Genomic DNA, 63776 nt, shown 5'->3' with positions numbered 1-63776 from the left:
TTTTAAAATAATTTAATAGTTAAATGAATAACAATATAAACGAATACACTTATACGTCATGTTACAAGTAATCATCTAATAATAACCCACCAATTTACCAAAAACGTTCTTACAAACAACTAATAATATTAATTGGTCAACTATCTATTAATTATTAGCTAACTCAATCAAATATCACCTCCAAAGGCATGCATATACTTTATTTAAAAATTCATTAATTATAAAACAGTTGTTAACTATTAAAAATATAATATTTTTCACAATAATTTACACCGTATTATTAATATTTATAAATCTATGGAATATAATACAATATAATTTAGTTGTGATTGCTATAACTATAAGAATATAAATGAAAGAGAAAAGAACGATGAAGTAAAGCAAATAGCAACGTCTAAAAATAAATTAAAAGGTACAACTCCACTGAGGATCGAACCTAGAATCTCTGGTTCCGTAGACCAACACCTTATCCATTGGGCCATGGAGTCAATTTTGTTTGGTCATTTGGTGTTTTACCATCTATTATAGTCATTCATGTTTTAGTGCCGCCTCTCTTGTTCTGCATAGTTTTCCATACTTTCATAGCTTATATGACAAGAGTTTTAGACTAAAACGTCTTATCCATGTAATTCCATTTGTTTTGTGATGTACTTATGTTTGAACTTTGGACTTTGAAGGGGGGTTTAAAACAATTTAAAGTATTTGAATATTTTATAATTATGTATTTTTGTTTGAAAGTTGAAACTTTGGATATTTGTAGTAATTTTAGTAATCTATGTATTTTGAATTTGGACTTTGTTTAAAGATTCAAGGCTTAGTTTTCTATTTCATAATATTAGTTTCTTTTTTAAATTGACATAATTCAAAAAAATTCCCGTGGGGATTCCTTGTCTCTGAAAAATCCCTGCGGGGACGGGATGGGGAATAACGGGGCCGGGACGGGGAATGGGGAGGGATTTCCGGGATGGGGACCCCATTTCCCCGCCCCGCCCCGTTGCCATCCCTACTGAAAAAGCTAGTCGGGGAAAAATAGTACATAATATATGTCAAATTATGCGTTGCACCAGTTGCCTCATTCAAAACTTTGACTAAGAAATTTCAATATGAAAATCTTAGCTGAGGGAAAAAGAATACAATCATAACCACACCATAAACTTCATGGCATAATATTCATGGTTCAAGTAAAATGATTCACTCTCAAAATAACATTCTTCAAATCACATACATTAAATTTTCAGAATGTAGAGTGGAATTTTGTGAACAAATATGTCGAACTCTCAATGTGGTGAATATACTTTATAATAATCTCGTCACTCTTCTAGAGCTCACGTTGGTGTAATATTGACATCATAATATCTAGTCAAATTTTTTTTTAAAAGTATATTGAAAATTTTAAAATAATTTAATAGTTAAATGAATAACAATATAAACGAATACACTTATACGTCATGTTACAAGTAATCATCTAATAATAACCCACCAATTTACCAAAAACGTTCTTACAAACAACTAATAATATTAATTGGTCAACTATCTATTAATTATTAGCTAACTCAATCAAATATCACCTCCAAAGGCATGCATATACTTTATTTAAAAATTCATTAATTATAAAACAGTTGTTAACTATTAAAAATATAATATTTTTCACAATAATTTACACCGTATTATTAATATTTATAAATCTATGGAATATAATACAATATAATTTAGTTGTGATTGCTATAACTATAAGAATATAAATGAAAGAGAAAAGAACGATGAAGTAAAGCAAATAGCAACGTCTAAAAATAAATTAAAAGGTACAACTCCACTGAGGATCGAACCTAGAATCTCTGGTTCCGTAGACCAACACCTTATCCATTGGGCCATGGAGTCAATTTTGTTTGGTCATTTGGTGTTTTACCATCTATTATAGTCATTCATGTTTTAGTGCCGCCTCTCTTGTTCTGCATAGTTTTCCATACTTTCATAGCTTATATGACAAGAGTTTTAGACTAAAACGTCTTATCCATGTAATTCCATTTGTTTTGTGATGTACTTATGTTTGAACTTTGGACTTTGAAGGGGGGTTTAAAACAATTTAAAGTATTTGAATATTTTATAATTATGTATTTTTGTTTGAAAGTTGAAACTTTGGATATTTGTAGTAATTTTAGTAATCTATGTATTTTGAATTTGGACTTTGTTTAAAGATTCAAGGCTTAGTTTTCTATTTCATAATATTAGTTTCTTTTTTAAATTGACATAATTCAAAAAAATTCCCGTGGGGATTCCTTGTCTCTGAAAAATCCCTGCGGGGACGGGATGGGGAATAACGGGGCCGGGACGGGGAATGGGGAGGGATTTCCGGGATGGGGACCCCATTTCCCCGCCCCGCCCCGTTGCCATCCCTACTGAAAAAGCTAGTCGGGGAAAAATAGTACATAATATATGTCAAATTATGCGTTGCACCAGTTGCCTCATTCAAAACTTTGACTAAGAAATTTCAATATGAAAATCTTAGCTGAGGGAAAAAGAATACAATCATAACCACACCATAAACTTCATGGCATAATATTCATGGTTCAAGTAAAATGATTCACTCTCAAAATAACATTCTTCAAATCACATACATTAAATTTTCAGAATGTAGAGTGGAATTTTGTGAACAAATATGTCGAACTCTCAATGTGGTGAATATACTTTATAATAATCTCGTCACTCTTCTAGAGCTCACGTTGGTGTAATATTGACATCATAATATCTAGTCAAATTTTTTTTTAAAAGTATATTGAAAATTTTAAAATAATTTAATAGTTAAATGAATAACAATATAAACGAATACACTTATACGTCATGTTACAAGTAATCATCTAATAATAACCCACCAATTTACCAAAAACGTTCTTACAAACAACTAATAATATTAATTGGTCAACTATCTATTAATTATTAGCTAACTCAATCAAATATCACCTCCAAAGGCATGCATATACTTTATTTAAAAATTCATTAATTATAAAACAGTTGTTAACTATTAAAAATATAATATTTTTCACAATAATTTACACCGTATTATTAATATTTATAAATCTATGGAATATAATACAATATAATTTAGTTGTGATTGCTATAACTATAAGAATATAAATGAAAGAGAAAAGAACGATGAAGTAAAGCAAATAGCAACGTCTAAAAATAAATTAAAAGGTACAACTCCACTGAGGATCGAACCTAGAATCTCTGGTTCCGTAGACCAACACCTTATCCATTGGGCCATGGAGTCAATTTTGTTTGGTCATTTGGTGTTTTACCATCTATTATAGTCATTCATGTTTTAGTGCCGCCTCTCTTGTTCTGCATAGTTTTCCATACTTTCATAGCTTATATGACAAGAGTTTTAGACTAAAACGTNACCGGGAAATAATTTAAAAAAAAAAAAAAAAAAAAAAACCTCCAATAACGATCTCTGGCCAGGTGAGTGGTGACCGGCCGGCGTGTTACAGGACAACGATGATTGCCTGAACGGTAACAGAGAACTAAAGCTGTATGGAATCAACCGACCCATTTTCTTCTTCTCCGTCCGTCAGGTCGTGGAGGACGGCCTTTCTTACCCTGAGGGACGAAACCCTAATCTCACCTCCACCCACCAATGTTGTCCAGTTACTTCAAAATCTCATTTTTTCCCAATCCAGTACTCTGATCGAGGTGTCCACCGACTTGCCCCCTCACGAGGTTTTGATTTCTATTCCCCGTCCTATGCTTTTTTTGCTCCTTGTGCAATGCACTGCTCGCATGTTTGTTTGGATTGGGCAGCTTTTGAAACTAAGCGTCTTTTGTATCTGGTTCTTTAGGTTACCTCGGACTTGATGCTTCTGATGGAATTGGCTCAAAGCATCTCCAGTTCTGATGCATATAACGTTGTGGAAACCTGTATGCAGTTGTCCCACTTGGTTAGTAATGTTGGCAACTGAACCTTCCATTCAAAATTTGACTTCTCTTCTTAATTCAAACGTTTTTTTTTCTCACAATGTATTACATATGCAAAGTACCCTTTATGAATTGCCAACCCTACTTGAAAAGATTACACCTTGCTAATTTAGGGAATGAGTTGATCTGGGGTGTATGATATGGTCAGAATATTACTAGACTTCAATCACTTCTTCCTTGAGAATTTTAGTTTCTTAACCTCCTTTTTAGCTTAAGAGTGATTATTACGTATGTGGGATGCTGAGCTGATTGTAATTAATATTTTGATTCTTTAATGGATACTATTCTCCACCATTTTTAAAAAAAATGGTGAATATTGTTCTTTCATGTGCTACTTTTCACTTAATTTGACTTCCCATGATTGTGTCTTAATGCTAGTTTTTCTCATACTGCAGGTTTACAGCGTCATCAACTGCATTTCTATCAAACTAAATCATGGTTCTTGGCCTCTTGTGATTGACTTCTTAAGTAGTGTAGTAGAAACTTTTTTCCAAAAAGCTAAGACAAACAGGGCTTTTATTAGCAATGTTGCTATAGTTACATCCACAAAGCAGTGTTTGGAGATTGCTAAGTATGTTCTCTGTTCTCCCCTTTTTCCTGCTTAGACTTGTATGCACCATCTATAATTTAATGCATGCTTAGTTATTTAAATTTGCTATGATCTCTTCATTTTGCTCAGAAGTACATGCTTTCTTTAGTTTCCTCTCACTTGATCTTGATCATCAATTTTTAAGTATGTAAAATATTTTCCCTGATTGCTTTTCTTCACTTTCAACTAATAAAGTGCAACATTAGTTAGTTAATTGCGAGGCTCATGTTTTCCTTTTTTGTTTTATACAGACGCCTTTTGGATGTTAACGAGCAAGCAACCACGTTATCTGAAACCAAGCAACTGTTAGATTTCCTTCTTATTATTGTTGTTTGGTTTCAACCACAGTTGAAAAATTCAATATATTCCAGTGACAAGATATTATCTACAAATGCCTGTTTGTGGGAAGTACAGATGATAGCTTTTACTATGATTGGTGATCTATACTCGAGAGCTGGATCTTCTTTACCAGTTGATGTTTGGCAATCAACAATTGAGGTAAGCATGCATGTTTAGACATATTGCAGTTTCTCTTGAACTTGTTATCTTAGGTTTATTCTCATGATTTAGGTTCTTAGAAGCATTCTGGATCTCATGGCATCTAAAGGTCCTCTGGTCGAAGACAGTGTAATGGCGATGTATATTTTCTTGATTTCTTCTCACTGATTGATTTATACTCTTACTTAAATGCCTCATGTATATGCCAACTCAATACTGCGCTTTGCATATCTGTTCTGCAGGTTTTACAACTCGTTGCTGAATTGCCTGCATTTTGTTCTTGTAGATCCAAGAGGATCTTTATCAGGCCATGTAAGAAATTGATATCCCAAGATATACCTTGCATAGCATTTCTGCTCTAAATTCTAAATTCTTTTCTTGTTTTCTCGGATTTAATCGTGTTTGTAAAAAAAAAAAAAACATATCATAGGTGGACTTTTGAGGCTTATAATGTGTTGTTTGGTAAAGAAACATTTGATGTCTATAACAAGAAGTAAAAATGTCAGGTGGGCTACCTGCTTGCAAACATTAGATCAGTAGTGTCTTTATTGGGAGGAATAGATAAGAGGAAGTGGTGGAGCCGTGGAGTATGTCATCTTGGATTTCCTCCATTTTTAGGGAGTGGTGTTTCTTTCCATCCCTTGTTTAATTAGAGGGTGGAGAATGGAAAACTACATTTGGTTCGTTGTTGTTGGGTAGACTATTTGTTTGCAAACATCATATCACTATATCAGCACAATTGTCTTTATTTGGAGGAATATAAAAGGGGAAGGGATGGAGTATTTCCATCTTGGATTTCCACCCCTTTTAGGGTGTAAAGTTTCTTTCCATCCCTTCTTTGATTTCCCTAGGAGGATGGGGAGTGGAGGCCTTCATTTCCTTTATTTGGTGAGTAGAAAAGGGGAGTGGGAAGAGAATTCTTGGTTTTTTCTATTATTGTTGTCATCGTTGTTCTTTTCTATAAGAAAGCTTTTCAGTGAAAGGCACTAAGGGCGTACAACCCAGCACAAAGAGTCAAGTAGTGCATAAAACAAACTCAAACCCGAGCCTATCCAAATGTATGTTAATGTATTTTTAAATTTGATTGATCTTCTTTTATTTTAAAAAGATTTCGGAAAGGTCAACGTTTGTAAAGAAAAAGTTGAACCATCTCCATTTTTCTAAAATTTTCTTAGGCATTTTTCACTGAAAAACTAGAAAATATGTTCAAATTTAACTATTTTTTGATTAATAAAAATATGAAGTCATTTAAAATCAGATTGCTTATTCATATAAAACTACTAATGATAGTGTTAAGTGACAGTAGTATTGGGTAGTAATGGTGGTCGGTAGGGTGGGGGTAAGTAGGTGGGGATGCGAATATGCGATGTAGGTAAGTAGTGGTGGATTAGGTAAACTGTAAACAAGTAGTGTTAGAACTTAGATGGAAGTAAATGGTGGTGGAGGAGCTTTGGTCGGTGGTAGGGTGAGAGTAGGTAGGTGGGGGTGAATAAGTGTAGACTCATTATGTTTATTTTTAGTGTTTTCTTGTTTTTTTGACTTAACTAAAGAAAGTTTGAAGATATAAAATTGAGCCGAGACAACCTTGATTGACTACCCATGGCTCTATCTTACCTACCCAAATTCTTGCCTGCTAGACCGTAGTATTACCACCACCTTTTTCTTCCACCTTCAACTATGCATCAACTCCCCGCCCCCCCCCAACCACCATCACAATTACTCCATATTTCCACCCACCACTACCTACCTACCTACTCCTACCCATGGCTACCAACCCACATTTTCTGGCTACGGGACCCTAGTGTTACCACCACCTTTTACTTCCACCTACAACTACTCGTTTATCTCCACCACAACTACTATCACCGTTGCGTACTTCCACCCACCACTACCTACCTACTTACCTACTCCTAACCAGCATAATCACTGCACAATATCTTTGCTACTTGCGAACTGTATTTGTATTTTTATTTGATACAAACAATTAGGTTTAAAATAATTCATATTTTTATAAATTGGAAAATAATTGAATTTGAACATGTTCTAAAGTTTGCTAATGAAAAATGAAGATGTGATTATTTATTTATTTATTTTAATTGGAGTTGGAGGAAAGAGTTTCAATTGTTTTGATTTTTGAACACCACTTTGACTGTGAACCTAGAAAGTCCCACCAAAAGGACTTTTATGATGCAGGGACAATACAGAGATGTTTATTAATTTGTTATTGAACTCCAAATTAATTTAATCTTAATTATTCATGGAATATGATATTCCTATTCCCTGAAACTTGGAATATATATATCCCTAAAATTGGAAGTAAGTTGTGGTGTTAATGGTAGTAGTAGTGGTGGTGGGGCGTAGGAATGTAGTTAGTGATGGGCGAAAGTAAGTGGTGCTTGTGGGAGTAGGAAGGTTGTGGTAGGGGCAGGTAAGTAGGAACAGGTGTAGATAGGTAGATATTGGTGGTGGGAGTAGATAAGGTGGGGTGGGTGATGGTAGTGGTGATAATAAGTGAAAATTTTATGTGAGATTCAAGAGGGGGAACATTTTCATTTGTACTAATTATTCCACACATCATTGATCAATTGTTGTAAACCAGTCTGAGTTCTTGTATGCCCATTTACTTTGTTTGTAGTTGGCTTTTTCCTTATTTATTTTAATTTTTTTTTGTACAGGTGGCAGGTCTTGTAGCTATTCTTAAGATGTTTCTCCATTATGGCCTTAATAACAAATCCAATGTTGCAATTCCAGTTGTTGATCACAATAAGTTTAAATCTGTACACAAGAAACAGAACACGGAATCAGCGAAACCATATAGGCCTCCACACTTGCGAAATAAGAATTTTAAAAATCGCCAGCAGATTGATGAGGAATCTCCCAGTTCTTCAGAAAGAGATGAATGCTTAACATTTTTTCATCCATCATCTGATTCAGAAAATAGTGATAGCGATGGATCAGGGAAAGATGGTTGCTATGTTCGATATGCCAAGACTCGACTGGCTGCAATTCTGTGCATTCAAGTAGGTTCATGTTGACTCATTTCTTACTCAAATTGTTGATTGATCCTCCAGGAGTTACATATTGTTTAATGCTTGACTGCTTGTATAACCAACCTATTGGTGAAATTTAAATTCTGTTACTCCGTATTTCCTTCTGGTGCAATTTTATGTTTCCACCTTAGATGTTGCATGGTCAAGTATAGGTGCCATAGCTGATATGACATGCCTGGTCTTCCATCAATTTTCCTAGGCAATCATTCTTGCTTTGAAACTGGGCAGTTTTGGCCTTTGTTTTTTGGGTGTTTGGCGGTGGGTTCTAATTGTGGTTTTGTGAGATCTACCTTATCTTTTTTTTGGACCTTTTATTGAATCACATGGGGCAATCAGTTGTGAATTATGAAATACTAATGCATTTATTTGCTGGGTTATATGAAAGGGATAGTGAATTTAGTGCCTTGAGATATACCCCCTTTGTTCCCCTCTTATTGAATCATATGTGAGATTAAGTTGTTAACTATGAAATACTAATACATTTTATTGTTGGGTTTAACTGGAAGGACCTTTGCCGAGCTGATCCAAAATCATTTACCACCCAATGGACAAACCTCTTGCCATCCAGTGATGTTCTACAGCCAAGGTTTATCATTAGCTTCTTCATTAGAATCATTAGTTTATACCTTTTTCCTATCTGTGGAATGGGTTTTAAGTTCTATTTGCCTCTTCTTTTTATTTTTATTTTTTCCCTAAGATTTATGTTTCTTTTTAAAACATTTCTTCAGGAGATATGAGGCAACACTGATGAGCTGCTTACTTTTTGATCCATATATGAAGGTAATTCTTTATAGCAGTTTCTCTGTCCCTTTAGGCTCCTTTTTTTGATTAAAGTTTCCTTGCCATAGATGTGGCCATACAGACTGTAAGAGTTCACATCCAAAATGTATGCTTAACGACTCAACTCAACTAAGTATTGGTTCTAATCAAGTTAAGGTTGAGAAAAGAGTAACCATAACATTTCCTCCATATAAGAAATATAATTTAGTATATGATTGATTGAGACAACAAACAGTGACTTGCTTGCTTTTTGATCCTTATAAGAAGGTATCTCTCTTATCTGCAGGTCATTGTGTCTTATAGTCTTATTTTGAAGCATTCCTTGCTATACATTTTCTCATACTGAATAAAAAAGCTGTACCCTCAAGTATAATCATAAATACCTGTAGTCATGTTGTTTTATTCTTGGTGAATCATGAGACATATATTCCTTTGTTTCATAACACTTCATTGATGCAAAAAATCTTTTCTTGTCTAGGCCCGAATCACTTCTGCCTCGACAATTAGGGCAATGTTGGATGCACCTTCCTCTGTTTTTCTCCAGGTGGCAGAATTCAAGGAATCCACTAGACGTGGTTCTTTTACAGCTCTTTCCAGTTCTCTTGGGCAGATATTAATGCAATTGCATACAGGTATGCAAAATGTTTTTTTTTTTTTTTGCTGATTAAATCTGCTTTCTAGTGCATTCCAGACTTCATTCAAAATTATGGCTCTTTTCTGACCTGAAGCGTATTGCTTGTAGTTTGTGTTCTAACTTATATTAACTTTGATTTTTAATGCTTACCTTTAGGTATCTTATACTTGATCAAACATGAAACTCATAGTGGATTGCTGGTATCGTTGTTCAAAATTCTGATGCTCTTGGTATCATGCACGCCGTAAGAGTCTGCCTCCTTGATACCCGCTAACCAGTGTAATTGCTTCTTGTGTTTACTATTTTCTTGCATAATAATCGGGATTACAGATGGAGAAGGATGGTCTTAATGGTTAAACAAAACTCAATAAGATTATAGTCAGCACATTCTGGTTGGATGTAGATAGTCTCACCTTCTATTTTCTCAACTAGGAGACATTTTTAGAGTTACATATTTTCTTTGTTATGAAGTGCTGTTCAGCTAGGCGAATGGCCTATCCTTGTTTTCCCTTAGAGACAAACACGAAGTCTGTGAGTGGTCCAAAGGTTTGGACAAGGAATTGAAGTACCATTAGCTACAATGATGCTATGGACATGAGCATGTAGGTATCAGGGTAACTGTTAAGCCTGAGGGTGAAAAATGAGAGCAAGAGGGCTTGAAATTACATTGTAATATATTTCTATGATTTATATGGAAATCATAATTTCTAGCCCCCCTTGCTCTCATATCTATTGGCTTATTTGGACATGCTTTAGATTTTAGAGGTTTTTTGTAATCATTCTATGAGCATTACCTGCTGAAGTAGTCGGTTGGTGAGGAGAGAAGTGATAGCAATGGTAGGATGTGTCTAATTGGGTTATCAAAGAAAATTACTACCTTCTGCTTGCTGTTGCTAATACTGATAGTCTGATACCATATCTCAATAATTTTTATCTGTATAACTCCTAAAATTTGATGAATTGAAATATAATTAGGTTCATTTAACTATTTTCCAGATATTCAAGAATGCCTCCAGAGTTGTTGCCAACCATCATTTCTTCTATCCATAGTAGAATTGAAGAGGGCTTCTCACTCCGAAGTGATCAGAATATCCTATTGGTTAGTGCTTAGTTTCTTCTTTGAAGTTTGATGGACCAAGTTTAAAACATCTATCATTACTGTGATAATGATGAAGATTTAGTTTGTTGAAGTGGGAACAATGTGTAGATTCTGCATGTCAAAAAGAAACAAATTTTGGATTCTATATAAGGTCCTGGAATGAAATTTGATAGTTAAATGCTATGATTTGGAATCACTTTTATTAAGTTGGAGTATATAGGACGGTCATATATATATATATATATTTTGAAGGAAAGACGGTCATATATTTTTCTTCTTTTTTTTTTTTTTTTTTTTTTCCAAATTTTTGCTTGGTGTATACTGCTCAGGTGTTGTTTGTCTGTGGTTAGTGGTTCTCCCTGCATCCCCAATTTGTGCTGCTAACAAACCTTTAAACCTTTAGCATCTTGCTTGTATACTAGAAGTCTGTGATGGTGCACTACTTGGTTTTGCTCCTTCAGTGTATCTAGCTTGTATGCAACTGCACATATATTATTTACTCAGGACCTAGTAGTATGCTTGGTTATATTTCTTGGGTGTAAATCACATGCAAAATATTTGAGCAGGGTATGATAATATGGTTTTGCTAGTTCACCGCCTCAGTTAGGGTTTCATAAAGAGTAGATAAAGTGAAGATGTCATATTGTTTAACTTTCCCTTTTGAGAATCACTCAGTTGTTAAAATGTTACAGTTATTTTCTTAGTTACTGATCAAACAGGCAACCAAGTTCATCCAGCAACAGAATGTTGACCATTGACTATCTTTTGCAGGTAGCTGCAATAAACTGCTTGAGTGCTGCACTATCTTCATCAGCATTCTCAACTCTGGTTAAAGATATGCTTCTTGCAGAAATGTCAGCAGGTAATGTATTTGCTCTTCTGCCTAACTTCTTGAATTCTCTATATTACAAATTTTAAGGGTAGTAATCTGAAAAATTATGTGAAGCATTTTCTTATCTTATTATACAAATGAACGAGGAAACCAGCATTCATCCTTTTTACACATGAATTTTATGAGGTATTGGCCCATCACATAACTAAAGTGAGGTAGGATGCAGATATTAGATGTGACAAGCAGCAGTAACCAGAATGCAGGATGGGATTACTCCCTCTGCCCCACTGTCCCTCTTTACCTGTCTTACTTTCCTATTTAGTCCGTCTCAAATATTGTCCACTTTCCAAAAATAAATGCCTCTATATTTGTAACTTTTCCACTTTATCACACTTTAGCTTCCTTTTTCAACCTTCCACTCCCTTTAAACTTTTCTCTTTACCCTCAAGCTCATAGATTACAATTGAGGAATTTTTCAATCTTTCCTAGTTTCCTTCATTTCTCTCTCTCTCTCTCTCTTTTCTGAGCACTCTTTCATCTCTCTTTTTTCTCTTTATATTTTTCTCTCTTTTTCTTTTGATCAGATCAACAGTATACATATGAAATATAGATTATGGAGTACCAAATGTTGAAAAGATTACACCAACAAACTTCAATCCATAAAGACTCTCACAATACTTTTCTATGGAGTATTTTTTAAATCTTTTACTCTAGAAAACATTTTATTTCTTTTTTGTGTTCTAAACAAATTATCTTGCACCTGTAGATGTCTCTGGTCATGGCCTCTGTTCTTCAGATCTGTTATAATTTAAGATTGGGCTAGGGTCACTTAACTGGGCTATAATGCACATGGGCCAAACCACACTAAAAGATTGAATTCAACCAATTAGCTAGTCTAACCCATAGACTTATAAACCCATATTATCTTTCTTATTTTATCAATGTGGGACTCTTAACACTCCCCCTCAAGTGGACAACCGGGCCATTTTGAATCTAACCGGTTGACCACTTGAAATTGGATATTGGATCGGACCCTCCCCCTGAAATGAAAGCTCTGGACACCACCAAAGTGGACCGAACAAGCGGGCTTACAACACCCATACGAAAGCTTGGACGCCACCAATACCCATAACCGGGTTGTACACAAAGTGGACCGCACGCCACCAACCCATAACCGGGTGAACACAAAGTGGACCGAACAGGCTCTGATACCATGTTATAATTTAAGATTGGGCTAGGGTCACTCAACTGGGCTATAATGCACATGGGCCAAACCACACTAAAAGATAACTGGGCTATAATGCACATGGGCCAAACCACACTAAAAGATTGAATTCAACCAATTAGCTAGTCTAACCCAACACTAAAAGATTGAATTCAACCAATTAGCTAGTCTAACCCATAGACTTATAAACCCATATTATCTTTCTTATTTTATCAATGTGGGACTCTTAACAAGATCTATGGATGTCACAGGTCTTTGTTCTTCCCTCTCTTCAATGGCCAAGGAGAACACGAAAGCAGTGTGATTTTTAGATGTTCAATTACACTCATGTATTCTTGTATAGTATAGTACTCCTTACAACTAGTGGGTGTGTAAAGAAGATAAGTTCTTCCTCAAGAAAGATAAAAAGCCTCTAGATGGGTCGATGGGATGGGAAAATGCAAAGTTGTCAGAGAGTAGTTAAGGGCAAAAATGTAAAGAGAGTGATCTTTCGTTAATTTTCTAAAATGCATCCAAAAGTAAGACAGATATTTTGGGACAGGGAGTATATAGACAAATAGAATATGGAAGATATGAGGCATGCAGCTTATTGCTTCCATGTTTTTGTTAAGGTTGACAAATAAAGTAATAGGCTGAATAAAGTATTGGTTTGCATTTTGGTGCTTTGCCTCAATTTTTAGAAATCTGAATCCACAGGTTTAGTGTGGTTTGTTCTGGCACCTAATTTTTTCTTGACAGGCACCCCAGGCTAATTATATATTGAGTATTTGATTTTATTTATTTATTTATTATGGAAATCTAGTGGCAAGTACCTCAGGCTTTCTGGTCCTTCAAGTTGGTGAACAATCTTGTGGTTCTCTGTGATGTAGCTTTCAATAAATTGATGTCTTCTTTAGATTGTTTTCTGAAATGGTTGATGGTATTCATATTTGATTTTGCACTACCAGAATTGGTTCACTCCTTAATTGTTGCAACCAGGCTCTCAGTTACACTGAGTGATTATAATACTCCATATGAAGTAAGCCTTGACATCGATGACATTCTTTCAGGTTTTGTCACACGGAAATCAGGTGTTTTGTCTGTCTTATTTCAATATTCCGAACCAGAAACAAGCCCGTCAATAAGTGTTGAGGCACTCCAGGTATGGATGAGCAATGCACATTGCTTAGTCCCAAATCAAATAAGATTTTCATGATGAATTCTAACTTATGGTTGGATGCTAAGGAGCTCCGCTTTGGAAATTTAGTTTAAAAATGTGTGCCAGTTAAAATCTACTAGTGATGCCAAATATATGCTCATGCATTCAGGAGTCAAGTGTTTTTAGTTTTTGGACTGCCTTGAGCATATTGTCTTTTCAAACACTTAAGATATGAAACTGTCATGTGTTGAATGCTTGCATGAGTCTGTCATTTTCTTAGTTGTGGCAATGGCAATTCCTTTTATTTTTTATTTTCATTTAAAGTTTTTTTTTTTTACTGTTATTTATGTTGTAAAAGATTCAAAGTAGTTCAGTTTCCTTGAGTAATTGTTGCTTGAAGTCACTTTAGTTACTAAAGTTTCATATTTTTGGTTTTTGGGGCTTTACTTTTTTACTAGTGGTTACTGATAATCAGTTGGCAATTGGATCTGACCCTTATAGTTGATAAGAAGTTTCACTCTTGACTCATCAACCTTTTCAATGAAGGTAAAAGAAGAAAATCGTCCAACAAAGTAAAAGAAAATAGAAATATCCTGGATATAAGTGGGCTTCATTGTTGTTAATCATATATTATCCTCTCACTGTAAAAAAATCATGGAACAATATTTCTATAGAAATACAGAATAATGCATTATCCAATTATCCTCAGAAGGGTAAAACCATTTTCCTTATTTAGCTTTTTCCACTCAGTGTTTCCCTACTCTACTCAGTTTTACCTCCATTAACTATATTTCTCTTCACATCTCACCAATTTACTCATCTCTACCAGCCATCATGTTTTCTTTTGTTTTGTTCGTTTGTGTTTTTTTTTTCCCTAGATTTTATCCCAATGCATGCATATTTGCACTTTTAGTCTTAGAAAAGCATGCCTTATCCTAAAAGCAATTTACAAAGCTCTGAGGAGTGCCCCGTGTCATGGATAATATATTAGTGGTGTCTTTTCAACAATTTTTCAGGTGACTATTACCTATTCTGCCCAGTAAGAGTGTGTGAAATATTTGTTTGGTGTTGACAAGTTAAATATCCCTGTTTCTGGCTTTTGTTGAAATCTGTCATTCTGTTGTCCATTGAACATGCTATGAGGTTTAAAAAGTTTTACATAAATTCTCACTTCACCTGTTTGAAACAAATTATCTATTGTTAGCTTATAAATGTTAGTTATCGATGTCTTTTTTGGCTTTTGTTTGAGCTAATAATAAACTGAAGACCTTGCAGGATGACTATTGACCCATGTTCTTTATTTAATTGACTTTTTGCTGAAGAATATTACTCTCCTTCTAATTCGGTTGCAATGGTTATAGTTGACATACAGTTCATTGCAGGCCCTTAAAACTCTAGCTCACAGCCATCCGACCATAACGGTTATGTGGTGGGGAAGAGTTTCCTCTTTAATGTATGCATATCTGAGCTCATCTACTGACATACAAAATAGATCCTGGAGAGATAATGTGCCTGGAGAGAAAGTCATCACAGCTGCCATCAAGGTGAGATGTTTGGTCATTTCCTTCTAGGGCATCATGCCATCCCTCAGCACAGTACTTGTAGTTCTTGGCGAGTCTGCTTGCTTTGTTGAGGATAAATATTAAATAATAAAAATGTATCATCACTAACAAAAACTGTTAGATAAAACGTGTTAAGACAAGGGTTTGAATGTCCAGTGTGCCGAAGAGGTGGAAGCTATATATGTAAAAATATTAGAGAAAGATGTATATAAATTATTATGATAATACTCTAATTCTCATACTAATACACTAATGATGGGGATGCATATATAGATATATCATGAGCAACATAGGGGGTGTTTGACAATTAACAGATGATAGTGGATTTTTTACCTATTTTGACCAGTGGGCAGCATTTGCGGTTTGTAAATAAGTGTTTGGTAAATTAGTTGTTTACTATTAGTTGATAAATGTAAATGACATATAAAGACACAAATCTATGTTTTATTTATTTAACTATCGGCTACAGTTGGGGTACGACATTCTAAGTTTCTAACACTCAAGTTGTAGCATATGGATTATCTGCACTACAAATATATTCAATGTGAGAACTTGGAGAGGTTTAGTAAAGATGTTTTCTAGTTGATTGGCAGAGTTAAGAAGACTATTGCCAAAAATAATACACCCCTTGCTTGAAACTTTGATAATATGTGCGATATTACTGAAACTGAATGACTTCAGAAATTAATATGACAGTGTTAGAACTGAGTGGGCTCAGGAATAAACATGGCAATGTAGGAAACAAACAGCCTCTGGAAATAAGCGTGGCAATGCAGGAACATAATGGCCTTGGGAAATAGTTGAATCCATGAACTTGTAGCCATTAAAACAAATCTCTCTTTCGATTTTCCAAATGTCCACCTAAACATACTCAAAGAGCCTCATAAAATACTGACAACAAAACAACTACAACCAATCTGCCCTAAAAATTCAGAGCAGGCAAACATTCAAAGTAAAAAACAGAGGTCAACAAAATATTTCAGAACTCCAAGTTGGAGATAATTAAGTAGCCAATCCATCGCAGTTGACTGGTGAGAGTTCAACCGCAGCCACCAACACTAAAGAGTAGCTGTCATACATGTGGTAAAGATGAAAACAGATATAAACAAAGGCAAAGATGAGGAATAGATCTGAGCAAAGTAGTTACCAAGAGCTATGAAGGAGTATGGAAGGAAAGAGCTGTTGCGGCAAAGTTGTGCATGTGCATGATTTGCCTGCGGTGGTGGTTGCACATGGAGTTGCATTTGGCAGAGAGTGAACCAAATTTCATGCTTAAGCTCTTCTGGCTGAAAAGATTCAAACAGTGCCAATGGCTTCATGAATGGATCACCAGAGGGAGATTTGAGAAAAATATCTGATGGTATCAGAGTAGGCATATGGTCTTGGATTGAGGATAAATATAAAATATTTTAATTAATGCCCAAGTTTTGCAAAAAGTATTTTGTCCAGACTTTTTGGGGTGTGCAAAGTATAAATATAAAATAATAGATGTCTATTCTCACTAACAGTTCAATGTTCTTAGTTAAGGTTGAGCATACCATTCAATATGCTTCAAATGTGTATTTTGTCCATGAGTGTCCAGCTGATGCAATACATGTTTGTTTTTGTAGTAATTTTGCACCTTGATGTGAAACTTATCATCTATTTTTTCTGCCTGCATAACTGAGCTTTGTTTCTAACTTTCTGTTGTCTGCTTTGACCTCTCTTGTGCTGTTAGCTAAGCATGTTGAGGCCTGTGGGTTTGTTGACTTATGTACTAGCAGCTTTACCTGAGCTTTTACTATTGTACCTGCCATGTGATGATCATTATTGGTTAATGCAACCCTGTTAAATGGAAATCTGCTCTTTTGAAATGGAATTTTGTTTCTAACAAACAGTTAATATCTTGTTCTGATCATGGTATACATGGTAGTTTCAGAATTTTGACATGAATGGACATGCAGGTTTTAGATGAATGTCTTCGTGCAGCCTCTGGATTTAAAGGAACTGAGGATCTTTTCACTGATAAGTCACTTGATAGTCCATTCACATCTGATTATGTGAAAACAAAGACTATTTCATCGGCTCCGACATATGAGATGGAGAACAATGCACCAACTAAAGATGAAGCTGAAACTCTGCAAGGAAGTGAACGGTGGCTTGAAGTAATAGATAGGCATATGCCTCTTATACTAAACCATTCTTCTCCCATGGTTAGTTGGAATATATCTATTTCATTTTCTCTGAAATTATTACCATTACCATATCTTTGTTAGTTTATTACTAAAAAAGAACTAAGGACTTACTAGTCTTTATTTTTTGTTTTCAAAAAATAAATAACTGTAGAGCCTCACTTTACTATTGCACATGTTCCTGAAAATTTGATTAGCGTTACAAACCATTAACTTGGAGTTGTTAATCTTCTGTTGTATATAATCAATAAGAATTTTTAATATTCTTCATCATGTTAGGTAGAAGAGGAACAGAGGCAGATTTAAAAATAACCTCTTTTGCATTGCAATGGTGGTATTCTGTCAGCCTATACTTTTGCTTTATGGATTTTTACAGTTGCTGGACATTTAAATGTATATGAATAAGAACACATAAGCATGTGTAAGACCTAAGCAGGAACCAGGGAAGCATCCTGGTCATGACTTTACTCAGAGGATGGGGATAGTCTTGAGGGTAAAGGGCTTGGCATCCCATCCTTACATTAGATTTAGAATGGATAGCCAGTGATTGCATTAGTGTGTTTTGCCATGATACTTTATATTGTGTTTCTTCTGTCAATTCATTCACTAAGGGAACAGGCTTGGAGGGGTTGCTCTATGCTATTTACATTCTTGCTCATTATTTATAAAAATCAGTAAATGGAGTAGCATCTCTTGAAAAACAGAGCTAATGTTATTTCTCCTTCCACCAAACCCTGCATCATGTAGAAGGCATATGCGTTATGTCCAACTGTTTTTAGAAAAAAAAAAAAGAGTAAATTATCATTCCACTTTTCAGCTTTATTGGAACATTGTTGGATTTATGCATTGCAAATTTTATTCTTGATTTGAAGGCAAGCTCTGATGCTTCCAAGTTTGTGTTTCTTGCTTACTAATCTCCATTTTTTTGCTTACTAATCTCCATTAGTTCAACTAGATGCTTGTCTTTCTTAGGATTTAATGGGAAAATGCAGTGTATGTGGCAAATGAAGCCACATTTTTTGCTGATACCTTTGAAGTTTATAGAATGAATATTTCTTTTACACTTGTTCCACCTCTAATTAGAGTTTATTTATCTGAAAGGTGAGAGCAGCATCAGTTACATGCTTTGCTGGAATAACATCTTCTGTATTTTTCTCTTTGCCAAAAGCAAAACAGGACTTCATTCTTTATTCCTCTGTAAGTACTGCAATTATATGTGTCACTTGCACTGTTTTTACTGATATTCAAGATTGGCAAGTAATATTTTATGATGTTTTTTGGACATCTTTGTAGATTAGTGCTGCTGTCACTGATGAAGTTCCTTCAGTTAGGTCAGCTGCTTGCCGTGCCATTGGTGTAATTGCTTGCTTTCCACAAATTTTTGATAGGTAATTAGATTTTTTTGAATTGTCACTTGCTGCAGACAAGCCAGTGAGTAGAAAGTTTATACTGATTCAATGATATAGTGCAGAGATCCTCGAAAAGTTTATCTGTGCTGCTGAGCACAATAGCCATGACACTTTGGTCTCAGTAAGTTATTTCTATTCCGATCCCTCTGTACTCTCAGATTGTCTTTTATTTAACATCCTTTAAATTCATAAGCTATTGGCTTATCCCTTTCAGGTGCGTATAACCGCTTCCTGGGCTTTAGCAAATATATGTGATGCCCTTCGCCACCATGTTAATGTACAAAGCTTTAACCAGCATTCTTTGGGTGAGAGTAGAATTTATTATCTTTTGTTTCTTTTCTTAAAGCATGTAGTCTTTTCTGAACTGACATTGATTTCAATCTTTTCTTAATGTGATAGATTCAAAGGCGAGTTTTAAATGGATCTCATTGCTAATTGACAGTTCTTTGCGACTTGCAAAAGATAATGACAAGGTGAACATGTAATTTTCTATTAGCTAATACTTCTACTGTTCTACATAACCTTCTCCATGGGAAATCACAATTGTCAAATGTGATCAAGAAAATAATAGCATCCTATATGGATTTTTAACCCACCCCCTCTCTGTTGGGGTTTTGATCACTGTTTACTGTGATTGTAATATTTTGAGAGCCATTTGTGTACATGCTGCTGTTGGGTCTTTCACGTGTTTATGTACTCTCTGCTGCAATTGTAATACTTTCAGTATTGAAATATACATATATATTCCTGGCATATACATATAGTTGGTGTTAGGTTTTATATATCCCTGGCTCCCTGCCATTTATATTCTGAAATTAGGAAGGCATTGGCTAAAACAAAAAAGGAGACATCATTTGTATTTTAGAAAATCAAAATCATGCTTTTGTACTTCACTAGGCCTTAGCTATTGAAGTCTTTATCCTTAAGTGGTCTGGTTAAATTGGGTTTTTGTTATTGAATGCTCCACATGTTTATAATTGCTTAAACTGTGACAACTATCTAATGTGAACCACTTAGTGAGCTTACATGGTTATTACTAGGAGGCTAGGATCACTTTTAATTATCTTGCTGCATTTATTTTCTACTTTTCACACATTAGGCCTATTGGTTTTTTTTTTTTTTTTTGGCATTACTGGGTTGGAATTAATTCTAACGTTAATAACTGGTTTTCATTCTGTTCTCTTACAAAAAAATTTTCTATGCATTCATGATACCAGATCAAAGCAAATGCTGTGAGAGCTTTGGGGAACCTTTCAAGATTTGTTCCATTGACAAGTAATTCCAGTGCTTATTACAGACCGAACAAGTGCACGGGACATCTAATGCATAGCTCTGTACAAAGTTTCCAGATAAGTGATGATCCAAGGAACAATCCGAATTCAGATAAGAAACTTTTGGAAGAATCACATTGGCTGGAAAAGATGGTCCAAACATTTCTTTCTTGTGTTTCAACTGGAAACGTCAAGGTATACCATCTTCTCATCTGAGTCAATTTCTTTAAGTTGAGATTAGAATTATAAATGATTCTTTGTTTTGTTCTGTTATGTTCTTTAAAAAAATCATTGGCCACTTGGGTCAGTGAAGGCCCTTCTTGGGTAAGAGCTAATGTGATTGGTAGACAGTTTTTTTAAATTAGTTGTTTGAGCTAGAAAAGCTAACTTGAAAAAAGGACATAGGAAGAGTTGTTTTGGAAGATATTTTTTAAGCCTTAATGTAATTCACAACCCTACCCCTTAACATAAATATACTTATAAAATATTACATTAGTACATATATACTTCCTATGTCCCAAAACTGAAATTTATATTTCCTTTTAGTATGTCCCAAGATGTTGTCATCTTTCCTAAAATAAAACACCATAAATATTTCTATTTTTCTTCATTACCCTTCTAATAAAAGTCAAATGTGTGGCTACAGTATTAAGACTACTTTTGTATGACAGGAGTAATGTATATTATTATATAAATATGTAAAAATCTAAAACAGTTAGAGAATACTTATAAGAAAATATAGCCATACCCATATATGCCATTTTGCACAAATTCAAACAACTAACAACTAATTGTATTAACCAACTAATAAAATCAGTTAACAACTAAGATCTAATCCCCAAACATGACCAAAGGGTCCAAAGTGAGAATAGGAAAAGCTTGCAATCTTTTTTGATATGCTGAAATTCATTTACTTACATAATAATCTGCTATGCTTAAAAGTCTGATTTTGCTTGCAGGTTCAATGGAATGTTTGTCATGCATTGAGCAACTTATTTTTCAATGAAACATTAAATTTGCAAGACATGGACTGGTAACAAAAATACTACTGTTATTCTTTGTTTTAGATAATTATTTCACATTATGTAAGAGTAGTACCTTCTTACATCCTTACTTCTGTATACTGATTCATTTTGGTACTTGAAATTGGAATTCATTAAAAAGTTACATGACTACATCTACTAAAGTTTTAATTATTTATCATCTAATCTAATATGATTGGTGAAGTGCAGAGTGTGGCTTTAGGCCTTTAGCAGTTTTATTTGCTTTTAGTTTTATTTACATAATGGGCTGTATGTTTGATACTTGGTGTTCTATGAGATATGATAACTAGTGCCAAAGAAGAATGATCCAAGTTGCATATTCCAGAAAGCTTTTGAAGTTGGGCTTTATGGTACTTTAAGGGCATCTTTGGTTCATAGGTGTAGTACCTTGGGCTGTTCAGAGAGGAAGTAAAAAGTTAAATGTCTACCAAGTCATTCAAATTCCCTTCATGTTCCAATTTTTTATTCGTGAAAAATAAGGGTTTGATGAGTTTAAAGATTTGAAGGTCCAGCAGGCATTGAATAGTCACCACTCAGCCCCCATTGGAGAGATGGAAACTAATATGTGAAAACAAGTGAAGAGAGGATATAGTAATATTATGATTAGGGCTACACTCGGGTTTCTACTTTCTATGTTTCAACAGTTATGTTATTTATTTACTTTTTAAAAATTATCATCATGGTGTAATATTTAAGTGAGTAAGCATTATTTTATTATGATTTGAGATGAGTCTAAAGCTTTATATCCATTATTGTCTGTTATGGCATAGTTCATCTGTTCCATTCGATATCTTTACATCTAATTCTTTTCCTCACTTTTTCAAACATATATTCTTGATATAATTTTGGCAAGCATGTTGCTGAGGTTTAAAGTGTTGACAAGATTATGATGCTGTAGTGTCCTATAAGGCATGTTAATGTAATATCAGCATGAATAATATTCTACATGCAATTGAACATAGATTATTCTCTTAATGTAATAGATGTGTGTGGATTTGCAGGGCACCTTCAGTCTTTAGTATTCTTTTGCTGCTGCTCCGCAATTCCTCTAATTTTAAGATCAGGATACAAGCAGCTGCAGCTTTGGCTGTTCCAGCAACCATCAATGGTGATGACTCCTTTTGTGCACCTTGGTCTCTCAGCATTACGTCATCTAAAGCTTATTATAAGCTCTTCTTTCCATTAACATTCCAATGTCCACAGCTTGTGACTTTTAAACTTACTTTTTGGTGTAAAAGTCTTTTGTCTTCAGTCATGCACTTAGTGCAAACTATGAAGAACTTATTTTTGTTAAACAAGTTAATAAGAAAATGTTTGTGTAAAAAAAAAAAAAGATTGACTAGTTAATGACATCATTGATTAATTGTTTGTGTTGTCAGATTATGGCAGATCATTTGTTGATGTCCTTCAAGGCATAGAACATGTCATTGAGAATCTAAGGACAGACCAGATTTCGGCGCTGTCAAATTTGAAGTATAGGGTTGCACTTGAAAAGCAGGTATCAGTTTTACTGAGTTGCATGGTTAATGTTCTAACTAGCATATCAGTAATGTGAAAATTTCTGTGTTTATGATTCTCATTTGTTTCATTCTTGGTTTTGCTTTCTTTTTACCATCGTCTAATATACTATGAACCATTAGAGATGTAGACCAATGGTGAAGTAGGATTTCAATTACAATGTGTGTATTATTATTTTCTTTTGGGCATTGTCAGTAGGTGGTAGTATTCTCTCTCTCTCTCTCTCTCTATGCACCCACACAAACATGGATATGTGAGGGGGAAAGAGAGACTGCAGAGAGGGTGGGTGAGGCCGTGAGGGGGATGATAAATAGATCTTAAAAGGTTGGCATTTAAAGAATATTGGGACAAGGAGTTCTAGCTAGCTCCCAATGTATGGGCCAAGGGAGTATAATGGTGATTGGCCTTTGTTATAATCTTAGATTGGGCTAGGGTCACTCGATTGGGCTATAATGCACATGGGCCAAACCACACTAAAAGATTGAATCCAGCCAATTAGCTAGTCTAACCCATGACCCTTATAAATCCGTATATTCTCTCTTATTTTATCAATATGGGACTCTTAACTGTCTTTCTATACCTCACATTGTTTTAATGTATAGGCAGAGAAAACGGGTTGAAAAAAATATTGTGCGATTTTTTAATCTATACAAATTGACAATATGTACACAAACGGGTAAAAGTACTAGTTATTTGGGTAGGTCAACCTATTATGACCCATTATAAAATTTTAACAGATATAATTATATTGAAACTTGACTATTTATAACAATTAAGGTTCAAATATTATAAAGCAAATAATATGTGATATTGAATAGTCAAAATTCACTTAACTCATTATTGATTCACTCCTAACTGGTTTTCTGCATTTTCTGTGAACGGGTTAGAGTTCAACCTGCCTAAATTGGTTAGAGTGGGCAGTATGAGTAGATTGAAATGAAAAAATCCAAATTGTCATAATGTCATCTATATCTGAGTTCAAAGTTTGCCTCTTCAAAACTTGAAAATATCTAATTTCTATTGAATGGACAATTTTATCATTTAGGATTTTATTTAATTATAACTACGGACTGTGTAATTATAATTAATCCCATTCCATATTAATTAATTATTCTCACAAATATATTTTTATAAAAATTAATTATGATACCAAAAAAAAAAGTAATATGCAAATTAGTGGTTGCAATTGTTAGATGTTTTTGAATGTTTGTTTTCTTCTTTTATTAAAAGTCATAATGAATGTCATTATTTTTTGAGAAAAGGGTCAAATAAGCCCTTGAACTATTTAGGAAAATGCAATTAGGCCACCGAACTAGAAAACGTTCCAATTAAACCATCCAATTCACAAAAGAAATGCAATTAACCCATTTTTTCAGGTAACCCTAGTCTTTGATTAATTGGCAGCTTATGTGGAAGTATTATCTGACATGGACAACTAGATTGAAAAAGTAAGGGTATAAAAGACATTTCAAATTAGACAATAGGCATATGTAGGGCTGATGCGTCAATTTAATAATAATAATAATAATAAAATATTTCAGCCATAACCGCTGCCGTGGCCGCAAAACCTCCGCCCTATTGCTATTGCTGGCGGTCATGAGAATTTTTTGTCTTTGTCGGGATATGGATGAAGACAAATAGTCTTTCATTGGATTCAAATGGAGGCATCGACATCTTTGTCTGAATCTAGATGAAGACAATAGGCTTCATATTTGTCTAGACAAAGGAGTTTCATCTGGACAAAGACAAAGCTATGCTGCCATGGCAGGAATGGATTTTCTTTTTAAAGAAATTTTTTAATAAAAGTAAAATAATAATAAAAATAAGCAATAAAGATGACATGGCATATTAAGTGGCATTTAGCTAATGATTACCTGTAATAAAAGGTCAGAAGGAGTTAATTGCATACTTTTTGTGAGTTAAGGGTTTATATGGAGCTTTTTTGAGTTCGATGGTCTAATTGCATTTTCCCAAATTGTTCAAGGGCCTATTTGATCCTTGTCCCTTGTGTTTTTTAATGATCACAAACAAGGCGATCACACTGTTCTTGTTTTGCCCTACTTATGTTGGAGGCTTGGAGGTTATCTACTCTAGAAAGAAAACATAAGCTAATAAAAAGCTATTTTCAAAACCTCAGTTTGAAGCATCTTCAATTTGAAGCTTTTTAGAAAAGTTTCCTTTAGAACAAGTCATGCAAACAAGCAATAAATTCTGCATAAAATAGTTGAATAAAGTCCAATTTGTTTCCCCAAAAAATACATATTTACAAAGATTCTATAATAACAAAAAAGATTATATATCATTTTTGTGTGAACTATGACTAACTATGATAATAATATGTGTCTGTGGTGTATTTTATTATTGTGGTTAATGTGACTAAAACTAAAATTTAGGAAAAGAAAAAAATTTATCTGTCTCAGTAGTAATTCAATAAAAGACCTAAGGATATAATTGCCCATCAGACAGTTATTCTAGGGTTTGAGAGGGCCAAATGTGTTAGTGCTACTGACCTCAACCTGTAAAGGCAGTTGAGTATTTATTAAGCTACAAGTATTTCTGAAAATGATGTAAATCTGCTTTTATTTCCTACATGTTTGATAGGACAGATTTACTTGTGCAATTATGTTTTTTCTTTTGGCGAGAGTTCAATATCTAACAAATTTTTAATGATTCAAGATTGGAAGTTCACTTTTTTAATTCAAGATTTTACCCATGCAGTTAACCTCAACTATGTTGCATGTGCTTGCTCTTTCTTCACAAATTGATGATCATGGTGTACCTGAGTTTCTTGGCAAGGTAAGTGTTGTACAACAAGTAATCCACAAATATATTCTGAGATTTGAGACAATGTTTGTTAATGGAATATACTATTCAATGCTTTAAAAACAATATTATAAGTAACTGGTCATAATGAGTATAGCAGGTAGTCAGGTACTAAAATGTACCCTAAAAAAACACATGGATTTACGAAAACTATAGGTAATGACTTAATGTGCTGTTAAACATTAATTGTACTGTGTAATTTCATTATTGCCCTTCATAAATAGAATATTTTCTTTCATTTAGTAATAGTTTTGATTTGAACATAAGAAAATGGGCATTAACAGGGGTAAGGGGTAAAGCTAGTTGCATCTGATCTTATCTAGATTTTATACTACTGTGCAACTGCCAACTGCCAGTTTCTGGTTGCCTGAGATTTGTTATTTATTGTCATGGTTGAGTTTCCGTAACAGGGATAAGGGATAAAGCTAGATGGTTTGGTCCTCTATATAGACTTAAGACTACTAGAGCCTGGTTTTGTTGCTATATTGCAAGTAGAGTTTCATTGATCTGTATGATTTAGTGGCATGATAATTTTGTGAGATTAACACACGAATAAAGTAAACTATCAGGAAAGTTGATAAAAAGGAATGGGTGGGGGAGGAGAAGAACGAATGGAAGCATATAGATTTCACAATACCATGATTTTTATTTATTTGTTTATTTATTTATTGTCTGTATTTGTTTGCTTCCTAGTCCATGCATATATGAGATGTATATATTGATTCTATGCTCTATATAGTATTTGAAACTCCTATATCTAGTTGCATATACCTGTTATTTCCCATCTCCGCTTTATGATCTTAGTATACTCTTTGATGTTTTTATGTCTAGAAATCATCGTTTCTCGAGGAGTGGTTTAAAGGGCTGTGCTTGTCTTTGAGGGAGTCAAACAATGAGCTTGAGGCTGAATATACTTCCAACGCGGAACAAAAGAAGGACATAATATGCAGAGCAATTAAGTCGCTTATTGAGGTTTTCGAAGCCCATAATCTTCAGGCCATTGCACAGAAGTTTTACAAACTGTCAAACAACTTGTGATGAATCTTCACAGCCATCTAGTTTCCTGTCGTCTGGTGGTGAGTCATCGCTGGTAGAACTTCTTCCAGCAGAATATGAAGAAGATCTTAATTGTGGTGATGAATTGAATTCGAGGCTTTTCGCCCTTTTTCATTCTGTCCTCTTTGGCCTTTGCAGTGTGTCTTGTATAAAGCTTCATAGAGCTGTTTTGTTCTTCATGTCAATGGATCAACCACAACAAAAGTCATATTATAGCTACAGGCTTGGTGTTCCCCCCTATGTGTGATGTATTTTGCTAGAGTTTGTACATATTGTAATGCTGGTGTTTTGATTCTTTACCAATCCATTTAGTCATAAGCTAATGTCCTTTATTCCAATGTATCTTGTCTTCCCTCACTTGTATTTCTCCATTGCGCATGGAAAAAGTTCATAGTTTTTAGAAAAAAAAGTTTTATTTTCTAATAAATTCCAGTTGATCAAACGAAATGAACTTATGCATAATCCTATTTGTAAAAAAAAGAAGAATTATACAAATTTACTTTATTGGATAGGTGGAGTATAACATTTGCTAGTTTAATGAAAAGATTAAAAATCATGTGGTTAAGCGGCATAATTGTGGTTTTCTCAAATAGGAGGTCACTGGTTTGAATCTTAATGGGTTGTGTTTCTCAAATAGGAGGTCACTGGTTTGAATCTTAATGGGTTGTGTTTTAATAAGTTGAGGAATTATGTATGAATAGATATTACATTGTTACAGAATCAGTAGTACTAATAAAAGAATTTAAATAATTATTTAAATTATATAAGTCATGTCATATTATGCTAAGTTTTAGTGTAAATAATACGGAGTATTTTATAAAATTTACTTGCATGTATTTATATAATGAGGAACGGTAATGCTAATGTTGATACAGAGCTTCCCAATTCGGAATTGTTTTTTTTTTGTAGAGAAAGTAATAATCATTCACTATTACGAGCCAAAGTAAACGAAAGGAAAAGAACTGACATAAGTGATGAGAAAGGTCATATATTGATTATATTCTTCTCCATATTAGTGGAATCTCTGTGGCCATTTTTTTTTTTTTTTTTTTTTTTTGTGATTTTTTAGGCCAACTAAAAGAGAAAGACGGGTGAAAAAGAAAAAGAGAAAAAAAAAGACTTTTTAATGCGCTTAGCATACACGTGTCATGCTAGGCACGATAGTGCGTAGAACGCATCACTTGCGCGCCAAATGCCTCTCTCTTGGAACCCGCAAAAATTTGATTTGTAGGAAAAAAATAAAGATCTTGTTTGGTAAATGGTTGTTAGCTGTTAGTTGATTGGGTTAATTAGAAAGTACAACTAGTTGATTGTAGAAATGTATTTAAGCTGTTAGCTGATAACTATTTGGTGTAATTTCTTTTCTCAAAAAGCTAATTGAAAAAGTTGTTTTGAACAACTTTTTAAATTTTAGCATTTTGAAGTTACAAAAACTGATTAATCAAACACTTGTATTGTTTTTTAATCAAATTAAACAGTTAATAGTGGTCAAATTAGTCAAAATTGAAAGTTAACTATTTTACCAAACAGGACCGAAAACATGTTCCCTATAGTGCAAAAATCTTGTTCTAATTTTTTCTCAATCAAAAAATAGAGAAAAAATCATTAATGCGGTTACCCTTAGGTAAAATACAACTCGAACTCCGAACAATCCTGATTAAATTAGTCGGATTATTGATTTAGTAAAAATCCTCATATAGCAATTGTGATTTGTGACTAAAAAATCACCACTCCTCATTGTACTAATTTACTACTGTACATCTGGAACACAGGGATCGTAAATCTCAATCGCAATCCAAGGAAACATAGTAGGCTGAGGCGTTATCTTGAGTCAACAATCGAACTGAAAGCGGAAAAGGGGAGGATCTTGCTCTTCATTTGGTACTGAAACCATCCATCTTTCAAAGCTTCAATCTCTAACTCTATTAATCGCTATTGTTTTTTACTTGCTCCCAGATTTGCTTACTCTTATACCCTTGATTGTTATAATTTCTATGGTCTATTATTACTACTATAAGCAACAAAGAGAAAGAAACAGCTATGGAATTAGATGGAAAAATGATTTTAGATAATTTATTTTCTTGTAAGATTTTTGATACTGTGATTCTTCTTCCCAGAATTTACAAGCATGGCTTCTTCACAGTCAACGGACAACTGCCTCGGATGGGCTGCCAGAGATCCGTCCGGAGTTCTCTCTCCTCATAATTTTAGCCGCAGGTATACCACCACCTCTTTGATGAGTCCCCTCAAAACCCCTTCCCTTCATTTTATCAATCCACCCACTTTATCATGCTATTTTTTGACTGATTAGTCATAATCCTTTTCTGCACTGGTTAAATGTTGATAGGGTTGTTGGGAGTGATGATGTTTCACTAGATATTGCATATTGTGGCGTCTGTTATGCTGATATTGTCTGGACAAGGAATGTACATGGAACATCTAAGTACCCTTTAGTGCCTGGGTATGAATGTATGATGCCTTTATCATAATGAATGACAATTTGATCTTCCTCATCTTTTGATTTTATATTTATTTGGTTTTCCCTGCTTCCCAGACATGAGATTGTAGGAATTGTGAAAGAGGTTGGTTCTGGGGTTCAGCGGTTTAAAGTTGGCGACCCTGTGGGAGTTGGAACTTATGTTAACTCTTGCAGGGAGTGTGAGTATTGTAATGATGGATTAGAAGTTCAGTGTTCAAAGGGATCTGTTCTTACTTTTGATGGCATAGATGTAGATGGTACAGTCACCAAGGGAGGATACTCTACTTACATTGTTGTTCATCAAAGGTGAATGTTCGATCGTTTTTGACAATTCTTTTCCACAGAGCTAGAATTGAGAAAATGGTGATAGTGTACTTGAATGCTGGCTATCTTTTGTACAGGTATTGCTACAAAATTCCTGAAAATTACCCTCTTGCCTCAGCAGCGCCATTGTTGTGTGCTGGAATTACTGTGTACACTCCCATGATGCGACATAACATGAACCAACCTGGTAAGTCGTTGGGTGTGATTGGACTAGGTGGTCTTGGTCACTTGGCGGTGAAGTTTGGCAAAGCTTTTGGATTGAAAGTAACAGTTTTCAGCACCAGTATATCAAAGAAAGAAGAAGCTCTGAATCTTCTTGGTGCAGACAATTTTGTGCTCTCGTCTGATGAACAACAGATGATGGTAGGATTGTGTGTTTGTGTTGATTTATATCTCACTGAAATGCAACAAAATGAACACGTGGGCCTGTCTTCTTATAGGCACTATCTAAATCATTTGACTTCCTGATTAACACGGCATCTGGAGATATCCCATTTGATCTATACTTGTCACTGTTGAAGACCGCTGGTACTCTTGCTTTGGTGGGGTTCCCTAGCGAAGTGAAATTTAGCCCCGGAAGCCTAAACTTGGGTATAAATTATCTAAATGCTCCGCTTAGCTCATTTCACCTTATGCAGCTTGTTATGATTCTGAGTCTAATATTTTGCAGGTATGAAATGCATTGCTGGGAGCATTACTGGCGGAACAAAGCTCACACAGGAATTGCTGGAATTTTGTGCTTCCCAGAAAATTTACCCAGAAATTGACATTATCCCTATTCAGTATGTGAATGAAGCTCTTGAAAGATTAATAACGAAGGATGTGAAATATCGGTTCGTGATTGACATTGGGGGCTCCCTCAAATAGGGTGGATGAAGATGTTCATCTTTTTTGTTTTTCCAGAACTCGCAGTTGTATGTTTGGGAGTAGTTGCAAAGAAACTTGATGACATTAGTTCCATGCTGTGAACATTATGGTACTAAATATTCAGTTTATATACTTAGCAACAAATATCAAAATAAATTGTGGTTACATTCGGGTTTGAATTTGAGTTTCTACACTGAAAGACCATATGGCTTAGAAACCATGTTGTCCGTTATTGTCACAAGAAGTTTTTTGATCAAATTAGCTAGCTATTTGAGTTGTATTGGTTATTTGAGTTGATTTAACTCGAACTCAACTTCGACTGGACTGTAACAAATAAAAAAAATAAAATTAAATAGTGAATTGAATTTGAATACGGAGTAATTTTTTTACAATTTTACACATTGATATCCTTGGTACAAAACGTAATAGAAAAACAATGAGAGAATGCAAATGGTTGGCTTTCCAAAACAAAATTGTTTTAACAATTTATTGTTATTGTAGTTGTTATTAATTTTTTTAACCATTATTATTTTTCTTATTAATAATGTCATAATTATAAACAAATATTGTTTACTTAATAATAATTCAATATTAAAAATATAAATTTAAATAAAGATTGAATAAACATAAGTTGTTAATAATAATTTAACATAAGTTCTTAATAATTAATTTAACATAACGGTTAACACAATACACACACATATATTAGTGATCAAATGAGAATCACCTCTTAAGTGAGAACATGAGAATCAACATAAATGCACACAGTCTACTATACGGATACATACAAACTACTCTCACATTAAATTGTGCGTATGGAATATTAGATTGTGTGCATTCGTGTTGGTTGACCCGCTCAGATGAGAATGGATGCCCATAAAATACTGAGAACCAATTACAACTGTCTACGTGTCAAGATTTAATAGATCAAAAGTAATTAAAAAAACATAGTGTCATTTTTGTAATTAAAATATTAGAAAATATACAAGTAAATCAGTCTTACTAGAAGTTGTGCATTCCTATACAGAATATCGTGCATTCATATATCGAATGTTGTGCATCGGTAACTCTTTGATTGTGCATTCAAACACTATCAAAAAATTCTACGATAGACATTCCAATGTCTTACGATGCACCGCACTAAGTGCACTAATGCACATCTCACCTGCCTATGATGCACAACACACAACACTAGGTTGCACAACTAGCACACCAGAAAGCACAACTGTACTATCCAGACATGTGTATATATACACCAGCATTCAAATATAGGCAATATTATACTCAAAAGAACGAGTGAAAATTAAAATATACTGATCACTTTGCATGGACGAACACTTGATCGATGATGAAAAAATTATCTCTTTAAATCACAATGGTGATGATCCAAGAAAATAGAAAACGAATTTGGTCAAGAATTACCCATGCGTTAACACTTAAAAAAAAAAAGAAAAAAAAAGAGGACACTTCTATCCTTACTTTAACAAAAAAAGATCAATCCATGTCATATTAGGAAATCTAATCTGAGTCATCCAAAAAATAAAAATGAACGCACAAGATTAGTCCTCACGTCCTCATAATAGATGGAGTTTAATCTCAACCCTTGATCTAATAAAAATCAATCAACCAAAGATTGAAGAAAACTTAAAAAAAAAAAAAGCGATGGCAATTTAATCTTTTTGCGTATTGGTCAAACTTAAGGTGCGTTGTTCTCCTTCTTAAGGTGTATGATTTATGTGCTTAAGGTACGCCAGTTCTTCAGTTGAGAACTTAAGGGGCGTTTTTTGTTGAAACTTTAAGGTTCGTCAATCTAAAGCTTTAGGTGTGTCGTTTTTTTCTTAAGGTGCATATATTTAAACCTAAAGGTGCGTCACTTTTCTATTTTAAGGTGCATCAGTCAAAAGCTTTAGGTGCGTCGTTTTCCTTCTTAATGTGTGTATATTTTAAGCTTAAGGTGTGCAACTTTTCTAGTTTAAGGTGCATTAGTTTAAACTTAAGATGCGTTGTTTTATACCTTAACCTGCATGGTTTTATCTCTTAAGGTGCATCAGTTTGAGATAGTTGATCATTTGCATGCATGTTGGCAGAAGTGTTTTTTTTTTAAATAATTTTTATTGATTTGAGTTGTTGATCCAAATTTGATTTAGATGAGAATAGGCTCCCATGCACGTAAAAAATGAGAACTAATATAATCCATTCATTCAGGGACGGATCCGAAAATCTTCTTCAATGGGGAGAAATAAAAAAAAAATGATACACTTAGTGATAGAACCATAACTATTGTTGACTAGGGATAAAAAAAAAATAAAAATACATTAAAACCCGATAAAAATTATTCTAAGTACTATGTTTTTGTTTTGAATCATTTTTATCGGGTTTTAATGTTTTTTTTTTTTGGTTTTTATCCCTAGTCAACAATATTAATAATTATAGAAAACCCCAATGTTAAATATAATAGAATCCAATTAGAATTAAAAATTAATCTTATAAATCACAATTATTATAATTTTTATTTTTTTATGCGTAGTCAACAATATTAATATGTAAAAGAAAACTCCAATGTTACATATAAAGAATCAAATTAGAATTAGAATAATTTTTATCGTGTTTTAATGTATTTTTTATTTTTTTAATCCCTATTCAACAATATTAATATTTAAAAGAAAACTCCAATGTTACATATAAAGAATCCAAATAGAATTAGAAATTAATCTAATAAATCACAATTATAAACTTTTTTTTATCCCTAGTCAACAATAATATTAATTTTTTAAAAAAACCCTCAATGTTACGTATAAAAAATCTAATTAAAATTAGAAATTAATCTCATAAATCACAATTATAATCTCACTATTAATATTTAAAAAGGCTAAAAACTAGAATTTAAAAAATCAATGACCTAAGTTTTAAACTCATGAGTGATGGCAATGTGCCCCGTCCCCGTTGAAAACGGGAACGGGGATGGGAAAACATTTCGGGGATCGGGGACGGGGACGGGGACGGGGACGGAAATACCCCTCCTCGTCCCGTCCCCGAATTAAAAAAAATTATATATACATATATATACATACATTATTCTTAAAAATAAGACTTAAGTTTCTATTTTTAAAAATAAAAAATTACACTAATTTAAGATTTTAACTAAAATTCAATCGGGGACGGGAAATCCCCATCCCTGCCTAATTCCCTGCGGGGACGGGGATGGGGACTACTTTCAAATTCCCGCCGGGGATGGGGACGAGAATGGGGACGAGGTCGGGTTTCGGGACGGGGAGTATACTCCCCACCTCGTTGCCATCCCTACTCATGACCATTCACACACTAAGTCACTAACAACGACCATCAATCCAAGCTAACATATCCTTTGTTTAAATTTTTGTACATTTAATATTTATACGCATTCTCTTTATATATAAGGACCTATACTATACATACACTATATATAAGGAGATGGCATATGGGGAAGGGGGCAACTACCCCCACTGCCCGCATTGTGCATCCGTCCATACATTCATTTGGGTACATCAACGATTGATGGCTACTAAAAACTTAATGGAAAAAGGGGTGAGGTCAATTTTATAAACTTTCATGTTTGTAGTATTTATGAAATTGTACCCCTATTTCTTTTTTATTAAAACTCTCAAGCATTTATGAATCTTGATTGGTGCTTGAGATCAGCCCCTCGCTTTTTATAGGACCCCCCCTCCCCCCCCCCACACACACACACACATATTGTCATAGGTCGAGATTCAATTTAGATGTCGGGCTCTAGGCAAGTTCTAATGTTGTTATTAAAAATATAAATTTGAATTAAAAATCAATAAATACAAACATTACAATAATTAATAACTGCCAGGGGGCGTTTGGTTCACGAAATTTTGAATTACCCTAGGTAATAGGATTATCTTATATGTGTTTAATTTGGTTTGGATTGTGGAATATTTTTTTATATTTAAATTTTGGAAGGAGGAAACCCATATAGCATGTCAACCATTAGTGTACATAAACCGCCGCGCGGGGCAACCAAGTATATCAAGTTCTAAAAGGTTGAGAACATCTCTTGGTGGCTGTTGCAGCAGGTGGATACCCTTTGGATAGAACCTGGAGGACTTTGCCAACTGGTCTGCTACTGTGTTGGTTTCGCGGGGAATTGCCACTGATATCTACTATTTTGTACAATAATTCACCCCTTATTTTAGTTATATTTCCCTTATCCTAGTGAAATTGGGAATTGTTTGTGTGTTATTTTGTCCAAGTGTTGAATTATCTACAAGGAACAACAAAGGAAGAATTTTGGAACATTTTGGACAAGTTCTGGAAGAAAAGGGAATTACAAGGAAGAATACAAATTGGAAAAGAATTGGAAGTTGCCTAATGGGCCAAGGCCCATCTACCTCCTATATATTCTACCTATTCTCTACAATTGAAGGAGTTCCCCTGACAGAGTTCAAAACCCTAGTTAGTTTTAGTTTATTCTCTTTATATTTTCCCAGCATAGTTTAGATTAGTTTCACATTAGATTATTTAATTTCAAGCTTGGAATCTTGGATTGAAGTTGGATTTGTTCTTTATCAGTTAAGTTTCTCTTCCCTTTTATTTCTTACAATGTTTATGGTTATTTATTATTGCTTTGCTTTGTTTACTTTAACCATGCGTGAGTAATTCGCTTATGGGTTTGGATTAGGGATCCATTGTTAATCTTGATGTTCAATTTATGATAATTGCATAAAGGGATTAAATCTTTTACCTAGGGTTTATGTTGATTTGGGGATTTCTTTCTACTTGTTATTGATTGATGGACACAATTAATTGCTAGTTTAAGAGAGGGATCCATTACAACGAAAGTTGGATGGAGACCTCGAGCGTTACCAATTTCAACCTAATTTTCCTACTATGAGAATAGGGCTAATTTTGGGGGCTTACAATGCTTAGGTTCTTAAGGTTATGATTGATGCATCACGACAGTGGGGCAATTGTAGCCTAATTCTTGTTATTGATTACGAAAGTAGCTAACTTGGAATTCTTTTGTGCATTGCCCATAAATCCCTTGGTTAATTATTTTTTCCCTAATTCTGAGTTGATTGGAACATCAAGATTACAATCCCCCTAATCTGGCCCATACCCTTATCATACAGTTTACACCTTAGTCAATTGCTTTCTTTTAATTCACACCTTTCAGTTTTAGTTGCTTGGATTCTAAGTGATTCACATACTCTAGTGCCTAGTATTATTAATTCACACAATTACGTGCCATAGCCCCAATCCTCAGCGGAACGACATAACACACCCACTTTTACACTCCCATCTATACATCATCACATTTTGGCGCCGTTGCCGGGGATTGGTTTATTTGGTTTTGATTGTGTGATTAATTTCTTACTAGCATTAGAGTTAGTGAATTTTATGAGATCAAGTTTTATTCGAAAAAAAAAAAATATTTGCACTAACCCATAACTAGTTCCTTCCAAGAGTGTTTGTGGTTGTGTTAAACAGCAGGTTACCCTCCTTTTATGCACACTAGATCGAAAGGGAGCACGAACCTCGTTCCTACGATCTAAATCTTGAGAGGAAGTTAAGGAGGGAAAGGAAGGTGTTACGTGATTGGCTTCAAGAGTTCCAGAACTTTGAAGTAGACATGGAGATCGGAGACAGTAGCAATACTGGACGGCCAGCCCATACTGGTGCCAACACACAACAGCACCCGAGGCAGAGAGAGCAGTTGGGGACAACCCTGGAGTTCGTGCTGACCCCCCAAATCCAAATGTTCAAAATCAAGCACAGAACTTCAGGGCTGATCCAAACCCGAATATTTATGTTGGGGGAGGATTGGAAGCTCCTTTCATGCAGCAGCAGCCAGTGTACCAGCACCCAGGCTATGGGGTTGGGATGCAAAATCTTCTCCATCAGATGAATCCCAACCTGTTTCAGCAGTTTACCCAGGAAGTCCCACAAGCAATTCCCATGGCAGCCCATTTAGCTCCTGAGTTTACTGAAGAGGATTGCATTGTGTATCCAGGGATTGAGGCAAACAATTTTGAGTTGAAGACTCAACTCATTCAGATGGTCCAGAATAATCAGTTTGGAGGATCTCGGGTTGAGGACCCGGAAACCCATATTGTGCATTTTGATCGTATCTGCCAGACCATCAAGATGAATGATGTTCCTAGTGAGGCCATCAAGCTGAGACTGTTTCCATTTTCCTTGGGAGATCAAGCATAGAGTTGGTTGAATTCCTTTCCAGCCAACCATTTCATTACTTGGGAACAGCTCCACAAAGCTTTCATGCAGGAGTACTATCCTCCTTCCAAGGCTGCCAAGTTAAAGAAGCAGATCCAGAATTTTCAGCAGTTTGGCAATGAAGATATTCCTGAGGCTTGGAAGAGATTTAAGGAGTTGAGGAGGCAGTGCCCAAAGAACTTGATGACCCCAGGTGACTTTATTTCATCATTCGATGAGGGATTGACTAACCGGTCGAAGATTATTCTAGATACCTCATCCTTTGGGGGTATTTTCATTGATATGGGACCGGCAACTGGAAAGCAGTTGATTGAGAGGATCACCTCTAACAATGCTTACTGGTACACTGAGGGGGATGATATACCTAAGAGAGAGAAGACAGCTGGGATGTTCGAAGTTGGAGAAAAGATGGCAATGCAGGCTCAGCTGGATACCATACAACACATGCTAAAGCAGTTAGTACAGGGCACTACTCAGAGTGTCCAGGCAGTTGCCCAGCCTCCACTGATTCCACAGATTCCTTATGTTCCTAACCCTTACTATTGTACCACAGGTACCTCTTGTAGCCTGTTGTGCAATTTGTGGTGGAAATCATGCAGCTTAGACATGTTATTTGTTAGACTCCGGTAACCTAGTCCCTCAGCCTAATGTGGAGCAAGTTGATCTCATTGGTTATTCTAGACCACAAGGCTAGGGGCAAGGTTATGGGAACTATCAGCAGCTAGGAAGAGATCAGTTTGTTCCCTCTTGGACCAATCAAGGCAATCAAGTGAGGAACAATCCACCAGGTTTTCAAGGTAATCAAGGGAACAGAGGTGGCAACCAAGGAGCTCAGTGGAGAAATAATCAGAATAATCAGAATCCCAATCAAGGGCAGTTCCAGCAAGGGAATCAGAATTTTGGGAACACTCAAGGTCAAGGTTTCTCTAGACCACCTCAGGATGTTGATATGCAGACCCTCATGAACCTCATGATGGCTCAGACGACTCAGATAAATAAGTTACAGGCACAGGTAGAGAGCCTCACAGCTCAACAGCAAGGTGGTGGTAATCAGTTTTCTAATCAAGCCTCATCTTCGAATGGTAGACTGCCAGCAAGTACTGAAAATCCAAGGCACCAAGTGAATGCAGTCACCACTAGGAGCGGATTAGCATTGAAGGATCCTCCACTTCCTTCAAATGATCTAGTGCCTAAGAGAACTGATAAGAAGGATGAGGGCACTCAAGTTGAGGATGTTCTTGATGATAGTGAGGAGGAGCCTGTGATTCAGAGAGATAGTGCTAAAGGAAAAGCCCCTGTGCCAGATGAGAGTACTCCAAGTAAGAAGCATGAAAGGAAGAACAAGAAGGTAGATGATTCGGTTATACCTTGCAACCTGTTACCATATCCACAGAGGTTGTGGAAATCAAAGGAGTCTGATAGAGAGAGCAAGTTCCATAAGATGTTAGATAAGCTAGAGATCTCCATGCCTTTTGTTGAAGCAATCACTCAGATTCCATCGTACAAGAAGTTTCTAAAGAACATTTTAGTCAATAAGAAAAAGCTAGAGAAGAGTGCGGTGGTGGATCTGAGCGAAGGAGCCTTGACCTGTGCAGTTCTTCAACATAAACTACCTCCTAAGCTGAAAGATCTAGGTAGTTTTTCCATCCCTTGCATCATTGGTGGATTTGTAGTTGGTGGTGCTCTGTGTGATCTGGGTGCCAGTGTTAGTCTTATGCCATATTCTTTATGTAAGAGGCTCAACATGGGAACACCAAAACCCACCTCCATGACCCTACAGATGGCGGATCGCTCCATAAAGCGTCCGGTGGGAGTTTTAGAGGATGTCCCGGTCATGATTGATCAGTACTTTAGTTGCTTGGATTCTAAGTGATTCACATACTCTAGTGCCTAGTATTATTAATTCACACAATTACGTGCCATAGCCCCAATCCTCAGCGGAACGACATAACACAGCCACTTTTACACTCCCATCTATACATCATCAGCCACCAACCTCCATTCGCTCGCGGATCGGAGTTCATGTCTGCATGCTTTCACTAGATTGTGTATGGCTCCGTTTGTGGTTGGACTTCCCCTTAACGCATGCACAAGCTCTGTTGAGTCACTTTCTAGAGTAAAGTTTCTGAAACCCATTCTGTTCGCCAGTCGGATACTTCGGAATAACCCCCATGCCTCTGCTTGGAGGGGAGGGCATGACCCTATGTTGTTGACAAAGCCCCCTAGCTATGCACCCGACAAGTTTCTAATTACTCCGCCATAGCCGGCAGAGTTTATCAGAGGATTAGAGGAACCATCGAAGTTGATCTTGACAGCTCCTTCTTTTGGTTTCTCCCAACATCTGGATTTCCAACTGTTCGAATCTACCTCATTGATAAGCGCCAAGGATAGCACTTATAAGGGGTCTTTATTAGATTAAAAGCGCATCGTTTTGACTTCCGATTACAACAATTGCATGCATTTTAGCTCAAATGCGATCAATTTCTTCTAACAACATTTCTAGGAAGAGTTTTGGAAGTATTTCATATGTTGGAGAGGGATTTGAAGCTGAAATAGAGCAAAAGACAAACGAGCCGAAATGCAGTAGCGTCCCATGCAGCCTCACACACGTGTGGCTAGGTGTGGAATTATTGCAGAGAGCCACCACGCCGCTCATACGCGTGTGAACAAGCGTGGTCGGGCCAAGGGCCATTTTGGGAAATTTGTTCCTCTTTCTTTGTCACCTATATAAATCCCTTTTGCCCTAAACCTAAAGAGAGGAGAGGAAGATATCAAAAATTCATAGCATAGGATAGAATAGAGTAGATAGATCTAGAGGGTTTTCTCCCTTCTGAGGGGAAAATTCCTTTCATAGTTTAGAATAGATCAAGGGCAAGAAAGAAGATTGAGAATTCAAGACCAAGGCTTGTAAAGATCCCCTTTTTCAAGGGTGGTAACCATTCTCTTCAAATTCTAATTCAATACTTGTTTCTTTGAATTTTCCTTTCTTTTTCTTGTTTCTTAGTATGCTAGAGTAGATTAGATAGGGGATTGGTGGCCCCATGGTAGATCTATGTGGATGTTTAATATTATTGTTTTGATTTGTGAATTGCTTGCTTGTTGGATGTTGAACTTGTGTGGATGATGTTCTTCAAGCTTTGTGCCTATTGTGGCCACATTAGGTAGCAAACCCAAAGGAAGTGAGTGTGTGCGCGATAGCGGCCACTCACGAGTCTAGTTCACCCACATCTCCGCTCTTAGTCCGAAAGGACAAGATCCGAGAGGAGTGGTAGACAAAGTGTTCGATGAAATGCCCCAATCGAATGAGAATGTGGGAGTCCAAAGTGTGACGCCACTTGGTAGTGTGCCATGAACTCCCTAGTCTATTCCACAACTTGCACTCGCAAAACCAACCAAAGATAAACCACATGGAAAAGCCTAAAGCCCCAATCTCTACTTTACTTTTCTTTATTTTACACAACCGCTATCAACCTTCCCCTTCTTACAAATGAACCCAACCCTTAGCACTTCCGTAACTCTTTCTCTTCAACTTCTTAGATGCCAACACACTAACTCGGTTCCCATTCGCCATCCTTGAGAGACACGACACTCGGGGAGTTTAACTCTTCGTGTTACCACTTACCACCCTTCACATCCACTCACCCCATACATACATCATCTGTCAAAATGGTGCCGTTGCCGGGGATGGCAAACGGTTTCGAATAGTGTTGACATCTTAGAAGTAGAATTTTAAGAGTTCTTGAATTGCTTTCTTTTTTTTTTTTTTTATTTTATTTTGTTTTCTTACTTTTGTTCCTTGTTTGAGAAGTGAGCTTAAATTGCCTTGTATATCTTGTGCTCACTTGCAACTACTTTTAGTTGCAAAATATTGTTGTTCGCCAAGCTATTGTGCAGGAAATTTTTGTTGAAAAATCAATTGAAGCTTGCCAATAAGTGCTAAAATGAATCCCTATGGTTACCACACCATAGAGGACAATCCTATACAAATCCTCAACCCCAACCATATCCTTATTACCCCCATTCTACCTATACTTACCCTCCACCCACATACCATTATCCATTTCCACATCACCAATTACCACCTCCATATCCCTATCCATTTCATACGCCCAATCATCACCCGTACCCATATGAAACACCACCTCCACCCTTCCAAGAAAATTACCCTTCACAATCACCATATTTTCAAGAAATTGACTCATTAAGCTCCAAAGAAATATCCCAAAGCATAGAGAGTAAGCTTGTACAAATAATGAGAACAATCGACCCAAGCTATACTCCCGAGTCAAATTCATTCCCTACTTCCCAACTAAACACTTATTACCCACCTCCATCACAAAACCGCAAAGAAAACAATACTACCTATTCCTTTGAAACACTACCCTCTTACCCATATAATACCCATATAGATCCTTGCGATTGCATTCCACCGGCCACCGATGAAATTGAAATTTTAAAAGCAAAAATTGACGAATTCACTAGGATGGCCAAGGAGGATACGGCTAAACTGAAAGCCGAAATCAAGAGCGAACTAAAGGACTATCTAGCTACCCTCCGGAAAGAAGGACTTCCATTAGAAGAAGTTGAAACGAAGATGATGTCCATGATAGAGGAGCTCATGAAGATGAATGAGCCACGAGCCAACTCCACCGTCATGGATGACATCCCCGCTTTGGAAGCCCATCCAGGGATCGTACAAGAAGTCGAAAATGCACAAAATGCTAAAGGAGAGGAGAGTTTCGAAGGAGTAGAGGATTGTTATGCCCCGGTGCTTGAAGAAGTTCCAATTTTCGAGTTGAAAAATCAAAAGGAGGTAGAGATGGAGAGTGAGGATGAAGACATCGAAATGGTATGGGAAGATGAAGAGTCGAAATATGGTAAAATTCCTAATCTCCTTTGTAATAATAATCTAAAAAATCCTTGTGCTCTTTTTGAAAACACCCTTATAGATGACTCCCTTCGCTTTAACATTTCTACCATATGTGATTATGATTGCTTTAAATTTCAGGAGGATGATTCCTTGGAAAATTTTGGTATATTGATTAATGACTATAAGGATTCTCTTTTGTTTAAATATGAGTATGATTGCTTTAACTTTGTGGAAGATGAATCCTTTGTCTTGGGTGAAAGTGAGATGGTGAGTGAAAGGGATGATGCTTCATTCTATTCGTGTGAGAGTGTGAGTGATTTTTCTAATCCAATAGAGTGGAGTGATGAAGAAAAGGAGTGTGAGGAAGAGATGATGGGAAAAGATAGGTCTTACACGTTTGATCTTATGGAGAGAGTTGAGTGGAGAGAGTTGACCACACTCGAGAATGAGGAAGGGAGTGTGGGGATATGGTTTGAAACGAACGAGAAGATCTTTAGGGGGAGAAGAGAGGAAAAAGAAAAGGGAATAGACACCATCCTAGAAGAATTAAGGAGGGTGTTTAATGCTAAAGTTTTTCCAATTATACATGTTGATATTCCTTTATCTTTGTGGGTATTCAAGGATGTTTCCCATCTTGGGACATTCCTTGAAGCTAAGGTTCACAGGACGCTTGGTCGGGTCCCGAAATCTGTGTGTCTTGAAGGATAGGCCACATTACGTCTGGCCAGGAGACGTAAAACCATAGCGCACTTGGGAGGCAGTTCCAATGTTATCTTACTTTTTCTAAAAAGTTTTCTTATTTTCTATAGTATGTTTTACTTAGTCTTATTTCAATAATGTTTCTATAACCTCGGTTGAGCTAACAAGTACAGATTAAACACCCGAGAGTTATAAGTTGCCCGCAATCAATCGACGAACATCATCACTAGCAAAGAAAGGAAGGGAAACAAGGTAAGCTTTCGCACAACACGCCTTCCACGCCACCACCACGCGTGTGGCTAGGCTTGGAAAATTTCCAGAGAGCCGCCACGCCGCTCACACGCGTGTGAGCAGGCGTGGGAATAAACCAGAGAAGCTCCCACGCCTACCACCACGCGTGGTAGCGTGCGTGGACGGGCACCAGACTTTTCACGGATTTTCGCGCGAAGTGGTTTAAAACCCTTTCCTTGCTTCATTTCTTCCCCACCACGAGCAAGCACTCTCCCAAGCTAAAAATATACACTTTCTAAGCATTTCCTTCCAAGTCTCTCAACTTTTCTCAAAGATCTTAAGTCATTTCCAAGGTATGAACACACTCTTCTTTTCTATTTACGTGTTTAATGAAGAACTTGTTCTATTTTAAAGAATATCTCCATGGATTTTTCTTGTATGATATTTTTCTTGAGATATATTGTTATGGGATGACTTGATAGACTTGTATTGAGCCTACATTGCTTCTATAGACTAGAAATTTCATGTTTTAACATCTCTTTGTGACTAGATCTTGAAATTGCTTGATTTGGGTATTCTATTGTCATGATGAGATCCTTGTTGATATAGTAAGCATGGTGGGTTGTCATGATGAGATCCTTGTTGATATAGTAAGCATGGTGGGTAAACATGATGAGATCCTTGTTGATATAGTAAGCATGGTGGGTAAAGTTTGCAACTTTCCTATTGATATAGTAAGCATGGTGGGTAAAGTTTGCAACTTTCCTACTCTATAGGCAAGCATGGTGGGTAAAGTTTGCAACTTTCCTACTCTATAGGCACTATATTGCTATATTCTACTAGTTAGTTGGTCCAATTTTAACTTTCATGATGCTTTTCCATTTTTCAACCTTGAGCTAGTTTAGAGGTAGAAGATGAAGTTGACCATATATTGACCTTTTGACTATGAGATGAGTATGGAATGGTATGAGCTAGTTCTTGCATGTATATGATAGCATTGTTGATGGATATCAAAATAATGGTTGCATGCAAGATAGCATTGTTGATGGATATCAAAATAATGGTTGCATGCAATGAATTATTGTTGATGGATATCAAAATAATGGTTGCATGCAATGAATTCTTATGATCCTTTCTCAAAATAATGGTTGCATGCAATGAATTCTTATGATCCTTTCTTTAGATATGTGCAATATTGTTCATAATCAATATTTAAGATTGGCAAGTGTTTTTTTTCCTTGTGTTGCTTTGATTACCCATGTTATAGGAAAGATTTTTCCTTGTGTTGCTTTGATTACCCATGTTATAGGAAAGATGTCTTCGCCATATGACCTTGCAACCCATGTTATAGGAAAGATGTCTTCGCCATATGACCTTGCACAACAGATTGCTCAAAGGCTCCAAAGAGGGAAAGCCCCGGCAGAAGAAAACAGTGTTAGGGACGCTAACACTCGCTATATTGAAGTACCCACCGGGACTCAGATTTTACTGATGACAGCAACCATGCTAGGGCGATACAGGCAGTTGTTGAACTACCCTATTGTGCAATGGAGATATGTAGACTTGAGAGTATTGGAGGATTATGAGTGCAAATATGGACTGGAGAGGTTGATTGCAGAGCCATATTGGAACAATCTGTTAAGCTGGAGACATGATACTTTTATCCCTCTAGTACATGAGTTTATCGCAAGCTTGAAGGTTGACGGAGTGGCTGGAGATCTCTACAGCCCTACCATTAAGTTTAGACTCTTCAACCAGGACTATAACATATCGGTCAACTGTTTGGGTGTTCTCCTTGGATTTTACAATGAGGAAGACCAGTTGAAGAATTGGTACTGGAGACTAAGGCACGACTTTGGAGACAGGGACATTCCGAGAAAATATTGGTCGATTATCACAAGACAAGGAGTCGAATGGGAAGGGTCGAGGGTAAGAGTCTCTCAGATTGTAAGGGAGGATTTAAAGGTTTTATGTAAGGTGATCGCTCATTCATGGGAAGGAAGATCTGAGACTATGACCGAGTCTCAAAGGCGGAGTTGTTCATGCTATGGAGTATGGACACCGGGAACTCGGTGAACATGAGCGCGATTTGCAGGAACTTGCTTGTTGCGCAACAGCAAGAGTCCGCCAGGGCAATCTTTATAGGACCCTTGGTGACGAGGCTATGCATCTCTCTGGGCAATCAAATGAAAATGAATTGGTTTGAACATCGGCTTCCAAGAGCACACATAGTTCCTTTAACTCCCGAGGACGTCGCAAGACTTCACTTGAGACAACTAGTGCGAACGAGGGTAGATGAGGAGATGGCGGATGATCACGCTAACACACCCATGACATCCCCGGGATTCACTCCTTCTCCGATGTCATTCAATTCCCCGTCTCTCTCGGAAATGTACTCGCCGTTGGATTCTTCAATGTATTCTCCACCACCAAGAGAGCCCGGACCGTCTGTACCTCCACCACAACCTGAAGAGCAAGACCCCAACTCCTCTACCTTCAACATTCCGAGCTGGTTCACCCCGGTCACTGATTGGAGATCCCTCCAAAATTTCCAATACCAATTGCACTTGGATCAAATGCAAAAGTTGGATGAGATCTCGAGAGAGATCAGGGAAATCAAGAGAGCATGAAGGAAGGAAGAAACTGAAGAAGAGAAAAGACAAATTCTGATGATGATAACTTGTGATCTGATAATTCTGAACAATTGATTGTGGACAATCTCTTTACTTTTGTTTATATTTTTAGCTATATTCCTGTTTATGTTTTATCTTGCACGTTTCGTCTAGCCAAAGACGTTAAACGNTTACCCATGTTATAGGAAAGATGTCTTCGCCATATGACCTTGCACAACAGATTGCTCAAAGGCTCCAAAGAGGGAAAGCCCCGGCAGAAGAAAACAGTGTTAGGGACGCTAACACTCGCTATATTGAAGTACCCACCGGGACTCAGATTTTACTGATGACAGCAACCATGCTAGGGCGATACAGGCAGTTGTTGAACTACCCTATTGTGCAATGGAGATATGTAGACTTGAGAGTATTGGAGGATTATGAGTGCAAATATGGACTGGAGAGGTTGATTGCAGAGCCATATTGGAACAATCTGTTAAGCTGGAGACATGATACTTTTATCCCTCTAGTACATGAGTTTATCGCAAGCTTGAAGGTTGACGGAGTGGCTGGAGATCTCTACAGCCCTACCATTAAGTTTAGACTCTTCAACCAGGACTATAACATATCGGTCAACTGTTTGGGTGTTCTCCTTGGATTTTACAATGAGGAAGACCAGTTGAAGAATTGGTACTGGAGACTAAGGCACGACTTTGGAGACAGGGACATTCCGAGAAAATATTGGTCGATTATCACAAGACAAGGAGTCGAATGGGAAGGGTCGAGGGTAAGAGTCTCTCAGATTGTAAGGGAGGATTTAAAGGTTTTATGTAAGGTGATCGCTCATTCATGGGAAGGAAGATCTGAGACTATGACCGAGTCTCAAAGGCGGAGTTGTTCATGCTATGGAGTATGGACACCGGGAACTCGGTGAACATGAGCGCGATTTGCAGGAACTTGCTTGTTGCGCAACAGCAAGAGTCCGCCAGGGCAATCTTTATAGGACCCTTGGTGACGAGGCTATGCATCTCTCTGGGCAATCAAATGAAAATGAATTGGTTTGAACATCGGCTTCCAAGAGCACACATAGTTCCTTTAACTCCCGAGGACGTCGCAAGACTTCACTTGAGACAACTAGTGCGAACGAGGGTAGATGAGGAGATGGCGGATGATCACGCTAACACACCCATGACATCCCCGGGATTCACTCCTTCTCCGATGTCATTCAATTCCCCGTCTCTCTCGGAAATGTACTCGCCGTTGGATTCTTCAATGTATTCTCCACCACCAAGAGAGCCCGGACCGTCTGTACCTCCACCACAACCTGAAGAGCAAGACCCCAACTCCTCTACCTTCAACATTCCGAGCTGGTTCACCCCGGTCACTGATTGGAGATCCCTCCAAAATTTCCAATACCAATTGCACTTGGATCAAATGCAAAAGTTGGATGAGATCTCGAGAGAGATCAGGGAAATCAAGAGAGCATGAAGGAAGGAAGAAACTGAAGAAGAGAAAAGACAAATTCTGATGATGATAACTTGTGATCTGATAATTCTGAACAATTGATTGTGGACAATCTCTTTACTTTTGTTTATATTTTTAGCTATATTCCTGTTTATGTTTTATCTTGCACGTTTCGTCTAGCCAAAGACGTTAAACGTGGCGCTTATGGGAGGCAACCCACAAATAAGAAGAAGAAGGGACCACTCCACCAACCACCATGAAAGACCAATCTTAAAAGGTATAACTTCAACTTCTAATTTATTTCCTTACCTTTACTCTGACCAAGTTTTGAAGGGCATACATAGATTGCAAAACTTTGATAAGGATACAAATTGTAAGTATTTCTTTTATCCTAATTCAATGCCCTGTTTTGGTTTGCTTTATTTTCTAGAATCGCAAATGAAGAGCTGCATAAAATTGTTGTGTCGGATGTAGTCTATTTGTTAGAATTGTTTTAGCCCAGTTCGCACTTTTAAGTGTGGAAAAGGGGCGTGTGTAGAACCCTTAAACATATATCCTTTTTCCTCCGTTCCTTATGGAAACATCGAGGACGATGTTTATTTTTAAAGTGTGGAAAGGGTGTATGCTTCTTGAAACAGTTGATTGATTAAGTGATAAGGTATAGGAACCTATAGGGTGTGTTATTGCCAATACTATCTAGGAGGGCTCCTAACCTTGTGCCAAGGATTGAATGTCCTAAATATGCTTTGGAAGCTTCACTTTGCACCAACTTGCACATACCGACCCAAATTGAAATTTTTTGATGAAGTGCTTGCATGCTTTCACCTTGTATTTTGTTTGGACCCCAGTCAAGGATCTCTCGAAGTGGGAGTGTGAATCCTTTGAGTTTTAGAAAGATAAGAATAGCGAGGCTTGGAAACTGAATTAATCTTAGCAGGACATGGGGCAAAAAGAGAGCCTAAGTGAACTTTGAGTGAAAACAATCCCTAATCCCTAGAAAAAGGCATGAGGGGTTGATATGGTGAAACGTGAATAAAGGCAAAAGGCCATTCCTTGAGATAAAAGTGAGGTGAGCCATCTTGTCTGGATAAGGGGTAACCATTGCACTGTCTTCGAAAGAGCATGGAGATCCATGTGAAGTCGGTTACCCCGAAGAGATCTTGAAAGATGAGAAAATAGAGAGGAGGTGAGCCACTTCGCTAGGATTCGGGCACCCATTGCACTGACCTTCGAAAAAGCATGGATCTCCATGTGAAGTCGGGGAGCCTGATGACGTTATCCTAGGAAACGAGAAAATAGAGTGATCGCCCAAGCCATGGCGATGAGCGGTCCATGTCCCTGCCCTCACTTATATTATGTAAAGAGGCTTGCGTTAGGTTGGAAATTGGCTAAGGGGTGAGCATCGGTCCCACTAGTCGGATCGGCTTGAGGCCCCTAGAAAATACAAGGTGAAAACTCTTTTGTCACTTGCATGCTTGAAAGATGTGAACAAAAATCTTCTCTTGAAATATCCATCTCTCGAGACCTTGACTTCCTTAGCATATTTCTTACATTTGGTTGGCACGAGTTTAGTAGTCTTGGTAGATAGTGTAGGGGATTTCACCCGCTCAACTCTGAACACCTACGCATCACTTGATCAATCAACCGTGAGAGAAAAACTATCCTTGGTGCTTATATGATTAGGGCTTAGAAAAGTATGCTTGCTTGAGGACAAGAAAGGTTTAAGTGTGGAAACTTTGATAAGCGCCAAGGATAACACTTATAAGGGGTCTCTATTAGATTAAAAGCGCATCGTTTTGACTTCCGATTACAACAATTGCATGCATTTTAGCTCAAATGCGATCAATTTCTTCTAACAACATTTCTAGGAAGAGTTTTGGAAGTATTTCACAGGTTGGAGAGGGATTTGAAGTTGAAATAGAGCAAAAGACAAACGAGCCGAAATGCAGTAGCGTCCCACGCAGCCTCACACGCGTGTGGCTAGGCGTGGAATTATTGCAGAGAGCCACCACGCCGCTCACAGGCGTGTGAACAAGCGTGGTCGGGCCAAGGGTCATTTTGTAAAATTTGTTTCTCTTTCTTTGTCACCTATATAAATTCCTTTTGCCCTAAACCTAAAGAGAGGAGAGGAAGAGATCAGAAATTCATAGCATAGGATAGAATAGAGTAGATAGATCTAAAGGGTTTTCTTCCCTCTTGGGGGAAAATTCCATTCGTAGTTTAGAATAGATCAAGGGCAAGAAGGAAGATTGGGAATTCAAGACCAAGGCTTGTAAAGATCCCCTTTTTCAAGGGCGGTAACCATTCTCTTCAAATTCTAATTCAATACTTGTTTCTTTGAATTTTCCTTTCTTTTTCTTGTTTCTTAGTATGCTAGAGTAGATTAGATAGGGGATTGGTGGCCCCATGGTAGATCTATGTGGATGTTTAATATTATTGCTTTGATTTGTGAATTGCTTGCTTGTTGGATGTTGAACTTGTGTGGATGATGTTTTTCAAGCTTTGTGCCTATTGTGGCCACATTAGGTAGCAAACCCAAAGGAAGTGAGTGTGTGCGCGATAGCGGCCACTCACGAGTCTAGTTCACCCACATCTCCGCTCTTAGTCCGAAAGGACAAGATCCGAGAAGAGTGGTAGACAAAGTGTTCGATGAAATGCCCCAACCGAATGAGGATGTGGGAGTCCAAAGTGTGACGCCACTTGGTAGTGTGCCATGAACTCCCTAGTCTATTCCACAACTTGCACTCGTAAAACCAACCAAAGATAAACCACATGGAAAAGCCTAAAGCCCCAATCTCTACTTTACTTTTCTTTATTTTACACAACCACTATCAACCTTCCCCTTCTTACAAATGAACCCAACCCTTAGCACTTCCGTAACTCTTTCTCTTCAACCTCTTAGATGTCAACACACTAACTCGGTTCCCATTCGCCATCCTTGAGAGACACGACACTCGGGGAGTTTAACTCTTCGTTTTACCACTTACCACCCTTCACCACCCTGCTCCATCTAAAAGCTGATCCACCCCTTTTTATATTGAAGAGGATGGAGGGAGTTGGAGAAGATAGCCTCGTTTCTCCACTTCCAAATCCACCAAAGTGTAATTGCAAACATCGAATTATCCTGTTGAGGCCTATGACCAATGCCCTTCTGAGACAAACCTTGATCTAACCAGTCTCGAAATGGTAAATTTCTAGAATTCATTTGCCTTTGAGGGAGTATTGACTTCCATACCTCATCAGCCGCAAGGCATTTGCGCAGGGCATGGTCGACATCTTCCGTGTTGCCAATGCAATGCCAACACTAATCTGAGATCGCCAAATTTGTTTTCACTCTCATGCTGCTGGTCATCAATCTCTCATGCCTGGTTAGCCATAAGAACATTCGTATTCGATTAGGTACCTTAAGTTTCCAAATTGCATTCCATTTAGCCGCCTCGGGGTGCTGTGGAGCATTCCTTTGTTAAATCATAGACAGATCGAACCGAGAAGGCTCCTGAGTCCTCATTCCTCCATCCCATTAAATCTTCAGATTCTGGGTCGTCATCAATTAAAATTGCTGCTAATTCATCAAGGATTGAAACCGGAAGTAGTTGTTGCAATACGTTCCAATTCCAGTTATTCTGCTCAGTCCAATAATCATTCACAGATTTGCGAATTTCGGTGCTTGGCACTGTCCTTGTAGCGAGTTCGTGCAGTGGACATGCACCCAGCCAGCAATCGTGCCAGAATGACTTCCGTTTCCCATTTCTGATTGTCTTCACCAAACCTTTTTGCAATAGTGGTACTGCTTTCAGGATCCCTCTCCAAACATTAGAGCTATTTGGTCTTGAACGCCATGTAGAGCAATCACTTGTGCAGATATTGTATTTCGACTTGAGCACCTGCGACCACAGAGAATCTTCTTCGTGTAGGAGGTGCCATCCAAGTTTCACCATAAACGCTTCATTCATCGACTCAAGATTGCGGAGTCTTAGACATCCGTTGTCTTTACTCTTTGTGACTGTTTCCCAACTTACCAAATTGCATTTTCTATGGTCCGAAGAGCTCCCCCATAAAAAAATTCGCGTCAGCTTTTCTATAGTTAAGATTACACCTTTAGGCAGTAGTGTGGTTTGCATAGTATAGTATGGTATTGATGCAAGCATCGATTGGGCTAGTACTTGTCTGCCCGCTAGTGAGAGCGTCCTTGACCTCCAACCCGCTAATCTTTGCTGCACCCTTTCAATCAGCCCCGAATATGAGGCCTTCTTGAGTCTTCCATGTATTGAAGGGACTCCCAAGTATTTCCCCATATCCTTGACCCTGGGAATTCCTGTTATGTTCATAATTCGCATTTGGAGTTCATCCGTTGTGTTCTTTGAGAAAAACAGTGACGATTTCTGAACATTAACTGCCTGGCCAGATTGATCACAGAATGAGCCCAGGCATCTCATCATTTCCTTCGCTTGCTTTACCGTAGCTTCTCCGAACAACACCATGTCGTCTGCAAAGAATAGATGAGAGAGGTTAGGTCCGTTTCTGCTTAGCTTGATTCCTTTCCATTTGCCCATTTCTATAAAATTAGTTATTATATGGCTTAGTCTTTCAATACAAAGAACAAAAAGAAGTGGTGAAATAGGGTCTCCCTGTCTAATTCCCCTTTTAGGTTGGAACTAGTCTGACGTGTGACCATCCCAATTTATTGCCAGTCTTGATGAAGTGCTGCATTCCATTATGTTCCTTCTCCACGTCCTATTAAGTCCTATTTCCCTAAGCAACTCTTCGATGAAGCTCCAATCTAGCTTGTCATATGCCTTTTCTAGATCCACCTTTAGAACCATCCAACCTACTTTAGACTTCCTTAGTCTCATTGAATTCAGGACCTCTTGGAATACAATTATATTATCCGATATTTGCCTTCCTGGCACAAAGCTGGTTTGAAATGGTCCAATCAGTTTCTTGGATACTTCTTTAAGTCTGGAAGCCATCATCTTTGTCAGTATCTTGTAGCTTATATTGTAAAGGCCTATTGGCCTTAAATGTTTTACCGAGTGTGGGCACGGTACTTTGGGTATGAGGGTTATGACCGTGTCGTTACAGCCCCTGGGTAGTTTTCCATTTGCAAAGAAATCCAAAGCGAACTTTACCAAGCTCTCGCCAACGGTGCTCCATGCCTTCAGGTAGAATCCTGCAGTAAAACCATCCGGACCTGGCGCTTTGTAAGGATCCATATCAAAAAGTGCTTTCTTAACTTCCTCCAGAAGGAAGGGTTGATTCACCATCTGCCATTCATTCTCATTTAATACTGGAAATCTTCCATAAATTGCAGTTTGCGAGCTTACCGTTCTGACGTCCGAGAAGAAATTAACGAAGTGGTTTTGAATATGTGTCCTTAAAAGCTGCTCATCTGTGATCCTAGTATCATTCTCTGTGATTAATTCCTTAATTTTTCCATTTTTATTCTTCACAGAGGTGGCTAGATGGTAGTATCTGGTGTTGCGGTCCCCGGATTTGATCCATTCTTCCCTTGAGCGCTAGAACCAAATAAGTTCCTCTTGGTGCAATGTGTCCTCCAGTTCATTTCTCAATTTTCTGTCTAATCTTAATAGGTCCTGTCTAGCGTGTTGCATTAAGCTTCTTTGGATCCCTTTAATTCTTGCGAAGAGTCTTTTCTTCCTATAGAAAATATTTCCAAACACATGTATATTCCATGATGCGAGTGATGCTGCCGTTGCTGCAATGTTTTCATCTAGTTCCTTCTCTGAATTCCAAGCTTGCTGGACATACCTGTTAAAATCCTTATGAGTGGTCCAAATATAGTTAAATCTGAATTTTTTAACCCCATGAAACCGTGTTTGAGGATTATTTGAAATTAGCAATGGAGAATGATCTGAGTTGATGATCGGAAGGTGCTCGACTCTGGCGTCCGGGAACCTGAAACTCCATTACACATTGCTTAGGGCTCGATCGAGTCTTGCAGCCTTAAAATGTGATGTGTTCGACCCTCGCATCCAAGTAAACCTCGACCCCTCATAACCTAGATCCACCAGCCCTTCCCGGAAAATCCAATCTACAAAGTCTGCACTCCTTGAAGCATTGTAGCAGCTCGGGTTATTGACTTCTTCTCTGCATGTCACCGAATTAAAATCCCCACAAACCAACCAGCACGGTTGTGGATTCAAGTTAGCAGCAGATAAATCAGTGAAAATTTTTTCCTTAAAGAGACATTGGGACTCCCATATACCACTAACAGTTCCCATGGCTCTAGCAATCCCTCCTTTACCTGCAAACTAATAAATTGCGGGTGAGTATCTAAAACTTCCAACCTAATCGAGGCTTTCCAAAGTACCCAGATGCCCCCGGAGAAACCCACGGCTTCTACACGAGCCCAGTCTTCAAAACCTAGGCTATTACAAATGGAGTTAGCGTGTATGCCCGAGACCTTTGGCTCGACCAAACAAACAACATCCGGTTTATAAACAAAACAGTAATGTTTTAGGGTGCACTTGAATTCTTTTGATGCAGCACCCTGACAGTTCCATGACAAACAGATCATAAAAACAAATTGAAGACAGAGCACAGTGCCCAGGAGCACTGGTTTTCCCCCATCACCGCATCCCCGGGGTTAATTTGACCCCCAACATCACCCATTTCATCGATTGGGATCTGTGGATCATTCTCAAGAATCATCGGGATGTCTAGGGGGTCACCAATAAGCTCATAATCAAAATCTTCTCTGCGGGAAGACTTCGGCCTGTCATTCACATGGTGAACCACAGAGCTAGAGATTTGTTTCCAGCGATTGGAACCTCTTACCACAATGTGCTTGGATTCAGCCGCGGCTCTTCTCGGCGCCCCTCCCCTTCCGCCCCTACTTCTACCCGAACCTCGGGCTTGTGGGATGGGCTGTCTCGCAGTACTCTGCTGGGGAATAGCACTCTGTCTCCTAGGTGTGTGGGAATTCTGATTCGTTCGAATGGCTGGGAGGCGGGCTGGTGCATTATGGTCAACTGTCGTGGTCAGTTTCTCCACGAGATCCTCGGTTGCACTTTCCTCTAGGCCTTCCAGAGCCGCATACCGTGATTGCAGATGTGGAGTTCTCGTGTCCCCGGTCTGATGTCTACCGTGACCATTGTTTGTCGAATCCAGAACCCGTGAACCCCCCTTTCGTGGGCCTCTCCTTTCCTGCCTTGCTATCAACATCCACTCACCAAAATTCTGCTTCAGACCTCTGGTTGGTTTTGTGGGTTTATGCACTATTTATCCTTCCCCATTCTTGTTACGGGTAGGGTTCTGAGCTTGACTCGTGCCATCGTCTACCGCCTTGTCACCTTTATTTTGTCCCTCCGCGTTGCACTAGCCCTGTTTGTGGCCGTATATTCCGCATTTGAAACAGACCAGCCTAATTCCTTCATATTCAATAGGTACCACTTCGCCTTCCAACGTGAATTTAGACAACAAGGGTTTGGTTACATCCAATTCTACGCAAACTCTAGAGAATTTCCCAATAGAAACCAGACTGGTGGTGGTATCGGCCTTCACTAGGCGACCTATATTCTTGCCTATCTTCATCAAGAAATCGTCTTTGAAGTACTCGATTGGTAGCGCTGGAAATCTTACCCAAACCAGAAGCTTGTTCAACTTGTTATTCTGGTGGTAGAAGTTCGGTTGCCATTCTTGAACCGTCAGATAATGCCCCAAGATAACCCAAGGGCCTTCGAACTTTGCGAACTCATAGTCACGGAGTGAGTCGAACCTTGCCAAGAAGTAGTCCTAATCTATTGCGATTAGGTCGAAATTGGCGTCTGGTTTCCACAAGCTTTGGAGTCTCTACCGAAGGAAAGAGTACCCAACCTTGCGTCTGAGGACTTTGATGATCAGTGTTCTTTTCCATGGGCATCTCAGACGCTCCTTCTCCTCCCTGGTCATTGTTACGACAGGGCAATTGGGACTCGAGTCGCCATCTACCATAGCTTCTTCATCCGAAACCACCTCCTTCTCCAGAGGGTCGGCGTTGTCTCTTCTTCTCCATGCATTACTTGGAGTTTCGACGGGGGTTTGCCACTGTGTGGATTCCTGCGATTGGAAGCCGGCTCTCATAGGGGTTTCTTGAACAATCCCTTCGGCTAGTCCTAGTGTGGTGTTTCCTGTTGATTCTCGGCCTCTCTTCGATTTCTTTGTACTCCGTTGCAGTAAATCGTCCTCCTCCGGGGACTGAGTGGTCGCCGCTGGTGAATTTTCTTCAGAGAGCGTTTCCGTCACGTATTCCATCCGTATTCCGCCGTTGGTTTGGATTGTGGAATATAATACTACCTTGTTTGATTAAGGTTATATTTTGGGTTATATGGATCAATTTACTATAATGTATGGTACTCAATAATATATATACACACACACAAGTATATTCTTTTGAAGGGAAAAACTGCATTAAGGTATTATATATATATATATAGGTTCAAATGAGGCGGTGAGCTCCCATGTGGTTGTGCGGCTGCATTTGTGCTGTCAGATTTGGGTAATCTTATGGTGGTAATTGCAGTTCTGGTGGCAATTGCAGTTCGCATATGTTAAGTGGGGGGTGTTATGGTAATTTTAGTATCTATAATACGTGAATTGAAATGGTGCATTTTAATCTGTCCACTAGTGCATTTTCATATGTAGAATGGTGTGTAACTGTGTTGTAGAATGATGTGTTTTAATCCGTCATCTGGTGCATTTTAATACGTAGAATGGTGTGTATTTTAACACATGTTTTCTAATAAGTGAAATAGTGCATGTTTATAATCTGGGATGTGAATTTTTCAATAAGTGGAATTGTGCATTTTAGCACACGTTGTGGTGCATTTTAATACAAAGAATGGTGCATATTTTAGCACATGTTTTACCAAGTTAAACAGGTAAAATTGATCAAACAATTCAAACTATTATCCAAATAGCTCAAATGTTCAATAAACTGAGGGATGTGGTTGAGTGGAAGGAAATCATCCATCGCAAAGGTCAAGGATATTCGATCCTTGGCTATGTTCTCCGTCAATGCATGCACAAGTACTTCACAATTTATCCATTTTTGTGGAAATAATACCTGAACATTGTCGCAAGTCCAGTGATTGAAAGACAAAACATTATTGTGAACTTGGGTTGGGGCCGGCCAACCGAAAGGCGGTGCTGCGGTTGTTTTGCCATGGACTTGGATCCACTTTGCAATGTAGACTCGAGTTTAGATTTACAAGTTTAGAATTTTATATTTACAATTATAGAATTCAATATTTACAGTTGTAAAATTTTATATTCACAATTTTTTGAAATCTATATTCATAATTTTTTAATTCTATAATTATTCACAATTACATAACTCTATATTTACAATTTCATAATTCTATATTCAACAATATAACACAATTTTTGAACTCTATATTCACAAAATATTTTAAACGCGGGTTTTGGACCTGGTCTACCTTACTAGGTCCATAGCATAATTGCTTTGGAGTTTAAATATAGGCAATGTATTGAAATTAGAGAGTATACTGTTTTTTTAAGTAAACCTGGTCTACCTTACCAGGTCCATAGCATAATTGCTTTGGAGTTTAAATATAGGCAATGTATTGAAATTAGAGAGTATACTGTTCACGGGGTCTTTCCCGCTTTCTCTGTCTGTTTAATGGTCCAAGTCCACCCACGTTCGCTCCAAGAGGCACAGGAGCTGGTCCAGGGGGAATCGTCACTTGTGGGAATCGAACCCAAGTTCTCCCAAAATTCTTTCCCACAAAGAGAGCTCACTTGCCACTTGAGCTACCCCATTGGATTAGAGAGTATACTGTTTATTTTCTTATATTTTTCATCTTCTCCCAAGGAAGAAAGTGATACGTCATTGACAATTGGGAGAAGTAAGTGATACGTCATTTTTTTTGGTGAGGTAAGTGATACGTCATTGATAATGCCTATTTCCTTATTTTTCTGTTGTTAGTTGTTACGTCTCTTTTTATCTCTTGACTTTAATTCTAATTGAAACTTATTAATCACACTAGCATGTTAGTCAGTTTCAAGGGCGGTTTGAAACTTATGTTGGAATTTTTAGTTTAAAATGACATTTAAGTGGTTATTTTGTGATACAAATATATGTGAATACGCTTCTGATTTGAATCGGATCAAAATGAATTTTAATTCTTCGTAGTAAGATGAAAAAATTGATATATTGTACACTCAAAATAGACAATGGTGAATGAAAAATTAATATCAAAGTAGACACATTTGAGTTGGAAAATAGGATGGAAAGACTTGGAAAAGTACTTGCCTCACATTGGTTTGGGTGTGAATTTGCACCACTATATATACAATACCCTTGTAGGAGGAGTTTGAATTGTATACCTTAGAAGCTCTCTCTCGCGCACAGGTTGCAAACCAAATCCTAAAAAAACCTGAAAAGACTAGACTGCCTTATTTTGAGTCTACTTTAAGGCCTACATGTCAGCGCCTATATATGTGTAAAAAAATTTAAAGATATACCTAAATTAATACAAAATTACAATTAGCAAGAAGATCGTAAAATTAGAAGTGAAAAACGAAATAAAATTGAGAATTTTGGAAGCTAGGGTTTGATAATTCGGTCACATATATACTTGGGGTTATATTATAAATATTAAAATATATTAGTTATAAAATATTGGGAAGACTAATGCTACAACACTCATAGCACCATCGGGAGGTAGCGAATCGGTTTTAAGGAGAGTGTGTGCCAGGTCTTATATCGTGGACCGCAGTCCACAATGCATTGTGGACCGTGGTCCCAAAACGACGTCGTTTCAGTAAGTGGGAGACGGAGCCCGTAATTGACACTACAGTTCATCTCAAAAGATACTACCTTACATTTGTTTTGATATTATCGAATGAAACTGTAGTTATATCGAAATGTAACTGTAGTTGTGTTGAAATGTAACTGTAGTGTATATGAATTGATACTGAATAATAGTTTCACATTTGTGTTTTATATTATCGAATGAAACTGTAGTTATATCGAAATGTAATTGTAGTTGTGTTGAAATGTAACTGCAGTGTATATGAACTGATACTGAATAACAGTTTCACATTTGTGTTTTTATATTATCGAATGAAACTGTAGTTATATCGAAATGTAATTGTAGTTGTGTTGAAATGTAACTGCAGTGTATATGAACTGATACTGAATAACAGTTTCACATTTGTGTTTTTATATTATCGAATTAAACTATAGTTATATCAAAATGTAACTGTAGTTGTGTTGAAATGTAACTACAGTTGTGTTGAAATGTAACTACAGTGTATATGAACTGAAAGTGAGTGGCGCGAATTCATCCGTCTGTTTTCATTAATCAAAACGACGTCGTTTTGATGCGCGATCCACAATGCATTGTGGACCACGGTCCACGATATAATTTGCGGAGTGTGTGCACGACTTGAATTTTCCTTTTCTCCTGTTAGGTTTATATTCTCATAATTGAAAACTCTCTTTTTTATTCTTATTTTTTGTATAAATAAATTTGATCCTTTGATTTCATATCAATTTTACGGTTGTGATTATTTTTTCTAAAATATAAATCCCGTAATTTAATATATTTTATATATAATTTTTTATCAACTTATTTCCACTAAAAATTTAATCATTAGATAAGCCTTGTTCTTCGATTAGGTGCACATTGCATTGATCATTAGGACCGATTTTTAGATTTTGATTATCTCGTTTTTGTAAATAAATGAGGTCCTACTAAAAGCGCAATCTTTAAAATCAATACCGTAATTTTTTTAATAATTGCATTGATCATTAGAACTGATTTTTAGATTTTGATTGTCTCGTTTTTGTAAATAAATGAGGTCCTACTAAAAGCGCAATCTTTAAAATCAATACCGTAATTTTTCTAATAATAATAATAATAATAATAATAATAATAATAATAATAATAATAAAGGTGGTAAAATCCTACTGTGCGCAAAGAGAAAGGCAAAAGGTTTATTTATTTATTTTTTTTTTTAAAGATTAGGAAGGTATGCGCAAAGGTGAGGATTTGAACCCGTTCTTGATCTCCAATATGAAATACTATTTAAGCACACATTTTTACCATTTCTACATTAAAGTCTTTTAAAATTAATTACAAACTTTTCTTTTTTTAATTCCTTAACTAGCTAGCTAAAAATTAAATATTTGGCCTTCTAAAATTTGAGTCCATGTGCTGTTGGGCAGCTTGCACAACAAAAAATCCGGCCCTGTTGATCATTATATATTTACATATATACTTCTTATCCAATAAATCCGGCCCTGTTGATCATTATATATTTACATATATACTTCTTATCCAATCGTTATATCGTGGACTAGGGTCCACAGTGGACTGTGACCTTGGTCCGAAACGACATCGTTTAACTAAGTTAGTGGGGAGTTGTCGCGTGATGGACACCGTTCCGTTCGTCCAATTTTCGTTATGTGTAATTTTGTGTATTCTTATGTGTAATTCTATGTATTCTATTGAGTGTTTATGAGTATTCTATTATACAGTTACATTAGTAATTTCAATACCATATCTCATGAAACAGAATGCAAATACTTATGGTAGTGATTTTGTGTATTCTATTGAGTGTTTATGTGCATTCTAGTATATAATTCTGTGCATTATTGATTTCCAATAGCGCAATAACATTAAGTAAAAAAAATTAGATCATTAATGTATATAGAAACATATAAAAGAATACACATATCATTTAATAGAATACACAATCAATAGCCTAAGTATTAGCGTTACTATTTCATGAGGTATGGTACTCGAAATCAATAATGTACAGAATTATATATACCAGAATACACATATCATATACTAAAATACGCAGAATTTATGAATAGAATACACAAAATTATTAACATAAGTGTTATCTTTGCTGTTTCATGAGGTATGATATTGGAAATCAATAATGTACTGAATTACATACTAGAATACACAGAATCAATGAAAAGAATAAACAGAATATAAACCTAAGTATTATCTCTTATGTTCCGTGAGGTATGGTATTGAAAATAAATAATGGATAGAATTATATTACATACTAGAATACACAGAATCAATGACTAGAATACACAGAATGTCAAAACAGAATACACAGAATATCATCACAAAGTACACAGAACTCATCTTATAAGTTAAGACCAAAACGAAAAAACGAAAAAACGAAAAAATTGTTAATTAAAAGAATCAAAACGACGTTATTTTGAATCGGGGTACACGATGCATTGTACACCCTAGTCCACGATATAAATTGCCCTACTTATCACTCGATCGAGTTCTAGTTGATGGTGTGAGATTCCGCTGCATGTTAATTTTGAATTCATAAGTTGGCGTGGGTGGTGAATGGTGGTGCCTAAGAGAAGTTGAATAACAGTACGTACAAGCTATATATTAAAATCCATGATAGATATATATTATAAATAAAATAAGTATTTTGTCCAGGGGATTAGGTAAAAAATGACAGAAAGTTTTTATTTTTTATTAATACAACTAACTCTATTACGGAGTACATTATAGTATCTGTCCATATATACTTACTTTCTCAACCTGTTGAAATACAAAAAGTTAGTATCACCTCCACTGGGGCTCAATCTCGTGACCTCACGTATGAGAGAGCCACTACATGCCATTTGAGTACAATGCTAATGGCCTATCAATTGATCTCATGACGTGAAAGAACTAATGTACTACGGAGTATATATCCATAAAGTTTTTTTTCCCTCTTAATTGAAATGTTTATAATTCAGTGAAGAAATTAGTCATTGTGTTCCAATAAAAATTTTAAATACACCAAAAAAATAATTTTATTACATATATTCATAAATTCTACTCTCTTACTTTTACTCTTGACAAATAATGATATAATATTTTTATTATGTGAGTCTAAAAAAAAAGTGTCTACATCATAAATATGTGAGGAAGTAGAAGTTAAGAGTAAAAAATGAAAATTCATGTAATATTTTCCATATCTATATATGTCCAGAACAAGGATGATTCCAATTAAAACATTACAGGCTAAACACTATCTAGGACTGAAACATTTGGTAGTGAAACGGAATCCCATCTCCCTTCAATTCAAAGCTTCAATCTTTACTCTATGAATCATTCAATTACGTGCATTTAATATATCTTGTACTGTGATTCTTTTTCCCAGATTAGAATCATCTGTGAAACACAAGCTAGCAAGCATGGCTTCTTCACCTTCAACACACAACTGCCTTGGATGGGCTGCCAGAGATCCATCCGGAGTTCTCTCTCCTTATAATTTCAGCCGCAGGTACACCTACAACCTATACTCTATATATATAGAAAAATTATTGCACTTTTTATTAAGATATATGATAATTATAGAATTGAGTTAATTCCATTAAAGGTCTCGTGTTTTTAGTGGCATTTTTAAATTTAGTCTCAGATTATCATTTTTGTCATTTAACATCTGACATCATTATTATTTTTTGACACTTTTCTATTTGTAGTAAAAGAATTTTTATCTTTTCATATTTTTCTTTTTGTTATTTTTCTGGTTTCAACCAGTTTAATTTTTTGTCATATTTTATCATCGTCCCTAGTTGTTGGTCGTGCTCATTTTTCATCATTAAGTTATCATTGATGTTTATTTTTCGTCATTTTATTAACTTTTTCATAAATTATATTAACGTTGCAAATTCCCGTCTCTTATGTTTTTTTTTGTAAAGGGACAAAAATTATAACGTCAATGATAACTTGAGTACAAAAAGTGATAAATAATTAGGGAGGGATTCAATCATTACTTTATAACTTAAGAACAAAAAATTTAATTTTCCATATATATATATATATATATATATATATATATATATATATATTTTTTTTTTTTTTTCTTTTTATATTAGCAACTCTTATCTGCCATATAATTATTAAATGTTAACATGCAGGGTTGTCGGGAGCGATGATGTTTCGCTAGATATTGCATATTGCGGCATCTGTTATGCTGATGTTATCTGGACAAGGAATGAAGGAGGAACATCAAAGTACCCTTTAGTGCCTGGGTATGAATGATGCCTAGCCTTCATCATCATATCATATGGAATCTCAGACGTACAATTTCTAGTTATATATCTTCTTTTATAATATTTATTTGATTTTCTTTCTATCTGCCTGCTTGCCTACCAGACATGAGATTGTAGGAATTGTGAAAGAGGTTGGGTCCAACGTTATTCAGCGCTTTAAAGTTGGTGACCCTGTGGGAGTTGGAGCTTATGTTAACTCTTGCAGGGAGTGTAAGAATTGTAACGAATATTTAGAAATTGAGTGTTCAAAGGGAGCTGTCCCTACTTTTGATGGCATAGATGCAGATGGTATACTCACCAAAGGAGGATACTCTACTTACATTGTTGTTCATCAAAGGTACGGTGAACATAATATAATATTCATTCTCACCTCACAATTTTCTCTACTTGTTAAGATCAAGGACTCAACAATTCCCCCTCAAAGCACCTAAGAGCCGGTGACCTAGCTCAGATACTACTTGTTAAATCAAGCGCTTACCATAATTTCACCTAGGCGCTAGGCACCGGTCGGCCGCCTATCGTATCGCCATAATCAGTGGTCTAGGCCGCCTAGACCTTCTAAGCACCCACTAGGCCTCCTAGTCGGACGATTATCTATTATTCTTCTTTTTTTAAAGAAAATATTTGACCTTTCAAAAAAAAAAAAAAAAAAAAGAAAATATTTGATGTACTCCAATTTTTACTCCCACTTGTGTTCAAATTTGATTGGAGAAAGAAAAAACAATGAATGGATAAACATCATGGCCCCTACTAAATTGAGCAATCAAAATATTATTTCCTTATATATCATCATCATCACATTTTCAGAAGTGTTGGACTTAGCCCTTTACCGGTATCACCCAACACTGATGATAGTGTACTAGGTTGCTGACCATCATTTGTACAGGTATTGCTACAAAATTCCAGAAAATTACCCTCTTGCCTCAGCAGCGCCATTGTTGTGTGCTGGAATTACTGTGTACACTCCAATGATGCGACATAACATGAATCAACCTGGTAAGTCTTTGGGTGTGATTGGACTAGGTGGTCTTGGTCACTTGGCTGTGAAGTTTGGCAAAGCTCTTGGATTGAAAGTCACGGTTTTCAGCACCAGTATATCAAAGAAAGAAGAAGCTCTGAATCTTCTTGGCGCCGACAACTTTGTGATCTCATCTGATCAACAACAGATGATGGTAAGATTAAAGTTGTCCAGATCAAAGTGATTATTTGGTTGCTGACAATAAAACATATATGGCTGTCTTTTTGTTATAGGCACTATCGAAATCATTTGACTTCCTGATTAACACTGCATCCGGAGATATCCCATTTGATTTGTACTTGTCGCTGTTGAAGACTGCTGGTGTTCTTGCTTTGGTGGGGTTTCCTAAACAAGTGAAATTTAGCCCTGGAAGCCTAAGTTTTGGTATAATTATCTCATCTAAAAGCTAAGCTCTGCAATTTAAAAAAAAAAAAAAATTCTCCTTTTTCCATGTTCCTAAGTTGCTTATGATGTTTCACAGGTATGAAAAGCATTGCCGGAAGCATAACTGGAGGAACACAGCTGACTCAAGAAATGCTGGAATTCTGCGCTTCCCACAAAATTTACCCAGAAATTGAAATAGTTCCAATTCAGTATGTGAATGAGGCTCTTGAGAGATTAATAAACAAGGATATTAAATACCGTTTCGTGATTGATATTGGTAGTTCCCTCAAAACGGATGGATGAATTGAAGATCATCTTTTTGTTGTTTCAGCACTGCATGCCGCGGTTAATGACATGTTGGGGGCTAGCTAGTTGTAATAATTTATAAAGGACCTTGACGGTCCTCCCAGTTTATAGATTATGTTTTTGTATTGAAAGTTAGAATAAAAGTTCATGTTAATGAATGTTTGTTTAAATATTATAGAGAGTAATATTTATATACCAACTTGGCAATATCGTCTCCATATAGAAGTGCTTGTTCTTCAATTTCTTTATTTTAGAGTTATTGCATTTATAAATAGTTAATTAAATATGAGTCATATTGAGAGCGGAATCAAAACAACAAAAATCTTAATTGACTGAACCCATATCTTAAAAAAAAATTTAAATAAATAAAAAGGGCTTTCTTTAATTTTTTTTTTTTTATAATTTAGAATTATTATATTTATCAATTTATGTATTTATCTTTATTATAATAAGTTACAAGTTAAAAATAATTTTTCACATCTTTTTATTATAATTATTATTAACCTATATAACTATTATAAATTTTAATTTATAATTATATATATATATATATATAATTATTA

At 36.6% G+C, this 63776-nt stretch overlaps 4 protein-coding genes across 6 annotated transcripts; all 4 read left to right on the top strand.

Annotated features, from left to right (window-relative positions):
* Positions 1–3403: 3403 nt before the first annotated feature.
* On the top strand, positions 3404–27012 carry LOC115998654 (HEAT repeat-containing protein 6). Of its 2 annotated transcripts, XM_031238278.1 has the most exons (28): positions 3404–3717; positions 3837–3935; positions 4368–4543; positions 4813–5059; positions 5132–5199; positions 5302–5371; positions 7735–8079; positions 8616–8695; positions 8838–8889; positions 9368–9521; positions 9680–9767; positions 10520–10622; positions 11394–11484; positions 13729–13820; positions 15200–15361; positions 17323–17571; positions 18652–18747; positions 18844–18938; positions 19017–19080; positions 19174–19264; positions 19359–19432; positions 20177–20425; positions 21190–21263; positions 22275–22381; positions 22653–22771; positions 25510–25587; positions 26446–26690; positions 26809–27012. In XM_031238278.1, exons 1-27 carry the CDS (start codon positions 3532–3534, stop codon positions 26650–26652), a joined length of 3516 nt encoding a protein of 1171 aa, XP_031094138.1. In that variant the 5' UTR covers positions 3404–3531; the 3' UTR covers positions 26653–26690; positions 26809–27012. The 2 variants fall into 2 exon arrangements, with proteins under 2 accessions (XP_031094138.1, XP_031094137.1); XM_031238277.1 differs by having other exon boundaries at positions 26446–27012.
* A 1392-nt stretch (positions 27013–28404) lies between these two features.
* On the top strand, positions 28405–30519 carry LOC115997950 (probable cinnamyl alcohol dehydrogenase 1). 2 transcript variants are annotated; one of them, XM_031237373.1, is made up of 7 exons: positions 28405–28551; positions 28788–28887; positions 29018–29131; positions 29225–29455; positions 29551–29836; positions 29914–30064; positions 30144–30519. In XM_031237373.1, the coding sequence occupies exons 2-7, from the start codon at positions 28799–28801 to the stop codon at positions 30338–30340; spliced, it is 1068 nt and encodes a 355-aa protein (XP_031093233.1). In that variant the 5' UTR covers positions 28405–28551; positions 28788–28798; the 3' UTR covers positions 30341–30519. The 2 variants fall into 2 exon arrangements, with proteins under 2 accessions (XP_031093233.1, XP_031093234.1); XM_031237374.1 differs by lacking the exon at positions 28405–28551 and having other exon boundaries at positions 28558–28887.
* Positions 30520–36622: 6103 nt separating this feature from the next.
* Positions 36623–38450, top strand: LOC115999453. Its single transcript, XM_031239301.1, has 2 exons — positions 36623–37130; positions 37339–38450. Exons 1-2 carry the CDS (start codon positions 36623–36625, stop codon positions 38448–38450), a joined length of 1620 nt encoding a protein of 539 aa, XP_031095161.1.
* Positions 38451–60470: 22020 nt separating this feature from the next.
* On the top strand, positions 60471–63210 carry LOC115999451 (probable cinnamyl alcohol dehydrogenase 1). The gene is made up of 7 exons (XM_031239300.1): positions 60471–60500; positions 60611–60733; positions 61371–61484; positions 61609–61842; positions 62392–62677; positions 62757–62907; positions 63005–63210. Exons 2-7 carry the CDS (start codon positions 60645–60647, stop codon positions 63208–63210), a joined length of 1080 nt encoding a protein of 359 aa, XP_031095160.1. The 5' UTR covers positions 60471–60500; positions 60611–60644.
* Positions 63211–63776: the final 566 nt, after the last annotated feature.

Source organism: Ipomoea triloba, chromosome 12 (genome assembly GCF_003576645.1).
Source record: "Ipomoea triloba cultivar NCNSP0323 chromosome 12, ASM357664v1".
NCBI classification, from domain to species: Eukaryota; Viridiplantae; Streptophyta; class Magnoliopsida; order Solanales; family Convolvulaceae; genus Ipomoea; species Ipomoea triloba.
The sequence above is the reverse complement of the archived record's forward strand: the minus strand, read 5'-3'. Positions and strand labels throughout refer to the sequence as shown.

What these genes read in the sequence shown, in the direction of transcription:
- LOC115999453 (XM_031239301.1), top strand. Translation starts at nt 36,623, where the DNA reads ATGCAGGAGTACTATCCTCCTTCCAAGGCTGCCAAGTTAAAGAAGCAG. An exon ending in CCCTTACTATTGTACCACAG is followed by an intron (nt 37,131 to 37,338) that starts GTACCTCTTGTA and finishes GGACCAATCAAG; the next exon opens with GCAATCAAGTGAGGAACAAT.
- LOC115997950 (XM_031237373.1), top strand. Translation starts at nt 28,799, where the DNA reads ATGGCTTCTTCACAGTCAACGGACAACTGCCTCGGATGGGCTGCCAGA. An exon ending in CCTCATAATTTTAGCCGCAG is followed by an intron (nt 28,888 to 29,017) that starts GTATACCACCAC and finishes AAATGTTGATAG; the next exon opens with GGTTGTTGGGAGTGATGATG. An exon ending in AAGTACCCTTTAGTGCCTGG is followed by an intron (nt 29,132 to 29,224) that starts GTATGAATGTAT and finishes CCTGCTTCCCAG; the next exon opens with ACATGAGATTGTAGGAATTG.
- LOC115999451 (XM_031239300.1), top strand. Translation starts at nt 60,645, where the DNA reads ATGGCTTCTTCACCTTCAACACACAACTGCCTTGGATGGGCTGCCAGA. An exon ending in CCTTATAATTTCAGCCGCAG is followed by an intron (nt 60,734 to 61,370) that starts GTACACCTACAA and finishes GTTAACATGCAG; the next exon opens with GGTTGTCGGGAGCGATGATG. An exon ending in CTGATCAACAACAGATGATG is followed by an intron (nt 62,678 to 62,756) that starts GTAAGATTAAAG and finishes TTTTTGTTATAG; the next exon opens with GCACTATCGAAATCATTTGA.
- LOC115998654 (XM_031238278.1), top strand. Translation starts at nt 3,532, where the DNA reads ATGGAATCAACCGACCCATTTTCTTCTTCTCCGTCCGTCAGGTCGTGG. An exon ending in CAGTGTTTGGAGATTGCTAA is followed by an intron (nt 4,544 to 4,812) that starts GTATGTTCTCTG and finishes TGTTTTATACAG; the next exon opens with ACGCCTTTTGGATGTTAACG. An exon ending in TCATCACAGCTGCCATCAAG is followed by an intron (nt 15,362 to 17,322) that starts GTGAGATGTTTG and finishes ATGGACATGCAG; the next exon opens with GTTTTAGATGAATGTCTTCG.